The 60,948-nt window shown below is 43.2% G+C and overlaps 2 protein-coding genes across 4 annotated transcripts; one reads left to right on the top strand and one right to left on the bottom strand.

Moving 5' to 3' along the window:
• Positions 1 to 10,781: 10,781 nt before the first annotated feature.
• On the bottom strand, positions 10,782 to 26,843 carry FSD2 (fibronectin type III and SPRY domain containing 2). Of its 3 annotated transcripts, XM_081964889.1 has the most exons (14): positions 26,712 to 26,820; positions 24,816 to 24,965; positions 23,918 to 24,373; positions 23,161 to 23,256; positions 21,931 to 22,230; positions 20,582 to 20,604; positions 20,037 to 20,158; positions 18,628 to 18,792; positions 17,246 to 17,380; positions 16,440 to 16,593; positions 15,135 to 15,268; positions 14,204 to 14,336; positions 12,165 to 12,341; positions 10,782 to 11,203 (listed from the first exon to the last, which is right to left on the bottom strand). In XM_081964889.1, exons 3-14 carry the CDS (start codon positions 24,305 to 24,307, stop codon positions 10,954 to 10,956), a joined length of 2,079 nt encoding a protein of 692 aa, XP_081821015.1. In that variant the 5' UTR covers positions 24,308 to 24,373; positions 24,816 to 24,965; positions 26,712 to 26,820; the 3' UTR covers positions 10,782 to 10,953. The 3 variants fall into 3 exon arrangements, with proteins under 3 accessions (XP_081821015.1, XP_081821014.1, XP_081821016.1); XM_081964888.1 differs by lacking the exon at positions 24,816 to 24,965 and having other exon boundaries at positions 26,708 to 26,843; XM_081964890.1 differs by lacking the exon at positions 24,816 to 24,965 and having other exon boundaries at positions 21,997 to 22,230; positions 26,708 to 26,843.
• Positions 26,844 to 29,180: 2,337 nt separating this feature from the next.
• Positions 29,181 to 46,801, top strand: WHAMM (WASP homolog associated with actin, golgi membranes and microtubules). Its single transcript, XM_081964967.1, has 10 exons — positions 29,181 to 29,917; positions 31,779 to 31,952; positions 33,141 to 33,291; positions 34,495 to 34,664; positions 36,451 to 36,616; positions 38,053 to 38,240; positions 38,544 to 38,630; positions 40,003 to 40,098; positions 42,316 to 42,769; positions 44,303 to 46,801. The coding sequence occupies exons 1-10, from the start codon at positions 29,294 to 29,296 to the stop codon at positions 44,599 to 44,601; spliced, it is 2,409 nt and encodes an 802-aa protein (XP_081821093.1). The 5' UTR covers positions 29,181 to 29,293; the 3' UTR covers positions 44,602 to 46,801.
• The last annotated feature ends 14,147 nt before the right edge of the window (positions 46,802 to 60,948 follow it).

The raw sequence follows: 60,948 nt of genomic DNA, 5'->3' as shown, positions 1-60,948 counted from the left end.
AACCAAAATAGGCTGACCTGAATCCAGAGCTGTCACTGGGACAGAATAAGACCTCTACTCTTAGAACTTATGGATCTTCCAGTCCCATTGTCAGTGGGCCCCAGATGCTTATCCCGAGTCCTGAGTAGTGAATACAGTGCAAAGACACGGCTTTCACACCTGCAGAGTCAATCTGTTTTCATTGACAAAGCAATGCTACAATCAATCTTGATGGAACTATAGCTCCTTGACCATAGTCAATATATAGGAGATAAGACAATCATTGTTACTTCCATTTCTTCTCCTTCCCCAAGGCCAAATTACCACTGGGGTACAGGATATTGCATGGCTATTTAATCTCCAAAGGCTCAAAAGCTCTGAAATGGGGGGGGGGGTGCCTGAAAAAACAGGGGGTGCATAATTCTTGAAGGTACTCGTCAATCTTCTTGGGTTGTTCACTGCAAACACAATTATTAGTAAAGTAGTAGTAAGGTTACTTATTACTACTAGTAAGTAGGTAAGGGGGATGTGGTGGCTCAGTGGCCAAGATGCTGAGTTTGTTGATCAGAAAGGTCGGCAGTTCGGCAGTTCGAATCCCTAGTGCCCCGTAACGGGGTGAGCTTCCGTTACTTGTCCCAGCTTCTGCCAACCTAGCAGTTCGAAAGCACGTTAAAAAATGCAAGTAGAAAAATAGGAACCACCTTTGGTGGGAAGATAACAGCATTCCGTGCGCCTTCGGCATTTAGTCATGCCCGCCACACGACCCCCGGAGATGTCTTTGGACAGCGCTGGCTCTTCGGCTTTGAAATGGAGATGAGTACCTCGCCCTAGAGTTGGGAACGACTAGCACATATGTGAGAGGGGAACCTTTATCTTTACCTAGCAGTAAGTCAGGGAGCTCCTTCCCATTGAGCTAACAGAACTCTTCCGCTATCTGAGCCTGTTGGGGAACTGATTCTTGGCTGGTGGGGAAAAACGGATCCAACCTTTTACTGGCATCTGGATTCCAGTAATTATATGACTTCACCATTATTTTCTTCTGCCCTTGGAGATAGCCGTGTCTATAAAGCTTTTTGTGGAGTTGTTTTCCGAGCATTGCGGCATCATTTTCCTAAGCAAATTAATCTAATTTGCTGACAGGTTGCCTTAATTAAAACCTTTCCGCGGGGTAGAAGTTTATTTGGAGTGACAGCATTTTTATTTTTATTTGGAAGAAATCTGTTGCTTCTATATTGATGAGTCAATTCCCCCCCCCCACACTCTTTCCTGTCTGAATTGCACGGAAAGGAAAGAAGCGATACATAATTGCTGAATAACAAAATGGTAGTTAATATTTCAGCATCCCCTGATCAATATTTGATTTCTCTGGAAGCATTCCTGGATGGCTGAATCATATGGGCAACGAGAAAGGACATTAAAGGCCTGTAGAAAATAAATAACAGGAAACTTACAGGAGAATTGACAGTGTGGATCTACTGAAGTGCAGCTATGCCATTAATCCCTTAAAGTTGCAGGCCCAGCTCATTCAGACAAGCATGGTTTATAGATTAACATTGGAAGGAACCTTGTAGGTCATCTAGTCTAACCCCCCCACCCAAGCAGGAGATCCTACACCATTTCTGACAAGTTGCAGCACAGCCTCTTTTTGAAAGCTTCCAGTGATGAAGCTCCCCACAACTTCTGAAGGTAACTTCTGTTCCATGGGTTGATTGTTCTCACTGTCAGAAAATTTCTCCTTATTTCTAAGTTGAATCTCTCCTTGTTCAGTTTCCATCCATTATTCCTTGTCTGGCTTTTGGGTGCTTTGGAAAATAGCTTGACCCCTTCCTCTCTGTGGAAGCCCCTCAAATATTGGAAGACTGCTATCCTGTCTCCCTGGTCCTTCTCTTCACTAGACTAGCTGTGCCCAGTTCCTGCAACTGTTCTTCATATGTTTTGGTCTCCAGTCCCCTAATCATCTTGGTTGCTCTTCTCTGCACATTTCCTAGAGTCTCAACATCTTTTTTATAGTGTGGTGACCAAAACTGATTTAATAGTTTAGGTGTGGTCTTACTAAGGCTTTATGGAGTGGTATTAGTATGATCTTCCATCCTTCATTGAAAGAATTAATTGGAGTTGTTTGGGATTATTTGTTTCTACTTTCTCAACAATTCTGCAAAACGAGTTATGCAGCTGTAAGACTCTTGCACAAAGTTGACTTAGATTGGTGGAATTCACACATTGCAGAGAAGCATCTGAGATACAAACCCAGCCCCTGATTTATAAATCATTGTTGAAGCACGTACTGAGTTTTGGAGCTTTAGTTAATTATGGTTTGTAAATTATGAGATGATGGCTTTCTTTGTCATGAAAAATCATGGGTTCAGCAGCCTTCAGAATCATCAGGTACTCAAAGAACATTAAGTACCACCAAAATCTCATTGAGATGACCACATCTCACAAGCTCACCTCTTTGTTTGAAATGTATTTTTGGGGTCCCATGGATGTCATCTGATGATGCTGTGGCAGCCCTGCTGATAGAATAGAATAGAATTCTTTATTTTGGCCAAGTGTGATTGGACACACAAGGAATTTGTCTTTGGTGCATAAGGCTCTCAGGGTACATAAAAAGACAAGATTCATTCGTCAAGAATCCTAAGGTCACCTGCCTCCATGTGACATGCAGCTGCGATGTCCTACTTACAAATGGGGTCTTGTGCCCTTGAACCACGTTCTTTCCCATCCCACAAAGAGGCCACAGCCAATGGCGTTGATCAAAGCGATGCAAACAAAATCACCAAGGGTTCTGTTGGTTTACACGTCTACATTTGGGAAGTGCAGCATGGGACCTGGGGTCTGAATGCAATCCCGAAGAGTGAAGCAGTTTGTGACGAGTGCCAGATGAATTAAAAATGCTTTGATTCTTCATGCGTGGAATGTTCTTTAGCTAAAAACAACAACAAAAAAAAACGTGGGGAAGGGGAGGAGAAAAGGGACACCAAGTCCAAACAAATATTAAATAAGTCCAACCCATTCATCGGCTTTGGGTGGGCACAAGAGAGGATGGGGGGCTTGAAAGAAATATAACCCAAGCTGAACTGTTAGGACTCAATCTACTTTGAACCACAACAGATTGTAAGCCTAAAGTAATTAAACATCTCTGACATATTGCGGTATTGACTGCAAATATTTGCAGTTTTATTCACCATACTATGTAGTGCTGCTTATAGCTGAAAATTCCAGCATTATGCATTAACCACTAACGGACATTGGCATGCAACCCTCTTCCTGTATGCAGCTAGAACATAACCTGATTGGGCCACATGGGTGGCTGAACTGATGGAATTCTTTCAAGGGGAACTGGATGGAGCATGGAGCACAGAGCTGGTTGGTTGGTGGGGTGTTGGGCTTGTTTGTTTTTGGACTTCTCTGGAAAATGTTCTCCAGATTCTGGCCTGGCTCTGGAGGACACCTGATTTCCCTTGAACTGAAGTTGCTCTAAGGCCGAAAAGGTTCTCCATCACGGCCCTAAGATTTAAGGACAATAAATTGGAAATGGTTTTCATGGAAGTTGGAAGGCCGACGTGAAGAGGGATCCCAGTTTTCATGCTCCCTTCTACTATCCCCCTTACAGATGATATTTAAGTTTGGGGAAAGGACTGGAAGAACGAAAGAAATCTGGTGCATTTGGAAATTGGAGCCTGACGTTGCTAGAAACCAGATGTTTGTGTCCGGGAATCGAAGACCAGTGTATCCGAAAAACGCCATTGACGGGAAGGGTGGTTTGATTTTTGTTTAATCCAAGGGATTAACCTGGGATCAGTGATAAGGAATTAAATGAGGGAGCAGGCTGTCAGCTTCAGATCTGAAAATTTGATAGTTGCGCTGGAATGAAATGGAATGGAACAGGGTAAGACAGGAGGGGAGGGGAGGGGGGAGTGAAGGGGAGGGGAGGGAGAAGGAGGGGAGAGAAATGTAAGGAAAGAGGGAGGGAGGAAACAGAGAGAAGGAAGGATGGTAGAGGAAAGGGAAGGGAAGGGAGGGAGGGAGGAGAGGAAGGGAGGGAGGGAGGGAAGATGGTAGAGGGAAGGGAAGGAAAGGAAAGGGAAGGAGACAAGTGGAGTGGAGTGGAGTGGAGTGGAGTGGAGTGGAGTGGAGTAGAGTAGAGTAGAGTAGAGTAGGATAATGCTTGCTTTGGCCAAGTGTGGTAGACACACAAGGAATTTAAGAGAAAGAGCAGTCCAGGACATGGATTTTATTAAGCCACAATCAACCAAGAATGCGTTAAATCTGGCCATTGACAGGAGCCCTTTCCCACACAAGAATTCTCAGAAGATTGATTGAGGCTTAGCAGAATTGGCTCACACATTGTCTCTTAGCCCAGCTGATTACATATATGGGAATCAAACAGCTGCCTTTTTCTCTAGGTCAGCAAGGGACATTTCCAAGAATAAAGTTGGAACTCCAGCTGGATCAGGGGTGCAAAAGTTCAGCAGTCTCTCCTTTGACCTTTGGTCCTTCATGAACAATGAAGGTTCTGTAAGCATATAATTCGTGACATTCATCAAGAAGCAGCCATGGATCATAGATTGCAACTGTCTGCTTTCTCCAACCTGGCGCTTTTGGACATCTTTACATTGGGATTTGATAGGTGTTGTACTTAGGACACCTGTAAGGCAAACTGAAGTGCCGGGTTAAGATATTACTAGGCAATTTAAAAACGGTACTTGGAAACAGGGGAGAACAATTGTGCTTGAAAGGTTTTGCAGAAATAGAAAAAAATATTTGGGAAGCAAAATCTGCATGGACAAAAAGTGATCCCATTTAAGGATTGCACGCGTCTATTCGTGTTTCAACTCTGGGTATCTGAGCATCTGAACTCTATGAAAGGTCACAGGAAACAATGGAATTGTAATGAGAATAGAACAGAACAGAATAGAATAATGGAACGGAATGGAACAGAATAGAATAGAATAATGGAATGGAATGGAATGGAACAGAACAGAACAGAATAGAATAATGGAACACAGCAGAACAGAACAGAGTAGAATAATGGAACAGAACATAATAGAATAGAATAGAATAATGGAACAGAACAGAATAGAACAGAAAGGAACAGAACAGAATAATGGAACAGAGCAGGACAGAACAGAACAGAGTAGAATAATGGAACGGAATGAAATAGAACAGAATAGAATAAAGGAGCAGAATGGAATGGAAAAGAAAGGAACAGAACACAGTAATGGAACAGAACAGAATAATGGAACAGAGCAGAACAGAACAGAACAGAACAGAATAATGGAACAGAGCAGAACAGAACAGAACAGAACAGAATAATGGAACAGAATGGAATGGAAAAGAAAGGAACAGAACAGAATAATGGAACAGAACAGAACAGAATAATGGAACAGAGCAGAGCAGAGCAGAGCAGAACAGAACAGAATAGAATAATGGAACAGAATGGAATGGAAAAGAAAGGAACAGAACAGAACAGAATAACGGAACAGAATGGAATGGAACAGATTCTAGAATAGTTGCAGCAGAAAAATCTGTGATTATGTGACCGCAATCCTTTGCTAGTTTTGGGGGGGATGGACGCTCATAGGAATACACAGATTCTCTTAACGACCATGGCATTCCCTTAACAATCAGTTGTAAAATCAGATCGGACCTATGGATGCCTCAACTTACAACCGGAAATTCCGGGCTCCCTTCCTATCATAAGTTGAGGAGAATCTGTATTCCCCTTTAATTTTGTTTTCATTCCTGCCTTAACCTTAACAATAAGCTTCAATTAAATAAGCTTAAGTTACAAAAAGGTAGACTTTACCTTAATATTTGAAGAAATGGTACAACTAAAAGAAAGTCAGCAGCAGAACTGATGCCCCGGAGGTAAATAGATTCACTCTCCCACGCTGGACATCTTCAGCCAGAGGTTGTACAGATGTTGCTAAGGGGCGATGTAACTCAAGATTTCCAGCACTGAATATGGAGAAAGAATGGAAGAGCCTAAAAAGCTTTACTAGGATGAATGTTTTTCTCGTTGCATTGGAAGAAAAATTAATTTGCCCTGTTGTGTTTATTGCTAGCAAATCCTAGAGATATAAAGGTAAAGGTCCACATATGTGCTAGTCGTTCCCGACTCTAGGGGGTGGTGCTCATCTCCGTTTCAAAGCTGAAGAGCCAGCGCTGTCTGAAGACATCTCCGAGGTCATGTGGCCGGCATGACTCAACGCCGAAGGCGCACGGAATGCTCTTACCTTCCTACCAAAGGTGGTTCCTATTTTTCTACTTGCATTTTTATGTGCTTTCGAATGCTAGGTTGGCAGAAGCTGGGACAAGCAATGGGACCTCACTCTAGGGATTCGAACTGCTGAACTGCCAACCTTTCTGACAGACAAGCTCAGCATCTTAGCCACGGAGCCACCTAGGGACCTAGCACCTTCCCAAAAGTTTTTGGAAGCTGAGTTTGGCATTGTTTCCAGACAGGCCCTGTTCTATATTTTTGTTTAGGAGGGTACTTTCAGCAGACCTATATGATGTCACTGGGTCAACTTCTTTCAATGCATTTATTTACCCAAGGAATCTTGACACCAAACTAGAACTATTCAACAACATCTAAATTTCAAGTCTATCCTGCCATCTACTGTTCTGGTTTGCACAATGCAGAAATCAGCATTAATACAAAAATAGCAATATCATTTAGAGTTATATACCACTTCACGGTGCTTCACAGCCCTCTCTAAGCGATTTACAGAGTCAGCATCTTGCCCCCAACAATCTGGGTTCTCATTTTACCCATCTCAGAAGGATGGAAGGCTGAGTCAACCTTCAGCCGGTCAGCATCGAACTTCTGGCAGTAGGCAGAGTTAACCTGTAATAGCAATAGCATTTAGCACTCAGACTTATAATCACAGTGCTTTAAAGCCCTCTGTAAGCAGTAAACAGTTTATAGAGTCAGCATAGTGCCCCCAACAATCGGGGTCCTCATTTTACTGACCTCAGAAGGCTGGAAGGCTGAGTCAACCAACTAACTATACCTAATAAACATGGGTTATACAAAGACACATTCAATTAAGTGCATAATACTTTGCCTCTTATATTATTTCAAGTAGAAAAATAGGAACCACCTTTGGTGGGAAGGTAACAGCGTTCTGTGCGCCTTCGGCGTTGAGTCATGCCGGCCACATGATCATGGAGACGTCTTTGGACAGCGCTGACTCTTCGGCTTTGAAACAGAGATGAGCACCGCCCCCTAGAGTCGGGAACGACTAGCACATATGCGCAAGGGGAACCTGTACCTTTACCTTTATGGTGTTAATGCATTTTCCTTTTAGACAACTAAAGGGTAGACATCAAAAACTGTGAAAAGATTTGACTACTAAATCCCAATCTTTTTTTTTCTTTTGGAAAATCTAGATGGTTCGTGTTATTTTACCCATTTGACTTTTTTTTAAAGGCAATTTTTCCTTTTCTAAATTAGACTGAATTATGATAATACAGTCTATTGTACATGCCATGCAATTATGGGGAACTCCAAAGATATTTAGAAGGCCATTATTTCTTAATGATACTGCCTCTTCGTAAAATAATTTAAACAAGAGGGGGGGGGGAATACTTTCAGGTGTTTTGCATATAGTTCCCTTTAAAATCTAGGCGATCTGATCAGATTCTCAATCTGACCTCTGCCTTTCCTCCCATGGATTGGAAGCCACTCTGTGCTAGATACAGAGATAGATTTTGTAAACATTACAGATGAAAGACAAATGTTTATTCTCTGGTTCAGGCACCCAATGACTCATCGGTTAGGAAGTTATCCACTGAAATTGCCCCTATGAATCCAATCCCATCCTAATCTAGTTCTGTGGTTATAATTTTTTTCATTTCAGAATTTTGCAGCATAAGATATAATATTCTCTCTCCCTGTCTCTCTGTCTCTCACTCTCCCTTTCTCTCTCCCCATCTGTCTGCCTCTTTCTCTCTGTGTGTGTCTGTTTCCCTCTGTCTCTGTCTCTCTGTCTCACTCTCACATATCGCTTATAAAAAAACCCACATTGTTTATAAGTATATTTGCATTAAAAAAAATGAATCCCCCATTTCCACTAACTCTCTCACTCCCCCTTTCTCTCCCCATCTCTCTCTCTCTCTCTCTCTCTCTCTCTCTCTCTCTCTCTCTCCCTCCCTCCCTCCCTCCCTCCCTCTCTCTCTCTCTCTCTCTCTCTCTCTCTGTCTCTCTCTCTGTCTCTCACTCCCGGCAGAATCTCTGCAGCTAAGCAAGAAACTCGGGAGTTTTGATGCTTTAAGTAAATGTCCCCTTTGTTTCTGAGTGAACGTAGGTTAGGCTATGGTGTGCAAGTACTTGAATTTACTCTGAGGCCATTTTCCCCCTCCAACATGTATAAATTAAGATCTGGGTGTGAAGGCATTATAAAAACACAAACCATGTTGTTATTATTTGTTGATGATCCAAATATGTCTTCATTTTGCCCTATATCCTCCTTCCTCCCTTCCTTCCTTCCTCCCTTCCTTCCTTCCTTCCTTCCTTCCTTCCTTCCTTCTTATCTGCCTCCCATTTTGCAGTTCAGGTGATTCCTTCCTTCTTTCCTTTCTTCTTTCCTTCCTTCTTTCCTTCCTTAATTTATTTGGTGCCCATTTTGCAGTTCAGGCGATTCCTTCCTTCTTTCCTTCCTCAAATTTATTTGCCGCCCATCTTGTTCAAGTGATTCATTCCTTCCTTCCTTCCTTCCTTCCTTCCTTCCTTCCTTCCTTCCTTCCTTCCTTCCTTCCTTCCTTCCTTCCCTCCCTCCCTCCCTCCCTCCCTCTTTCTTTTCTGATGATACCCTAAAACAATATTACTATATTACTCAGTTCTCCAATTGTGTTCAATGTTGATTTTTTTTTGGTTAAGGGAACGGAATCCTGGCTAATGAAAGCATCCATGATAAAGATGATAAATCACTTCACTCGGTCCCCACACTTTCCCCCCCAACAGAAGTTGATTTTTCATAGGGTAAGAAAACGTGGAGGGAAAAAGCCGATCTCTCTCTTCGGCTGCTCCAATTCTCTCTGGACTCACACAGTGAAACTCCTCTCTGCCCATATTGTATACGCACATACTTTTATCTCTTTCCCTCTTAGTCCCTAAGCAGCTTAGTAAGGAGATGCAGCACTGGAAAAACACATTTGTGATTATTCGAGCCTGGCCAGCTTTATTCCTCTTGAACTGTGTGATTACAAAAAGATGCCGCATTTTCTTGCAACTTGAAACACTGCCTTGCAATAGTGATCTTTGGTTTCAGCCCTTTAAATTGGAAAACAGAGGCCAGATTTCATTTTTTTCTCCAGCTCGCTGAAAAATGATGTTCCTTGTCAATGTCTTTATTCTTATGTTAAGCACACACCAGATAAATCACATTATAGCGTAGTGTGGCACATGAAGCAAATCCCCGGATAAATATAAGTATTGTAGCAAGTAAGGAAGAGACCTATTTATGATTAAATGACCTATGCGTGAAGGGGTTTCTTCTTGTTTTAGGTGGTTGTATGAGGAACAGAATTTGAGAAGCACTTTTCTGACAGGTGTGCATTTGAAAACTCAACAGTGGCATCTGATGTATTAGGAACTCATCAAATTTGCAGATGACACCAAGCTAGCAGGAATAGCCAACACTCCAGAAGATAGGCTTATGATACAGAAGGATCTTGACAAACGCGAACATTGGGCATTATCTAATAAAATGAAATTCAAGGGTGAAAAGAGTAAGGTTCTACATTTAGGCAAGAAAAACCAAATGCACAGGTACAGTATAGGTGGTACCTCACTCAATAGTAGTAACTGTGAGAGGGATCTTGGAGTCAGGCAAAGGAATTCAGTGGAGGATGCAATTATATTTGGAAGAGTAAGTGGTAAAAGAAAACCATCAAAAAACATAGAGGATGGACCCCATCAAAGCTGACACCAGCCAGAGCATCGACCAATTCAAAGATTGGAAAATGTGGAGAGATCTAGTCCATAAAATCACCAAGAGTCAGGCATGACTGAATGGCTGATCTCCTCCTTCTCCTCCTTCTCCTCAATCTCCTCCTCCTCAATCTCCTCCTCCTCCTCCTCCTCCTCCTCCTCCTCCTCCTCCTCCTCCTCCTCCTCCTCCTCCTCCTCCTCCTCCTCAATCTCCTCCTCCTCCTCCTCCTCCTCAATCTCCTCCTCCTCCTCAATCTCCTCCTCCTCCTCAATCTCCTCCTCCTCCTCCTCCTCCTCCTCCTCCTCCTCCTCCTCCTCCTCCTCCTCCTCCTCCTCCTCCTCCTCCTCCCAGACAGTTAGAACAATCAGTGGAACAACTTGCCTCCAGAAGTTGTGAATGCTGCAGCACTGGAAGTTTTTAAGAACAGTTTGTGTGAAATAGTATAGCGTTTCCTGCCTCAGCAGGAGATTGGACTAGAAGGCCTCCAAGGTCCCTTCCAACTTCTCTACTCTATTCTATTCTGGAAGAAGTAACGGGAGCTCACTCCATTACGCGACACTAGGGATTCGAACCACCAAACTGCCGACCTTTCTGATCGACAAGCTTAGCGTCTTAGCCACTGAGCCACTGCATCCCATCATGTAGTTTAGTAGGTGAAACTATTATCTTGGAGTGTGCAATACACAAAATAGTTATATAGCCTATCAGGTTGGGTTTGCAAAGCAAGTCAAACTACAAAAACAACAACAACAACCCCTCACAACTCACTAGGTTAATTAATACTTGTGTAAAGGAAGCCGTTAGGGTTACAGATGGTCAGATGAAGTGGGGGTTTTTTGTGCGTAAACAACAAGAAACACATTTTAAAGCATTCAACCGAATTTACTTTATGCACAATACGGTCTTGTCTCCCACACTAACCAAATAAATAAATAAGTAATACGGACAGTTTGGGGGAGAAAGAGGAAAGACTGGGACAGGAGTTGAAAGTGTGCTGTGTGGCCTATTAAGAGTGTCATCGTGCTATCCTGAATCACAAAACAACGTATGGAGGTACTGTGATGCCATTTCGAATCCTGAGCACCCCGATGTTTCCCACCTCAAAACAGGGACACACAAAATCTCGAAAGTTGCTGTGGAAGGTGTGCAAGTGTTGCGTGATATCAGCGTTAAAAAACGAGAGCCTCCCTTCATCGTAGTCCAGCAAAAGGCCAATCCTCTCTGGAGGAACTGTGATCTTAATGTCGGGTGTCATCCCATCATTGAGAAATTCATAGAGGTGGCTGCGTAAAGAGAAAGAGATCAGAAGCTTCAAATCATGGGTACTCAACTTTGGCAGCTTAAGGTAAAGGTAAAGGTTCCCCTCGCACATATGTGCTAGTCATTCCCGACTCTAGGGGGCGGTACTTCAAAGCCGAAGAGTCAGGGCTGTCCAAAGACGTCTCCATGGTCATGTGGCCAGCATGACTAAAAGCCGAAGGCACATGGAACGCCTTTACCATCCCACCAAAAGTGGTTCCTATTTTTCTACTTGCTTTTACCTGCTTTCAAACTGCTAGGTTGCCAGAATCTGGGACAAGTAACAGGAGCTCACTCTGTTATGCGCCGCTAGGGATTGAAACTGCCGAACTGCCGACCTTTTTGATCGACACGCTCAGCGTCTTAGCCACTGAGCCACTGCGTCCCTTTGGCATCTTTAATACACTTAATTATTATCTTCAGTTCCCAGAATTGGCCCTGGCTGGCTGGGGAATTCTGGGAGTTGAATTCCATGGGTTTTAAAGTTGCCAAGGTTGGATATCCCTGCTTCAAATTGGTATTCAATTTAAATTGGTATTAGCAAGCTTCTTCGGGTTCACTGGATGGTGGGGAATGGAAGGATTTATACGAATTCAGGATTCAGAGCTTCATTGCAAAAACATATTCCCCCCCCCCTTTTCTCATGTTGTGCACATGTGCAGACCTTTTTAGGTGCAAATGTGCACATGTTCAGAGCGCATGTCTGCCATGCACGCAAAATGTTTTGCACGCCGAACTGGAAGTAATGCTGACAGCAGCCCACCTCTGGTAGGGAACTGGGATTTTGCAACACCACTCCCGGCATAGTTTGAATTTTTGAGATTTGTAACTCTTGATGTGGCCCTCAACTGTTTAGGAAATCCACTGAAAATAGGCTTACGTTGCAGTATAAAAATCTTGCAAGCTGGTTGCAACATCATCCCAAGGGTTAAGATTAAGGTGTACCTGGAGGAAGTCATGGTGTGCTTCATACACCAGGAGGAGTGGCTTTCGCCCAAGGAATCGCCTCTTGGTACATTTTCAAAAGCCACACCAATGCAATATTCGGTATTCTCATCAACATCGACCTCCCAGTAATGTTTTCCTTGGAATGGGATCGGGTATCCCAACACAGCAATGGATCTGGCAAAAAGAGAGAGGGAGGGAGGGAACATAGGTCAACTGTCAAGATGTTCACTTTCTTGATGGAACTGAGTCATCTTCTGCATCGCCTCTTCTAGCAATAGCATTTAGATTTATATGCCTCTTTGCAGTGCTTTATATCCCTAAGTGGTTTACAGCCTCTTGCCCCCAACAATCTGGGTCCTCATTTTACCCACCTCGGAAGGATGGAAGGCGGAGTCAACCTTGAGCCTGGGGAGATTAGAACTGTCAAACTGCAGGCAGCTGGCAGGCAGCAGAAGTAACCTGCAGTACTGCACTCTAACCACTGCGCCACCGAGGCTCATTATCCCCAAAATTGGGCATTAGTTAAGTTGTAGATAAAAGGATTGGATTTTTGAGATTTCCGGGGAAGAAACGGCGGAGTGTCAATTAAATAAGGGACCGGACATGTGCAGCTTGAGATATCATACTGCATATGGCTCTATACTTGGAGTAGGATTCCCCAACCCCAACCCCATTTAAAGGGGTCAACTCTCTTCCTTTTGAGAGAGATCCTAAGATCCTAACTTGGGGACTGTCACGAAGAAGTCTTCAACTCCAAATTAAGGTGAACCTGGAATTGTAGGAGGAGTGACAGAGCATGGGGTGGAGTCAAAAGAGGAATCAGCTTAGAGTCTGTATGTTGTCACAAGCAGATTACGTCCAATCCCTCTCGAATTCCCTTGGCCCTTATCTACTGCAGTGCCAAGATTGTGCTAGCCATTTTTTAGTAGATTCCTGTACATAGATTAATAATTAGTACATGATTAATACAATATATTAATCAGAACTTCAAACGTGGCCCTGAACTTTTGTACCCGACAGGGGTTTACCTGGGTCTTAAGACAGCCTTCCCAGTTGATCTTGGCCATGAGGTATTTGGAGAGATGATCTTGTATGATCAATTATAAGTAGCAGTATCAAGGGTTTTATCCATTATAGATACTACTTGTTCTATTTAGAACTAGCTGATAACCCGGGTATTTATTTATAGGGGGGTAAATGTCCAGACCAAATGTAATTTCTAATGTTGGATTTCCCCCTTACTAGAGGAAGCCCCCTTGTGGAGTACTGTGAAGGCATTACGGTGGCAACTCCACTGCGCTGTACAGTAGAAGTCATTTTACGGCAGTACAGTAGAAGCCATTTGAAGGCACAACAGGAGGTATCATAACAGAACACCCCCTCCAAGGGAATGTTAAGGGGTGTCTTACCCCCACAGTATTTGTTTCCAGAGAGTAAGTCATCTGTGTACCAAGTTTGGTTGAAATTGCTCAAGGCGTTCCAGAGTTAGGCTGGAAAACACACACACACAGAAACACACACACAGAGCCGTGTGTGTGTGTGTGTGTGTGTGTGTGTGTGTGTGTGCGTGTTAAGGGAAAAGCACCTGGTATGTCCAAATATGGGAGGGAGCATACTGCTAATTATTATTAGTGGCTAATACAACTACCTAACATGTAAAAAGAGCCCAGGCTCAAATCTCAGTAAGGGTATGGCTAGCTGATGAGAGCTAAATAGCTTGAAATAGATCTATACTATTCTGCCTTTATTTATTTATCAGCACAAATGCAACACACACACACACACACACACACACACAAACATACGTATATCTTTATGCTGTCTTTAAACTGCAGAAGCAACATCCTAACTCAGAATCAGAAGCTCTAAAATTCAACCCCTGTAACTGTTTTTCACCTTTTGCTTTGAGCTGTTGTGAGCAGTTTTTAATACTGTCCAAAGGGCATTTTCAGAGGCCCAGGGTCCTTTTTAAAGAAAGGGTCATGAAGCAATAACATGGGATTAAAGAATGCAGGCTAGGCACAAAGAACCCAAACCTTGTAAAACTGTCTTCACCAAAGGATGTGTCACTTTGGGCACTCTTGGTTTCGTGGCAGGCCAATGTCAGCCCATCTTCCAGGATGGACAACAAGGGATGAGCTGTCTTTTCGTTGAGGGTAAATACAGTTCCTGTAGGAGAAATGAAATCTGGCTGTAACTATTCAGTCCCGTGAATTTGCTGGTACTCGCTTACTGCCACGTGTGCTCAAAAGTCCCATTGTCCTCATCCAAACCAACTTTTTTTAGCGAAGCTTTTAGTGGCTTCTTAAGGTATTGCTTTGAAACAGATTAAACTACCTGTGAAGTTCTTAGTGCTCTCTGAGCTTGGTGGTTTTCTTGCAGACGTTTCACGACCCAACTATGTAACATCATCAGTGCTAAAGGGGGTGGGGTGTGTGGAGAAGAGGAGGAGGGGAGGAAGGGGAAGGAAGAGGAAGAGGACTGTGGGGTCCTTAGTGCTTTCTGAGCTTGGTGGTTTTCTTGCAGATGTTTCATCACTCAACTATGTAACATCATCAGTGCTAAAGGGGGTGAGGTGTGTGAAGAAGAGGAGGAGGAGGAGGGGAGGAAGGGGAAGGATGAGGAAGAGGACTGTGGGGTCCTTAGTGCTTTCTGAGCTTGGTGGTTTTCTTGAAGATGTTTCATCACTCAACTATGTAACATCATCAGTGCTAAAGGGAGTGCGTGTGTGGAGAGAAGAAGGGGAGGAAGGGGGAGGAGGAGGAGGAAGAGGACTGTGGGGTCTTTGGTACTCTCTGTGCCACGCCCACAGAACCAGTAGTAAAAATCCTACCACTGACCCAGATGGACATTTCTTCCAACAGCTTATTTTGGGAAATGAAGTAAAATAATTTTTAAGAAGCACGACCAGAAGCAATGTATGCCACCATTTGCAAAAGGTGCATGCTAAGAGTACATTCTTACTACCTGTGCTCAGGATAGAAGCTGGCTCACTCCTTTCACTTGATCCTCCTATATTGAGGGCCTTCACAAACAGAAGATAACTTTGTTTTGGCTCCAGCTGAATCAGTGCCTCGCAATTTGGAATTCCAACAACTGATCTAGGGAGAAAAGTGGAAAAAATGTTTAGAGCCACATTTAAAAAGAAGAATAAGGTGGGTTTTTTTTTTTTTGTGATCCTGGGAACCTCAGAAAGAGTTGAGATGTAACACAGAAAGATACTTCTTTTGTACCATATTGGAGATACTGGAGATTAACAAGAAAGAAAAGAATTTAACAAGCTTTGCATGGTATCAGTAGACCTGGTAACTGATTGTGGCTTTTTTCCACCTGGGAAATCCATTCCAGGGCCCAGTCTGCTACCCTGCCTTTGAAAATTTCTGCCAGTTGATTTCCTCCTTGGGTGAGCTGACCATCCCTGGGCATAGCAGAAACATCACAGCATAATAGGGAACCTTCAATCTCTGAAATTGACCAAGGGCTTATGAAATTGACCAGAGAAAAACAAAGTGCTAAGGAAATGGTGGGAAGGAGTTAGCACCCTCTTCCACATCTCTGTTTCCTTGATAAGCAGGAAATAATTTATTTCTCTTACTAAGAGTAAATACGAATGAATATTCTATGAGTATTTGCAGACAGGAAAGAGAAAGAAAGAAAGAAAGAAAGAAAGAAAGAAAGAAAGAAAGAAAGAAAGAAAGAAAGAAGAACAAAAAAGAGAAAGAAAAAGAAAGAAAGAAAGAGAAAGAAAGAAAGAAAGAAAGAAAAAAAGAAAGAAAGAAAGAAAAAGAAAAAAGAAAGCAGGCAGGCTGGAGAAAGGCAGGGAAGCAGAGAGGGAGGGAGGGAGGGAGGGAGGGAGGGGAGGGAAGGAAGGAAGGAAGGAAGGAAGGAAGGAAGGAAGGAAGGAAGGAAGGAAGGAAGGAAGGAAATGGCATATTGGTAGCAAAAACCATTGGGGAAAAAATGATTTTGCCTATAATTTGCTGTCTTCTACCTGCTCATGTGCTAGATCTTACATTGTAATGCTGCTCCCTATTGGGAAATTGCAACATTGTGGAAAATGATCATGGGCAAAAGGAGTTCTAGGATTGGATATTTCTTTTATGCTCCCTTTGACCTGCACTCCCAAAGCTTTCAGTAACTTGAGCAAATTTTGCTTCTTAGACTTGCTCCCGAGTTTGATTCTACTAAAAAGATCCAGTGTATCGCTGAATAGGGCCATGAACTCATGATATGGTATGATACGTGCAGATCATCAAACCCAGTGCAACTTACTCAGTGAGAATTTCGCCTCCATCTCCGCCAGCCATCTTCGATAATTCCACAGTGTAGGAGTCCACAGGATTAATATTTCCACATTCCCATCTCACCAATGCAGAGTATTCACAGCTCTGAATCACCTTCTCTTTGATAACGGGGGGCAAAGGAGCTGAAAATGTGGAGTGGAGAAGAGTCTTTTGAAGCATTAAAAAACGAAAGCTGGTTTTTTGTGGAGTGAAAATTCTAGACTATAAATTGCAAAGACTCGAATCACTAATGAACTATTGGGCCTTGGATTTCTAGGTTGCCTTCCCAGCTGGGAAGAGAATTCAAGACAATCAACAACCCAAAAGACATCCTACAATGAGAAATTTAGCAAATTCTGCTCAAAAGCCACCAGCAAAATGACAATATTGACTTAAACCTCTTCCCCACCTTTGAATATAACTAAAATAAGACAACTGTTAGGGATGTAACCCTAGTCTTGGCTTGGCAATGTATATAAGCCATGATTGTAAGACAGTGAGACCAACTAATCCATGGAATGACCTGCCTCCAGAAGTTTTCTAACCACATATTAATTTCTATCCAAAATTTCCTTGCTTTTATGCAGATCCACCACATGTGGTTATATGTGCCAGGTATTTGTCTTCATTTCCAACCGTTTGGGGACATATTGCTAAACGGATAGGATTATGAGCTTAATCTCTCCCCCACTGTTTACAAAAAAAATACCTTTTGGCAACTAGTCCCCACTTTGCATATGCCAATAAAAAGCTATTGTTTTCCTAAACCAAAAGATAACATCAAAAGCCATTTACCTGTCATATACACGGCTCTTTCGCTCTCTGAGCTGACCCCAGCTCTGTTAATTGCCTTTACCCAAAATTCGTATTGTGTGTTTGGCACCAGCTGAGCAACGGTGCAGTATGTTTCCTTCACATTTAGCTTAAATTCTGCAATCAGAAAGTACAAAGATTGAAGGAATTCTTTGAAATTGCAACAGATTCTTAAGTAATAGCTCGTTTCATGCAGGAATAACAGCATGTTATGCTGAGGTCTTTCTCTTTTAAACTTGGTTTGGACTGAACAAGCCACAAATTGAGGGTAGCTCTCAGATAGACTCTTTGCTAATTTCCAGAGCTCACATTGTAAAGCTTTAATGGCCCGTATAGCAAGTAAAATTTATTAAACTTCTAATTAGAGCAATCAGGATGCTTAGAAGAAAAGCAGCAGATTACTTTTTTAAATCTGGGAACTAGTATATTAATGGGTAGAAAATAGCAGTAGATGTTAGAAACCTGGATATGTAAACAAAAGTGTGTAATAGAATAATGAACATCGAATAATTAAGATAAGTAAAATTTAGGATTATTGGGAGATTAATTGGCTATAAATGTGATGCCTATTGGATATTTATAGATGTTTGACATTATTAATGGATGATAGATAAAATTGAACAGAGGGCCTAATCAAACAATGTGAAATTCTTAATAAAATGAAGATGAATAGGTATAAAGGCAGAAATCAGAAATGGGAAAAAGATTACTATTTCAATCTGGAAACTATTCTATTAATGGGTATAAAATAGCAGCAGAAGTTAGAAACCTAGATATGCAAACAAAGATGAAGTAATTTGTACAATTGAATAACGAACATTGAATAATTAAGATAAATAACCCGTATAATTATTTGGAAACTAATGGCTATAAATGTGATGTTTACTTGATGCTTATAATGTTTGATATTATTAATAGATTATAGATAAAATTGAACAGAGGGCTTAATCAATTAACACAAAGTTTTCAATAAGGATAAGTGAAGATGAATAGCTATTGAGAATAATAGCTACAACTATTGCGTGTATGAGATTTACTATCTGTTTTCAATAGAGATTGTAGAGATTGTACCCATATGGTATACTGTTATCGTGAATATAGAAATTTTATTCATAACCAAGAAAATTGCGCAATAAAAATATATAAGAAAGAAAGAAAGAAAGAAAGAAAGAAAGAAAGAAAGAAAGAAAGAAAGAAAGAAAGAAGAGCAGCAGATAATAAAATTGGCAGGTAGATGGGAAGGAAATGCCGCTTTCATTTCTGTCTTGCAAGATCTGCCTCCAGGTGGATGTTGTCATTAAGAGTTTAGTTAGAGAAGTGGGTTCCCCCCCCCATTCTACCTGATCTGGCTTTAGTCTCTTTACCTTCTTCCTCCTTGCTTGATGTACCATTGCTCACTCGCTTGTAGTAGAGTTGGTAGCTTTCCACAATGTCTTCAGAGAAAAAGCTCCAGCAAACTTTCACAGACGTCCCCGTAGCTGAGTTGGGATCTTGAGCATTCATCACGGGTGCACAAGGGGGTGTAAAAACTACAATCAGAAAGGGAGAAGTCAGTTTTAAGATTTTGCAAAAGACGACAGGAAACTTCCAGACTTGGGTATTTACTCCTTGGTGAAAACTGCCAATGCACCAGGATGGCATTTAACCGAGAAGATGGACTTCCTTTTCTACCAAAATCAATATTACTTCCATGAGCATCTGTGAGAAATGCATTTTGAGAGCTAGAAATCTTATTAGCTACATTTGTTACAAGGAGACAAATTTCTTGTGTATCTAATCACATTTGGTCAAATTAAGTTATTCTATTCTATTCTATTCTACCTTACCCTACCCTACCCGCTGTACTCTACTCTACACTATTCTATTCTATTCTATTCTATTCTATTCTATTCTACCTTACCCTACCCGCCCTACTCTACTCTACTCCATTCCATTCTATTCCTATTCCACTCCACTCCACCACTATTCTATTCTATTCCTTATTCTGTTCAATTCTATTCTACTCTACTCTATTCATTTCCTACTCTATTCTACTCTACTCTACTCCATTCCATTCCATTCCTATTCCTATTTCACTCCACTATTCCTATTCCATTCCTATTCCATTCCTATTCCATTCCTATTCCATTCCTATTCCATTCCATTCCATTCTATTCTATTCTATTCTACCTTACCCTACCCGCCCTATCTACTCGACTTGACCTATTTCATTATGTTTCATCCAACTTCAGTGTCCATTAAATCAAATCATTTTTTTCTTGTGTTGACCAGACCTACTTTTTGCTTTGCCAGAGCTACTTGGTTGGCCAAGCCTACTTTTTGATGTATGGCTTCCATCGTATCCTCAAAAGCCTATCGTGGCTTTCAGATGAAACCTGTTGCACCTCCCCAACATGGAGATTTATTTACGGAGATCTCTTTTTCTTTTTTCTTTTTCCAAATTGATGGATTATCCAGATTTGTTGATATGTTGAGAATGGTATAAGTCATGGATGTATGAAGTTAGAGCAACCATAATATAAATCAGGGGTGGTATTTTCCTCCCCAAAAACTAAGGTGCGCCTTATACTCCAGAAAATACGGTAAGTCCTCTAGTAGCCTCTCATGAAAAAGAAACTTCTCCAAATATATAATGATATATTTGCATCTGTTTCTTTTCTGGAAAGATTTCAGTAATTCTAAACTATGCATTTAAAGTACATTGCTTTAGGAAATAAAATCACCAGCTTCCAACTCAACCTATTGTTTGTATTTGGTACCCTAATGGACTTACTTGGGAAAGAACTGACAGACTCCATTAGTTCCTGAATGTCTGAGCAATGAATGGTTCGCTCTTCAAACTCTGCTGGGGTCGATAAGTCTACACTCACATCCTTTTTCAAGAAGGAATGTACTCTGAAAATGCCACAAAAATCAGCGTTAGATGGCTTGTGTGGAGATTTACGCTGCTCCCAAACATTTCTACTATATTACACATCTAACGCATGGACTGCACCCTTCAATTCTATACAGAATCCATTTACAAAAAAAAATATTCATAAAAGACAGTATGAATATCTCAAGTTAAACATGTTCATTAAGAATTGCAGACTCCCAAGTAATGTGTGTGTTTTTTAAAAATAGTAGTTTCAAGGTACAGGCAAGTTCAAATAAGGCATTGTTTCATACAACAGAGCTGGAGTCCCAATAGTAGCATACTGAGTAAACTAACAGTAAGGCCAAATGTTAACGTTGTGGCAGGGTGATTACAGAAAGGATGACTATAGAGGGAGGAAAACAAAAAGGAAACCTCTTTGAAAGACAGCATTTCAATATTACCTCTGAATTGTTGCAACTGCAGTCTGTTGAAGAAAGAAAAATGGGTGATTCCACTAATATATTACATATGTACACAGATGTATGCATACATGCCCAAGTGCATTAATGATGCACTGACTTTTCCCCCCCTCTACTTAAAATTGCTGTAAATCTCATGGCCAAGGCCTATGGATTTTTCCTCAAAAGTATATCCCGATATGTCGAATGAAGCAATTTATTTTATTCTATATTTTATTATTAATTTTATTAATTTTATTTATATTTTATTTATTTTATTTATTATTTATTTTATTTTATTATTTATTTTGTTTATTATTTTATTTATTTTATTTATTTTATATTTTATTTTATTTATTTTATTCATCATTTTATTCATTTTATTCAATTTATTTATTTTATTATTTATTTTATTTATTTATTGTTTTATTTATTTTATTATTTTATTATTTATTCATTTATTTATTTTATTATTTTATTATTTTATTTATATTATTTTATTATTTATTATTTTATTTAAGTTTTATTTATTTTATTTATTTTATTTATTTATTTAGTTCCGTTGATAGGTAGTAACTTGGCCGGGCATGTGCCCGAACCTGTTCTAGGTGGCGCTGTGGCAGCGCCATGCAATTTTTTTTACTTATGTACATGCGTGTATAGTGCGCCCCCCCCCAAAGCGCATCCCTGACGCGAACTGGCAGTAACAGAAGCCGGAACCCATCTCTGGCTGGTGCGCTTATGTACGCCCCTTACAGACCTCTTAGGAATGGATGTAAGGGGTCCACGGTTGAATGTTTGAGATTGGAGCTGTGGGGGTTTGAGGATGTAGCAATGGAGTCAGGTAGAGCATTCCAGGCATTGACCACTCTGTTGCTGATGTCGTATTTTCTGCAATTGAGTTTGGAGCAGTTTACCCTGAGTTTGTATTGATTGTTTGCCCGAGTATTATTGCGGTTGAAGCTGAAGTAGCCTTAGAGAATTGAAATCGCAAAGCAGAGATTGAAATAATGTCTTCATTATTGATTGATCGGAGTTGTCTGATCAAATGGCAAAATAGATCTCTCGTAATACAAACACAGAAAGGGGGGGGAGGGCAAAATAAAAAGGCCATCTCACAATCCCAGCGCAAACCGCAAGGTAGAATTTTAATAATTTCATAATAGCAATTTAATAATTACAAAATACTAGCCCTTTTAGCAGAAAATCCAGAACGGTGACTCCTACAGAGACCCACCGGTTTAGGGGAGGTGCTCTGGATCACTCTGATCATCATTTTGGTCGTAAATTGAGGACTACCTGTACAACACAAGCTCATTCTATACTGAAGTTTAGATGCAATCCTAAATAACCTTTGCGTCTCTGGTGGTGCCTTGGTACTCATTGGCTCTGGGGAGGGGATGCTTTCTATCCTGTACCTTGAGGGCTTCTAATTTTTTTTCACCCTGGTCAAGATTTTCAATGGTTTCCATCAGATCTTTGCAAGTATCCAGGTTCTCTCCACAATTGACCAGTTCTTTGTACAAAGCTTCCAGTTTCTCTTTCTTCTCCTCCCCCAAAGCCTGCATATTGTCTTCGTAACGTTGCTCAAGGATCTGCACGATGTCATCGTAACGCTTCTCAAAGTTGTGCTGCTGCCTGGTAAAATTCTCCTGGAAAGGAATATTTTGGGTTCAGTTGAGGATGCTCAAAAGTGTTGGCAATTCAACCTGGAGATTGCTCTAAGAAAAGATTTATATACTTTTATTCATACAACACCAATTTAACCCTTCATGGATTCCTGCATAGAATCCTTGCAACTCGAGTAAATTCCAGAAATTGTCTGAAGTGGTGTAAGGTTTCCTGTCTAAGGAGAGGGTTGGACAAGAAGACCTCCAAGGTCCCTTCCAACTCTGTTTTTCTATTCTATTCTATTCTATTCTATTCTATTCTATTCTAAAGGTAAAGTTTCCCTCGCACATATGTGCTAGCTGTTCCCAACTCTAGGGGGCGGTGCTCATCTCCGTTTCAAAGCCAAAGAGCCAGCGCTGTCCAAAGACATCTCCGTGGTCATGTGGCCAGCATGACTAAACGCCAAAGGCACACGGAACGCTGTTCCCTTCCCACCAAAGGTGGTCCCTATTTTTCTACTTGCATTTTTTTCGTGCTTTCGAACTGCCAGGATGGCAGAAGCTGGGACAAGTCACGGGCGCTGACTCCTTTATGCGGCACTAGGGATTTGAACCGCTGAACTGCCAATCTTTCTGAACGACAAGCTCAGAAAAAACAAAATGAAAGTTTCCTTTTATTCCCATTGCAAGCACAAAATCCGCAAGCAATGTCCAGATAGAAACAAAATGAAATATATTCTCTTCTTTGGATCAAGGAATCAACGTAGCCATCTCTGCTTCTCCTGGTGACACTTTGACCTGCGGTGTGACACAACAACACATTTTGAACAGTTGGAGAACTTAAACCTGAAGTTTCTGACCACCTTCTTGGTCTACGCATGAAATGTCAAGAGGCTAGGGTGGGCCTTTAGGGGTGGACCTTCCTTTCCAGTTCACTTAGAATCATGAACTTAATTCGTGAGAGCATCTTACCTCTACTGTAATAAAAATTTCCTCCAAGTGGCTAGCAAAACTCTCCAGGTGAGTGATTTGGTCTTCCAATCGGCCAATATTGTTCTGAAGTGCATCCTTTTAAAACAAAAAAAGCAGTTAAGTGTCTTGCAGCCTAGCTGTTCTGACCGAGGCTTCCCGAGAGCATGAAGCAAACTCCTGGTCCCGACAAAAAAAAAAACCTTTTATTAATTTCCTGTGAATTCTCCCCATTCACATCCAGCAAAGTCTTTCAAGGGAGGATTTTCAGTCACAGACCTTATCTGGCTTGGAGAGCTGCCAGGCCGATATCTGCAGAACCTGGCAAGGTGTCTCAGAGAGTCACCAACCAATTAAGCGAACTAATTGTCTCCTGCAAACTCCATTTCCCTTTCGCTCCACTTTTATTTCCTCTGGGAGGGGGAATTCATCGTCCACCTGTGGCCTTACTCCCAAGTCGACCCCTGTTCTTTAGCTGTTCCCTTCGTCTGGCAACTGGGAACAGGCTCCAGCTGTTCATCTGCCTGACTGATGTCTGACTCTAAAGGCAGCTGATAACTGGCATACAGCTGTGGCCCCCTCTCTGTCTCCGACCCAGAGCCCTCATCATAGCCTTCCCCAGACTCCAGGACTGGCCCATGTTCCTCCCCAACCTCCTCACTGTCTGAATCTGCTGCCAGCTCTGCTGGTTACTGGTGGGCCACAACACTAGCCAAATGATTCCTGCTTCCTACCTGGATTGGCTTTACACGATCCTCACCTTTGCGATTTCCACCACTGCCGCGAGAGACATGACTTCATGCTCTTGATGTCCATTATTCTTGCTATTGAAGAGTGTCACTGGAACACAGCAAGTAATGCAATATAGTTCTTTCTCTTGGTAGGACCGTTGGCTCGCCTCCTTATCCTCAGGAGCATCATTGTCACTCTTCTCATTATTTCCTCTTGCACGGTCTGTGGGTTGCTGGTCCCGATACTCCACATGAGGTGCCAGTTGCTTCTCTGCATCTTGTGTTGCCCTCTTTTCGTGTGGAGATAGATCTCGCCTTCGGAACGGTTCCTCGGGAAATAAATCTTCAAGGGAGTCATAAAGTTCCAAATGATAAAACCTGGGACTGTCTGGCTCATCCTTTTTCAACGAAGAGTCCATGGTGGAGAAAGAACATTGGACGCCAAGTCAACAGGACAAGAATAGATCTTGCGTGCTGCCTCTCTCCTTTCTGCTAAGAACAATAAAAGTACAACATGCAATGGAATTTATGCTTAACATCTCAAAGAGCCAAGAAGGTTCAAGTTGAGTAATATCAGGAGATCCCAAGGAAATCCAACAAAACTGGAAATACGGGGAACTGGAGATAGCATTTGGAAACACCAACCCGCTTCCAGTCTCTTGCCAAGAAAAATCCATAGATGTACTTTGGACTTATCAGGATGCACATGGAAGAATTAGATGTCTAGGAAACAGATAAGTTAAAGGTAAAAGTTCCCCTCGCAGATATGTGCTAGTCGTTCCCAACTCTAGGGGGCGGTGCTCATATCCATTTTAAAGCCGAAAAGCCAGCGCTGTCAAAAAACATCTCCATGGCCGGCATGTCTCAATGCCGAAGGCACACCGAACACTGTTCCCTTCCCACCAAAGGTGGTCCCTATTTTTCTACTTGCATTTTTTACGTGCTTTCAAACTGCTAGGTTGGCAGAAGCTGGGACAAGTAACGGGAGCTCACTCGGTTACACGGCGCTAGGGGTTCGAAACGCCAAACTGCCGACCTTTCTGATGGACAAGCTCAGCGTCTTAGCCTCTGAGCCCCCTAGGAAACAGATAATAAGGAACAAAAAATCAGAAACCCTAGTTAATTTCCTAATAGCCAGAGATTGCTGGGTTCGGACAATGATAGTAGGTAGGTGAAGTTCTATCACATATGCAGATGGACTTAATATTTTTAGCCCCTTTCCTTTTTTTGGGTTAATTTCCTTTCCTTTAAAAGAAACACATCATTTTGGACTTCCAGTGTAGCTTTTCTCTTTCAGAATGTTAGAAAATCAGAAAAGAAAGAGATTATTATAAAATATGGAATAGAATGTATAAGTGGCTAGAAAACAGAAGCCAAAACAGGAAACAGAAGTCTTTTTTTTTTGCTTTTTCTAAACTAGTATTGAATAAAAATTAACCAAAGTTACTAATTACTATCAAACTTAAAGTATTGACCGTAATGTAAATACAATGATGATACGAACAAATTATTATTGTTACAAATGGGAGTACAACTGTTATTACACTATTACAGATGTTAAAGCCGATAAAAAGGCAATGTAGAATAGAGAACTATAAAAGTTAATATGTAAGCTGATACAGAAGGTTGTAAAACTATTTTATATTGTTATGTGTATTTTGTTTTTTCTGTATTTGTTGTGTCCCCCCCCTTGTTTTTAAAGGTTGAAATGTTTACTAGAAACTATTTTTTAAAAAAAGAATGTTAGAAAATCAGGTTACCCATTCTAAGCCAATGTGGTCTATGGGGGTCTCAGAACTTTGTTTCCTCTTAAGGGCTGCAAGGAAAACATATGGTCAAACTTTCCTTCTTATTTTACGTTAGTATCCTTTGCAAAGACAGAGGTCTGAGACCTTTGATTGCAGCCTCATAGGATTCCTATCCCTGCTCAGATCAAAAACCAATAAGTGCAAATAACAACAGCAAGGGACAGAATCCAACAATATAAACTTTTAAAACAGGATTCTAAACAGAGAGCAAAAGGTCCTTTTTCTTTTTTTTTGAAAAAAAACAACCCTTTTATTGAGAATTTAAACCATTATTTACATATACCTTTAAAACTAGTTTTGTATAAGTTGCAATCCTTTTGACAGTACTAACATAATCATTTACTATTCAAATGCATTTTTATATATTTCTAATTATTCCTATATCTATACATCTATGTTTCTAAGATGTACATTTCATTTTCCTATTATTTATCCATTGATACCAGGTTTCTCAAACTGTATAATATTCTGAGTCTTCCTTGTCTCTTAACTCCAATGTGAGTTTATCCATTTATGCACAATCAAGAATCTTTTGGATTATCAAACAGTCTGTCGGCATGGTATCACGTTTCCAACTTTGTGCGAGTGTTATTCTCGCTGCCGTAATTATGTGCAAAATTAAATATTTTATCTCTTTCGTATACTTTCGTATTCCTTCTTCTTTTTCAAGTAGCCTTCCATTAAAGGTTGCTCCTAGCAGGCAGTCCTCCCCTCCCCAAAATGCTAAACGCCATTAATAGTATAATGCCAAACATTTGTTTCAATTTGATTTATTAAACATAAACACTATGGGGATTTTTCCTACAGGCACATGGGAAAATACATTTATGTGTGTGTAGCATTGTAAAGGAAATACAGCTGTTCAATTGCCCCTAATTGAAACTGATCAGCAATGAGATCTTAAGGAAAAATTGTGCACCGAGCTATGTACGAACGCACTTTTAAGCATTTTAACTTGAAAAAAAATTGCCTCCTTTTTAAAGTGAGGAATTACTTTCTTAAAAAGAACACTTGCCTTTTCTGTTAAGGATCCATACTTTCTTCTTATGGTTAAATGATCGTGACGCATTTCGGTTCCTCCATATCAAAACTTGATTTTCCAAGCCTTGCCATCTTTCTGTAACTGGAAACTTAGTGCTGTAATATTAGACAAGGGGTTTCTCTCTCCCCCCCCCCCCCCCACTCCATGAATAGCATGCCTACTATTAGCAAGGGAGCAAAGATAGATCAGCACCTGTCCATAAAGCTCCCTTAAATGTCATGGCAGAAAATGTCGCATCCAAATCCTACTGAAACCGCCGAGGCCTGAAAGTTTTAGAGAGACCCGTTTTTAAAAATGTCTTCTTTAGAAAGGGAAAAGGAGGGGAAGAAACGGAGGGGAAGTAGGAGTAGGAGAGAGGGTAGGAAAGAGAAGAAGAGGAGTGAGGGAGAGGAAGGGGAAGGAGAGAAGGGAAAGGAGAGGAGGAAAGAAGAAAGTAGAGAAGGAGAGAAGAAGGGAAGGAAGGAGAAAAGGGGAAGGAAGAAGTAGGTTTGTTGTAAAATAAGATAGGTTCATGGGATGGTAGAAAAGCAATCTCGACTATATTTTTCACTTTAGGGAAGGAAAAAATTGTTATAAATGTTAAAAGATAACACATATTATTATTAATAATAATAATGAGATTGTATATTTGTGAAGGTATGTTTGAGAAATAAAAATAAAAAAACCTTTTTCAAAAAAGAGAGTCTTCTTTAAGCTGTGTGGAAGAAAGAGCGCACAGTAGCATCAATTGCCAAAGGTGAAGATGGAGAGAATGAGGAATTAATATGCTCCATATTTTGGGGACAAAGTCAGACTGGCAGTTATACAGAATGCCTTTTACATATTATATACACATACGGCTCTAACCTTCTCTTTATTCATGTAGTCAGGCTGTATTACTATTATCCTTCTTCTCTTTCCCATGACCTTCTCCAATTGGTATCTTCTGATTTATTACTTTGTTCTTTGCATACTCATGATTTATTATTGTATCTTATGATTTATGATTTATCACTATGTTGTTTGTATGTATGCTTAGGTTTGTACGTACACTGAGAACTTATGCACTGGAGGCAAATGTTGCAATCGCGCTTGGCCAATAAAGAAGAATTCTATTTGCGGGCCACTAGCAAAGAGCCACAATTGTATATTTGTATCAACACAAGCTAGGGGGTACCTGTGTCTGATCTTAAGCAAACACAGTCCTTCCCCAGGGAAGCTATAAAGCATCACAAACCTCAGAATAAAACTATATTCTAATTCAATTGGGCTTTTAGGAGCTATTATTGTTTGCTTATTTCCTATGTTACACTCTTACTAGCCTCGTCTACCATTTGCAAACCATGTGTGGGACAATGTTTAAAATCCCCTAGACATGGTGGAAGAACTTGCATTTTCTAACATTGGAAAATCGAGCGGCTTGGTATTATTAACAAAATCCAAAATGAGTATTTTTTACAGCCAGGGGGAGGCACCTGTGACACCCCAGTGCATTAAAAGCATAGTGTGGTTTTTTTCTGATTTATACTGCAGAAAAAACAGTGACTACCAACCTGCCTTTCACTGAGGACCTGTATTCTGCACGAGTCAAAAAGAATGCCATCACTCTGCTAAACAAATAATTCCCTCAACACTGTCAAACCATTCACTAAGGCTGCATTACTATTACCATCTCCTCCCACTTATGACTGTAACTTTGTTGCTTGTATCCTTACGATTTATAGTGATATTGTTTCCTGATTGCTTATTTGTACCCTATGATTATCATTAAGTGTTGCACCTTATGATTCTTGACAAATGTATCTTTTCTTTTTATGTACACTGAGAGCACATGCACCAAAGATGAATTCCTTGTGTGTCCAATCACACTTGGCCAATAAAGAATTCTATTCTATTCTATTCTATTCTATTCTATTCTATTCTACTCTACTCTACTCTACTCTACTCTATTCTATTTCTATTCTATTTCTATTCTATTTCTATTCTATTTCTATTCTATTTCTATTCTATTTCTATTTCTATTCTATTTCTATTCTATTCAGCATTGCCCTTGCAATTAGGGTTGGAGGGTATTTTTTCCCTTTCCTTCCAATCTGATCCAAGACCCAGTGGAACCAATTTCCACTCGAGCATTAAATACTAATTGATAGCAAAGAATGAAACTGCTTCCCAGTTTTGCACAATTGCTGAGGCTGTTGTTATTGAAATCCTAAAGATCTTTTCCCTCCTAAAAAATCATGCGCCCCCCCCCAAAAAAAGGTGGGGGAGAGAAAGAGGCATTTTTGGCAGTGCTCTCGAAAGGCAGCTCTCCAGGGCTGGCCCTGAACACTCGTGATTTGCTGACCAAATGCGGAGCATCCCCACGAGTTCAAAGCTCGTTTCCCTCCACCCCCTCTGACGTCAGAGGAAGAAGCCAATCAACCAACCAACCAACCGGGCTGTCATCTGGACACTTTCTCTTTCGTTCGAAGGGAAGCAAAAGTTTTCCCAGCGTTCTAGAACGCTGGGGAGACCTCCCCGATCGCGCGTGGGAAAGCGCTTTCCCTTTTCTTCCCCTCGGCTTCAAAGCGCATCCCATGGAGCTGGAGGAGACGCAGCCGGACAGCCTGGAGGGTTGGGTGGCCATCAAGGAAAACATCTTCGGTCAGCCCGAGCCGCCCCACAAGCTGCGCTTCTTGGTGGCTTGGAACGCCGTGGAGAGCAAGTTCGCGGTGACTTGTCACAACCGGACTTTGCAAGAAGAAGCCGGCGGGGAGAAGGAGGGAGGGAAGAAGGAGGAAAAGGAGGAGGAGGAGGAGGAAGACGACGAAGAAGAGGCCGGCGATGAGCAGCGGCTGAGCTGGGCCGGCTTGTACTCCCCGCAGGCCTTGGTGGGCGTCCACCGGCAGCTGGCGGCTTTGAACCAGCAGCTGGAGCCCTGCTTCCCCGCGCTGCCCCCTGCGCTGAGCGGCCCCAGCGGTTTCTGGGCGCTGCTGTTCCCCAGCTGCCCGGTTTTGGGGGAGACGGAGCTGGAGACCCTCTGCCGGCGCTTGGAAGCGTACTTCGGCTGGGCCTTGGATGTCTGCGGACGGAAGACGCTCCTGGACTCGCTCTTCGCCCACGATCAGGAGGAGGAGGAGGAGTACTTTGAAAATCTGCAGGAGTTCCGGAGGAAAAGTCTCAAGGGGCACCTGACCGCGGCCAAGGAGACCTTGAGAGGGGTAAGGCATTGAAGGGCGAGCAGAGAGGGCGCGTTCGTTGCGCAATGCATCACTCGCAAAAGGGGCTTAAGGGGGAGGCTTGTAGTAGGGGGGGAGTGGGCTTTGTTTTCCCTACCCAGATGGGCTAAAGTAACCCGGCTGAGATTTGTATTTGTATTGTATTTGTATTTATTAGTTTGTCAAACGTGCAAGAGAGCAGGTTTAAATATAAACATGGATAGAAACCAAAGAAATGAATACAAATCAATGGAGACAGTAGGCACGCTGGTGCGTTTATGCACGCCATAATTGTGTGGGTCCTCCAGCTGCACAGTACAGCCATTTGCTGACCTGTGAACTACAGTTCCCAGCATCCTCAGGAATATTGTGTAATGCTGAGAGACGCCAGCCGTTGTAGTTCAGCAACCTCTGGAGTGCTACCGGTTTGCCCTTGCCAAGAGTTCCTCAGCTTTGGGAAGTCTATAAAGAGTGGAGTTCAACTCCCAGAATTCTCCCCAGCCGGTGGAAGTTGAAGTCTGCCCTTCTTTAAATTCCTAAGCTTGAGAAACACGGCGATGAGCCATAATAAACAACCTTTACGAAGCAGATGCTAAGCCAAAGCAAAGAAAGCCCAAGACTTTCAACCCTGTCAAAGTCCTTTGTTAAGAACACAGGTCAGCTTCCCTGATGGACAGGTTCCTTTTGACTTTTGTCGTTGTTAGTTGCAAAGTCGTGTCCGACCCATTGTGACTCCATGGACCACATTCCTCCAGGCCTTCCTGTCCTCTACCATCCTCTGGAGTCCATTTAAGCTCACGCCGACTGCTTCCATGACTCCATCCAGCCACCTTATTCTCTGTCGTCCCCTTCTTCTTTTGCCCTCAATCGTTCCCAGCATGAGGCTCTTCTCCAGTGAGTCCTTCCTTCTCATTAGGTGGCCAAAGTATTTGAATTTCCTCTTCAGGATCTGGCCTTCTAAAGAGCAGCCAGGGTTGATCTCCTCTTGGACTGACCGGTTTGATCACCTTGCAATCCAAGGAACTCGTAGGAGTCTTCTCCAGCACCATAGTTCAAAGTCCTCAATTCTTTGATGCTCAGCCTTTCTTGTGGTCCAACTTTCACAGCCATACATTGTAACTTTTGATTTTAATTCCCCTTAATCAGTATCCACATGCATTTGTGGAGAGAGAGCATAGTATTTGGGGAAAGAAGAGGGGCTGCAACCATCAGCAGATGGGCTCAACCTCAACTAAATTGATAGATTGGTTTGGATGTGGAGATCTTTTGAACATCTCCTTGAACAGTAACATTTCTCTGGAGCTTCGTGGTCTGGTGACACGTTGCTGTTGAACATGGAACCTTAGAAATCAGGAGTCTCCAACCTTGGCAACTTTAAGACTTGTGGACTTCAACGGCTGGGGTCTCCAACCTTGGCAACTTTAAGAGGAATTCTGGGAGTTGAAGTCCACAAGTCTTAAAGTCGCCAAGGTTGGAGACCCCTGCTATAAACCATGGACATCATCTGTTCTTTCAGTGGGCAGTCCCTTCTCTTTGCTGGCAAGAACCCCATCTTGGTTAATGTCAAAAGATTCTTTTACTGTCTGGAGTCCCTTGCCAGTTTTCGACACAGGAGGCAACCTTCTCGGGGAAGGGCTGAGCGAGAACGAGGGAGAATCTTAACTTTGTTTACAGCTTTATTTGAACTTCTATGGTATCTTCTCCCTGTTAGATTTTCCATGCCTGTGAAAAGTTAGCAAGGCAGGAAGAGCAGAGCAAACTGCCTCCTCCTTCAACCTCAGTATCCAGCCTCCCTTGCAAAGAGGAAAACTGCTGGTTAATTCTCACATTCCCAAATAAATTCTCTTTATTGTCGTCTTGGTAGGTTCTTCACAAGCACAAAGATGCTGATAAGCTGGTAGATTTAATGGAGTTGTACAAGGAGGAAGATGAAGCTTATCTGGAGCTGGTCACCGTGGCAACTGAATTCTATCAATATTTATTGTTACCGTTCCGAGACATGAGAGAACTGGCCACCTTATATAGACTTGAGATTCTGGTAAGTTTCGCTTTCTACTCTTTCAAAAATAATAATAATAATAATAACACCATATTCCAAGACTTAAGGATGTACAAATTTAGAATAGAATAGAAAAACAGAGTTGGAAGGGACCTTGGAGGTCTTCTAAACCAACCCCCTGCTTAGGCAGGAAACCCTACACCACTTCAAAACGACGCTATAGACTACTGCACACCAGAACAAGAAGACCCTTCCCCAGGGAAGCTATAAAGCATCACAAACCTCAGTATAAAACTATATTCTAATTCGATAGGGCTTTTAGGAGCTATTATTGTTTGCTTATTTCCTGTGTTACAATCTTACTAGCCTCGTCTACCATTCGCAAACCATGTGTGGGACAATGTTTAAAATCCCCTAGACACAGTGGAAGAACTTGCATTTTCTAACATTGGAAAATCGAGCGGCTTGGTATTATTAACAAAATCCAAAATGAGTATTTTTTACAGCCAGGGGGAGGCACCTGTGACACTCCAGTGCATTAAAAGCATAGTGTGTTTCTTTACTGATTTATACTGCAGAAAAAACAATGACTACCAACTGCTTTCCATTGAGGACCTGTACACTGCACGAGTCAAAAAGAGGGCTGTGAAAATATTTACAGACCCCCTGACACCCTGGACATAAATTGTTTCAACGCCTACCCTCCAAACGATGCTATAGAGCATTGAACACCAAGACAACTAGACACAAAGACAGTTTTCCCCCCGAATGCCATCACTCTGCTAAACAAATAATTCCCTCAACACCGTCAAACTATTTATTAAGTCTGCATTACTATTAATCTTCCCATCGTTCTTATCACCCATCTCCTCCCACTTATGACTGCAAGACTGTAACTCTGTTGCTTGTATCCTTATGGTTTATATTGATGGTTTCCTAGCATGACTTGATTGCTTATTTGTACCCAACATTAAGTGTTGTTCCTTATGATTCATGACGAATGTATCTTTCCTTTTATGTACACTGAGATGCACCAAAGGCAAATTCCTTGTGTGTCCAATCACACTTGGCCTATAAAGAATTCTATTCTATTCTAAAAAGACACAGGGATGAGTGGAGCTGCCTCCAAAGATGAATGCAGATTCTAAGTGAAGCAGCCCCTTGGTTATGGGGACTGAGGACCGACACCGGTTTGACCAGAGGTGTTAAAAATGTCTCTCTTTGCAGAAATCCTTGCAAGCTGACCGGCTGGGCCCCAAGAGGGTAGAAGCTTTGCAGAAGGAGGCCAAGGAGTGGACGGATCAGGCCGAGGAAGCTGTGTGCTCCATTCAAAACATCACCGTGGGCTACTTCAAGGAAACCGTGACTGCGCTCGCAGGTGAGCCAGGAACAAGCAAAGAAGGCTTTCGTTGAGAACATCTAAAGTGGTGGCCTTGGTGGCAGTAGAGGCCAGGATAGGAAAGGAGGTACAACCCAAAAGAGGGTATAAGGGGAAATCAGTGCTTTTGGAATCTTTTGCCTACCTTCTCCTAAATAGAATAAAATCAAGAGATGCTCCATTCCTTAGCAATTTGTAATAATTCCTTTCCTCGGCAACTCCTAGTTCCATCCACCTCCTTCTCTTCTGCTCTTTCTTCCTCCTCTTCCCTCTTCTTCCTTCTCCTTCCTCTTTTTTTCTTCTCCTGCTCCTTTTCTCCTCCTCCTCCTTTCTCCTCTTCCTTCCTCCTCCTTCTCTTCCCCTCTGCTTCATCCTCCGTCTTCTTTCTCCTTTCTCTTCCTCCTTTTTCTTCCTCCTCCTCCTCACCTCCTTTTCTCCTCCTCCTTCCTCCCCCTCCTTCCCCCTCCTCCCTCTTCTTCCTCCTCTTCCCTCCTCTTCCTTCTCCTTCCTCTTCTTTTCTTCTTCTCCTCCTTCTTTTCTTCTCCTCCTCCTTTTCTCCTCTTCCTTCTTCCTCCTTCTCTTCCCCTGTGCTTCATCCTCCTTTGTCTTCTTCCTTCTGCTTTTCTTCCTCCTTCTTTTTCTTCCTCCTCCTTTTCTTCTTGTCCTCCTCCTCTTCCTCCTCCTCCTTCTTTCTTCCTCCTCCTTCCCCCTCCTCCCTCTTCTTCCTTCTCCTTCCTCTTCCTCCTCCTTCTCCTTTTCTCCTCCTTTTCTCCTCCTCCTCCTTTTCTCCTCTTTCCTCCTCCTTCTCTTCCTCCTCCTCCTTCCTCTTCCTTCTCTTCCTCTCTTCCTCCTCCTCCTTCCTCTTCTTGCATCCTCCTCCTTGATGCAAAGTTCTGCTTCTTGCCCTTCTTGTGGCCTCAACCACTGTTAATTGACGTTGTTGTAGTTTCTCTTTGATGTTGCCTTTCCATTGTCTTCTGGGTCTGCCTCCTGTTCTTTGACTTTATCTTTTTGTATATTCCATTCATGGCTAATGTTTAAAATGAATTCTTAAGAGTCGTTTAGAGTAGTTATTGGGCCATGTATTCTCTCCCGTTTTATATAACTCAAACATTCTTTCCTTTGCCTGGAGAAGGAAGTGCAAGGTTCTTCTTAGCCATCTCAATGCTTACTTCTTCTTTATTTTGGGTTCTTGTTCACCAGCAATGCACAAACAGATGGAGCAAGATCAGAAGCGATTTGGCCCAGCTGCTTGGGCCTCTGCTTCTCCAAGATTAGAAAACTTAAAATATCTCCTAGCAAAAGAAAGCCTTCAGCATATGAGAGCAAGAGAATTGTGCCTGAAACACAAAAGAGTCGACATCAGAAAGCAGGTAAGGCTATATCTCCCACTCCCTGTTCCCCTCTGTCATATGCACCCATCATCATCATCGTCTTTTAAAGGCCCCATAATCTCTTATTGCAGGGTGGAGACTGGGCAACTGACTGGAGCCAAATGTTTACTGGCTGGATGTTGTGGCCCGCCAATGGGCAGCAGAGCTGGCAGCAGATTTGGACAGTGAGGAGGTTGGGGAGGAACATGGGCCAGTCCTGGAGTCTGGGAAAGGCTGTGATGAGGGCTCTGGGTCGGAGACAGAGAGGGGGCCAGGGCCATATGCCAGTTATCAGCTGCCTTCAGAGTCAGACATCAGTGAGGCAGACGAACAGCTGGAGCCTGTTACCAGTGTGCACATGCGCAGAGTTGCCAGATGAAGGGAACAGCTAAAGAAAAGGGGTCGACTTGGGAGGAAGGCCACATGTGGGCAATGAATGGCCCCTCCCAGAGGGAATAAAAGAGGAGCAGAAGGGGAGTGGAGTTTGCAGGAGACAATTAATTCGCTTAATTGGTTCGTGACTCTCCAAGACTCCTTGCCAGGTTCTGCAGATATCGGCCTGGCAGCTCTCCAAGCCAGATAAGGTCTGTGACTGTAAATCCTCCCTTGTTGGAAGTGAATGAGCAGAATCCACAGTCAATTAATAAAAGGGGGTTTTGCCGGGACAAGGAGTTTGCTTCATGCTCTATGGAAAGCTAGGTCAGAACACTGGGTGCCCTTCCTGTTGCCAATGTGGAGGTTTTTTTTCCAGCAGATATATTCTCATGGTGCCCAGAGAGAGAAATATCAGCCTCTCCCTAGGATCACAGCCTCCTGATTGTTAAGGCAAGAGCTCCACCTCTAAGCCACCTCACCACTCCATCCTACGCATCCAGGCTCTGGCCAATTCAACAGGCTTTGAGGCAGACTGAGAGAGAGTGTCCACTTGCTGTAATAGCATTGGAAAACAGTGTTGTATCTTATGATTCTTGATGAATGTATTTTTATTCTTCTTATGTACACTGAGAGCATCTGCACCAAAGACAAATTCCTTGTGTGTCCAATCACACTTGGCCAATAAAGAATTCTATTCTATTCTATTCCTTATTCTATTCTATTCTATTCTATTCTATTCTATTCTAATCTAATCTATTCTAATCTATTCTCTATTCTATTCTATTCTCTATTCTGTTCTATTCTCTATTCTATTCATTCTTATTCTATTCCTTATTCTATTCTAATTCTATTCTATTCCTTATTCTATTCTATTCTATTCATTCTTATTCTATTCTATTCCTTATTCTATTCTATTCATTCTTATTCTATTCTATTCTCTATTCTATTCTCTATTCTATTCATTCGTATTCTATTCCTTACTCTATTCTACTCTATTCCTTATTCTATTCTATTCTATTCCTTATTCTATTCTATCCTATTCTATTCTCTATTCTATTCATTCTTATTCTATTCTATTCCTTATTCTATTCTATTCTATTCATTCTTATTCTATTCTGTTCCTTATTCTATTCTATTCTATTCTATTCTATTCTATATTCTATTCTATTCTATTCTCTATTCTATTCATTCTTATTCTATTCTATTCCTTATTCTATTCTATTCTATTCATTCTTATTCTATTCTGTTCTCTATTCTATTCTATATTCTATTCATTCTTATTCTATTCTATTCATACTTATTCTATTCTATTCTATATTCTATTCCTTATTCTATTCTATTCCTTATTCTATTCTATTCTATATTTGTAGCCTTAACCACATTTCCTGTTTTGTTTCCCAAACTTCCTAAGATGGAGACATTCAGCGAGCAGAAAAATGACGTGGCTCAAGTGGAAAAACTGGAACTGGAATATTATGAAACCCAGTTGGAGCTGTACGAGGTACAGTTTGAAATACTGAAGAATGAAGAGATGTTGCTTGTTACCCAGCTGGAGACGCTGAAGAGGCAAATGAAGGGTGAGGACTGAAGGCAGGATACATTGCCTTGCATTTTCATCTGAACCGGGCTATTTCTTGTTAGTGCTGGATTAAAACAGGAGAATTCTTCCATTTCTCCAAGTTCTGCGATGCAATAAATTCATTTATTGAGGAGGGAGGATAAAGGCTTGGAAAAAACACGTCAGAGAAAATTGCACTGGGAAATAGGCAACATTTTCCTGCAGAATCCCCCATTTAAATCTGACTCTTCCAAGTTTAAATAATTCTTTTTAAAAAATCATTGTTAAAAAAAACTACAAAAAAGGAGAAGGCTTTTAATTTTTCGTTCTGTTAATTATAGCCCTGCCTTTAAACCACCGCACGATCTAAGTTCCCAGGTCCCAAAATGCTTTTTCAAAAGACAACTGGACGTTCTTGGGGGGATTGTTGTTTTTTTCCCTTTGAAAACATTTCGCTTCTCATCCAAGAAGTTTCAAAACTGAAGAAGCTTCTTGGATGAGAAGTGAAAAGTTCTCAAGGGGGAAAAAAAAAGCCCAAGAAAATCCAGCTGCCTTTTGGGAAAACACACCTTTGGGACAACCATGGTCTGGATGATTGAGAATCTCCATAGATGAAAATTCCCCAGGTATTACTAATACTATCAGAATGTAGCAACAAACAAAACAAATCTGATTGTGAGCTCTGGTGGCCCAGTGGTTAGAGTGCAGTACTGCAGGGTACTTCTGCCTGCGATTTGGCAGTTCGAGTCTCACCAGGCTCAAGGTTGACTCAGCCTTCCATCCATCCGAGGTGGGTAAAATGAGGACCCAGATTGTTGGGGGCAAGAGGCTGATTCTGTAAACCGCTTAGAGGGGGCTGGAAAGCACTGTGAAGCGGTATAGAAGTCTAAGTGCTATTGCAGTTGTCCTTCCTTCCTTCCTTCCTTCCTTCCTTCCTTCCTTCCTTCCTTCCTTCCTTCCTTCCTTCCTTCCTTCCTTCCTTCCGTTTGAAAGCCAAAGAGCCAGGGCTGTCCGAAGACGTCTCCGTGGTCATGTGACCGGCATGACTAAACGCCAAAAGCGCACGGAACACTGTTATCTTCCCACCAAAGGTGGTTCCTATTTTTCTACTTGCATTTTTACATGCTTTGGAACTGCTAGGTTGGCAGAAGCTGGGGCAAGTAATAGGAGCTGACTCCGTTACGCGGCGCTAGGGATTCGAACTGCTGAACTGCTGACCTTTCTGATTGACGAGCTCAGCGTCTTAGCCACTGAGCCCCCCCGTCCCTCCGGTTACTCTATTAGTGGATCTTAAAAGACTTCTGGTTGCTCACCCTACACCCCAAGTCTTCAACTGATGCTTCTCCAAGTGTTCCCTCTTAGTCAATGCCTGAGTTTTCTAGCAAGGCAGTAAAGCCGGTAAAAGAAGCGGGTCGCATATTTTACTCACTGAAATCCTTGCCCCCTCTTCCGTAGAGATCCAGGATGAAGTCATTTATTATGACACCTGTGAAAACTCTGAGGAATTGGAAGCCATGCATCAGGCCCTGGAAACAAGCCGTGCCTCTTCCTCTGAAGTGACGCAGCTCAGGCAGAAGACGCAGCAGCTGGAGACAAAACGGGGCATTATCTGCTCCAGGAGAGCTTATCTCAGGAACAAGAAGGTAACTGGTCCAGAAAAGTCTTTACGAGTTTGTGGGCACTGCATTGTTATATATGCCACCTCAGACGGCATCCGAAAACATTCCATGTTGGGGGAGAAGGTCGACCTTTATTTGCCAAGGATGCTAAGTTACGTCTCCCCCACCACAATCCTTTTCAAGGGGCTTGAATTGTCCTTTTTAAAGAAAGTTCAGCAGAAAGTGGGAAAGCTTTGAATCGAATGTTCTGATTCAACGGATTTGATTTCTGCCTGAATCCTCAGTTTTCGGCTAGTGGAATTTATGCGCCGATTTCTTTCCTCTTAGGACCAATGCGAAGAGAGCCGGCGCTTGAGGATACAGCAGGCCCAGGAAAGCACGCGCTACTTCCAACAGCATCACATCATCCAGATTGTATGTATGAAGAAGTGGAAAGTAGAAGGAGCGTTCTGTTTCTAGTTGTAACAGTGTGGGTCAATAACATGTGGAATTGTTCTTCGTTCCCAGCATCTTAGTTTATTTTGAAGGCAGTCTAGGTAGCCCTCGTGAGGTAGCCCTCATAATACAAGGTGGCTACTGCTATTTCAAAACCAGAAACACATCTAATTAGTTGAAAGCTGTGAAGGTGAACGTTCCCCTCGCACATAAGTGGGTGAATCGCATGGGAAACTCTTTAACACCACCATCACCATAATAATAACATTTATGTATGGTCTCAGACTAATAAACGAGAATCTAAACAAGGTAACCAACTGTTAAAGGAAGAAGTATTTATGTGGGCTCATAATTAATTCTATATGAATTATAGGGCTGGGCCGCACTTTTTTAAAAAAAATGCTTCGTGCAAGATTGCAAATATAGCAACTGTCTAGAACTCCTTAAAACAGCCACACCTTTTCCTGGGATTGCACATCTACCTTTCACAGCTGCTTTCAGGTGTGGCACTCGGGTTCAGGTGTGGCACACTGGAGTTAGGACTCCAGAGCAGTTTTTGGAAATCAGATCAGAAATACTGCACAATACCCATAATTTCATTTCTTCTCTTCTCTTCTCTTCTCTTCTCTTCTCTTCTCTTCTCTTCTCTTCTCTTCTCTCTCATCTCCTCTCCTCTCCGCTCTTCTCTCTTCTCTCCTCTCCTCTCCTCTCTTCTCTTCACTTCTCTTCTCTCTTCTCTTCTCTTCACTTCTCTCTTCTCTTCTCTCTTCTCTTCACTTCTCTTCTCTTCTCTCTTCACTTCACTTCTCTTCTCTCTTCTCTTCTCTCTTCTCTCTTCTCTTCACTTCTCTTCTCTCTTCTCTTCTCTCTTCTCTTCTTCTCTCTTCTCTTCACTTCTCTTCTCTTCACTTCTCTCCTCTCCTCTCTTCTCTTCTCTTCTCTCCTCTCATCTTCTCTTCTCGTCTCTCCTCTCCTCTCCTCTTTCCTCCCCCATGGCTCAGGAACCGCATGTGGCTCTTTCATCCCTCTGCTGCAGCTCCCTGTCGCTGGTCAGCTCCACAATTGATAGGGTTAGTGTTAGGGTTTTTGGTTAGGACAGGTAGAGGAAAAAGGACGCCGTGCTATGAGGAGGCTCTATGGTGGGAGAACCAGACTTCTGGTCAGCTCCAGAATTGAACAGGGGGCTTCAGTTTAGGACCTTTGTGGCTCTTTGAGTGTTTAAGGTTGCCGACCCCTGATTTAGGCAATCTGTTATCAGGCCCCCGGCCATTTGGCACTGTTCAAAGCTACTTAGTTGCACTGGAAATAGAGTCCTATGCGTGTGCATTAAAGGTTGTCATTCAAACTGCAGAAAAGAGAGAAGAGAAAAGAAGACGAGAAAAAGAAAAAAGCCTGGATAAAGGAAGAGCGGCAGAAAACTCTGGAGAGGCTGAAATCATTCAAGGAGGCAAGTACCATTTATCTTGTTCCTCAGCACTCTGGCAGAAACGAGGACTGATTATTATGGGTCCGGCCCGGTTAGCCACAAGGACAACATCAATCATGAGATAACAGCTCTGGATTTAGCAACCGCAAAGAGGGCACCAGTAGGGTTTGCACAGAATTTAATCAGTGTCACCTTGACGCAATTCTGCTTCTGTGGTCTGGGAAAGAATGAAAGCACAACGGAAGGGGCCTGTAGGGGAAAACGATGAAGCTCCTGTTTCTATTTTAAAAACTCCTGGTTTAAAACAGTGGTGATGGTGTTGGTCATGAGCTTTTTGCTGCAGGGTTGCTGTCACGCCCTCTAGATATAAATCTAAATAAGAGACTTGCTAGAACAGATTGAAACTCCACCTAGTTTGCTGTTATGTACACCAAGTCATAAACTAAACAGACAGGGCTGGGTTGAAAGAATCCGAGAGAAATCTCACCAAGGTTTAACATTCATCCAGCTACACGTGTTGAAACAAACGACACTGTTAGGCCTTTCACTGAGCTGGCTGAAGATGTTATGTGAAGACCATCATGACTATTAAATCAGGGTGTCAAACCTTGGCAACTTTAAGCCTGTTGTGGCCCGCCGGCAGCCAGCGGAGCTGGCAGCAGAGTCGGACAGTGAGGAGGTTAGGGAGGAACATAGGGCAATCCTGGGGGTTGAGGAAAGCTCAGACGAGGCTCTGCATCAGAGGCAGAGAGGGAGCAAGACAGCAGTGAGGCAGAGGAACAGCTGGAGCCTGTTCCCAGTGTGCGCATGTGCAGAGCTGCCAGAAGACAAGAACAACTAAGAAAGCAGAGTCGACTTGGGAGTAAAGCCACACCTTGGAGGTGATTCGCCCCTCCCATAGGGAACAAAAGAGGAGCGAACTGGGAGGGGGCTTTTGCAGGAAACAATTTGTTCCTTTGGTCGGTTCAAGAGTGGAAAGTTCTCTTTTTACTTTAAGAGACTCTGTGCCAAGTGTTGCCTTACCCCACATTTGGAAACTAGTTATTTGGCAGCTCTTCAAACGAGATAAGTTTCGTGTTGATAAACATTCCTCTGAAAGACTGTTTGGTAAGCCTTGCTGACTGTGAATGAAAGGAATTCACAGTTATGTACATAAAAGAGGTTTTACAGGGACCAAGACTCTGCTTCTTGCTTTCTAAGGAAGCCTGGGTCAGAATAAAGCCTGGCAGACTTCAGCTCCCAAAAGCTGACTGGGGAATTCTGGGAGTTGAAGTCCGCCAGGCTTAAAGTTGCCAAGGTTGGAGACAGGGGTGGGTTCCTGCCAGTTCTAACCTCTTCTATAGAAGAGGTTCCACAAATCTACCGTGCCGTTTAGAACCGGTTCCATCTCCCTCCCTCCGCCCGTCCACACATCATCAAGATGAAGAGCGAGAGGAGGAATTCTGGGAGTTGAAGTCCACAAGTCTTAAAGCTGTCAAGTTTGAACACCCCTGGGGGTTTTTTTCCTAAAGGGTTAGGGGTGCAAGGGTCTTGTAACTTGACAGCTTTAAGACTTGCGTGCTTCAGTGCCAGAGTTCTTGAGCCAACATGACTGAAGGAGGAATTCTGGGAGTTGAAGTCCACAAGTCTTAAAGCTGTCAAGTTTGAACACCCCTGGGGTTTTTTTCCTAAAGGGTTAGGGGTGCAAGGGTCTTGTAACTTGACAGCTTTAAGACTTGCACACTTCAAATGCCAGAGTTTCTGAGCCAACATTTTGGTTGCTAAGCAAGAGCGTTTTACAAGTTGGCCACTCCCACCCGGTCACATGGCCGGCAAGCCACTCCCACTAAGCAGGCCACACCTACAGAACAGCTTCTAAAAAAATTTGAAACCCACCACTGGTTGGAGACCCCTATCTTAGAACACCATGGGATATGGAAAACATGCCTATGTGTCTGTCTATAGAGATTCTCAATCATCCAAGTGCTTTTCCAAAAGGCAACTGGAGTGTCTTGGTTTGTTGCCTTGAAAAGGTTTCAGCTCCCATCCAAGAAGATCCTTCAATTCTCAACTCTTCGATTCATTGAAGAATCTTCTTGGATGAGAAACAAAATGTTTCAAAGGAGGAAAAAACCCAGAAAGTTCCATTGCCTTTTGGAAAAAGCAGCTTTGGGGCGTCCAAGGGATTGACAGCCACAGTGGATGAATTGCAGTCAGCTCACCTGCTGTTTTCAAAACGGATGTCTTCTCACCTTGCAGAAATGCCCTGCACAGTTTGTGCTGAAGACTTCCCGCTCTCAGCCCGTCAACTCCAAGCAGGCTGGACTGAGACGACCTCCAACCGTTCCTCCACAAGCTGGTCCAACAAGAAAAGGTCCAGCTGCCAAGCAATCCAGGAATGCCCATTTGACCCAAGTCAGGACTTCCAAAGCATCGTCTCAGAAGCCTCCCAGAGATCTTCCCATCCAGATTTTTGCACCACCGCATGGGCCAGAACCTCCTAAGGAAGGCGTGGAAGCACCTGTGCCCCCACCTCCACCTCCTCTTCCACCCCCACCTCCACCCCTACCACCAAGTGTCCAGACTGTTTGCCTAAAAAGCGCAGGAGCCCAAGATAAACCACGGGCTCTTGTGTGTGAAGGCTCAGCTAAAGGAAGTTCTTCCTTGGAGAAAGCAGATGCTGCATCCAGATGCCCAACCAAGAATTGCACAGGTAAAGAGACAGAGTGCTCTTTTTCTTACATACACACACAAACACACCGGGGGGGGGGGAATCCTACTCCAAGCATATAGCCACATACAATATGTTCAGAGGTGGCATTCAGTAGGTTCTGACCAGTTCTGGAGAACCAATAGCAGAAATTTTGAGTAGTTTGGAGAACCGGTAAACACCACCTCTGGATGACTCTGCCCCCATCTATTCTCTGCCTCCCGAGTCCCAACTGATTGGGAGGAAATGGGGATTTTGCAGTATCCTTCCTCTGGAGTGGGGAGGGAATGGAGATTTTACAGTATCCTTCCCCTGGAGTGGGGAGGGAATGGAGATTTTACAGTATCCTTCCTCTGGGGTGGGGAGGGAATGGAGATTTTACAGTGGCCTTCCTCTGGAGTGGGGAGGGAATGGAGATTTTGCAGTATCCTTCCCCTGGAGTAGGGAATGGAGATTTTGCAGTATCCTTCCCCTGGAGTGGGGAGGGAATGGGGATTTTGCAGTATCCTTCCTCTGGAGTGGGGAGGGAATGGAGATTTTGCAGTATCCTTCCCCTGGAGTGGGGAGGGAATGGGGATTTTGCAGTATCCTTCCTCTGGAGTGGGGAGGGAATGGAGATTTTGCAGTATCCTTCCCCTGGAGTGGGGAGGGAATGGAGATTTTACAGTATCCTTCCCCTGGAGTGGGGAGGGAATGGAGATTTTACAGTATCCTTCCTCCTGGAGTGGGGAGGGAATGGAGATTTTGCAGTATCCTTCCCCTGGAGTGGGGAGGGAATGGAGATTTTACAGTATCCTTCCCCTGGAGTGGGGAGGGAATGGAGATTTTACAGTATCCTTCCCCTGGAGTGGGGAGGGAATGGAGATTTTGCAGTATCCTTCCCCTGGAGTGGGGAGGGAATGGAGATTTTACAGTATCCTTCCCCTGGAGTGGGGAGGGAATGGAGATTTTACAGTATCCTTCCTCCTGGAGTGGGGAGGGAATGGAGATTTTGCAGTATCCTTCCCCTGGAGTGGGGAGGGAATGGAGATTTTACAGTATCCTTTCCCTGGAGTGGGGAGGGAATGGGGATTTTGCAGTATCCTTCCCCTGGAGTGGGAAGGGAATGGGGATTTTACAGTATCCTTCCCCTGGAGTGGGAAGGGAATGGGGATTTTACAGTATCCTTCCCCTAGAGTGGGGAGGGAATGGGGATTTTACAGTATCCTTTCCCTGGAGTGGGGAGGGAATGGAGATTTTGCAGTATCCTTCCCCTAGAGTGGGGAGGGAATGGGGATTTTACAGTATCCTTCCCCTGGAGTGGGAAGGGAATGGGGATTTTACAGTATCCTTTCCCTGGAGTGGGGAGGGAATGGGGATTTTACAGTATCCTTCCCCTTCTACTGCCATGCCCACAAAGCTATGCCCACAGAACCAGTAGTAAAAAAAAAAAGAATGCCAATACACACACACACACACACACACACACCATATAGTCCTCAACTTCACCACCACAACTGAAGCCCAAAATTTATGTTTTAACTTGTTCTGCCTCAGGGACCATGGATGAGGTCTTGGCTTCCCTCAAGCGTGGGGAAGTCCTCCTCCGCAAAGTGGAACTGACCCAACAGGCGCCCTCCGGTGGCAACTCCCTCAACGACAGCATTCTAGCCGCCATTAGGCAGGGGGTTAAACTACGGAAGGTCAGTCAAGAGCCCAAGGAAGGCGGCGCGAAGAGTTTGGGCAGCGAGCTGGAGCAGAGCATCAAGGCAGCCATCCAGAGGATTAAGAAGGTCTCGGCTGACTCCGACGACGATGAAAATGGAGACTGCAGCAATGAAGAATGGAACAGTTAACACTTGGCCGGAAGCTCAGGAGGCATTGAGTGAGAAGACAGCTAACCGTACAGAAATGCCAAACAGGAAGAGTGGTCTGGAGCCCAACAGGTTGGCTAACGTCCTGCATGAATCGGGTATCTCAGAATTGTTAGCAACACTCTGGAGTTTAGGAGCGGCTGAAGAAGTGTGGGAAATGCTCCTTGATCGACGTCAGAAGTTTCCAAGTGGTTGAGTAAATTTAAGACACGTCCTTTACTGACAGCGAGTTTTATGCTTTGAAGTTTGCACGTTTTCTTTCCTTCTCTTTTTGCAAGGGAATCGGCACTCCTTAGAGGAGAAGTCCTCCACCTGAGTGGGGCTACGGCCTGCTAGTGGGCTAGGAGGAGTTTGCAACTGGGCTGCAGAAACAGCTGGCAAACACATGTGCGCGCACCCGTTATCACTTGCATGAGCAGCGGGTGAGCTCATGCGTGCATGTATATATGGTAATATAGGTGGGAGGCATTGGGTGCCCTTGTCAACCACAAGGACAATATGAGCCAGCAATGTGATCATCATCATCATCATTTAACGACCCCATAATCCCTTGCGGGGTGGAGGTTGGGCAACTGAATGGAGCTAGCAGTGTGTTTCCTGGCCAGATGCCCTTCCTGTCACCAATGCAGAGGTTTGTTCAGCAGATACATATTCTCATTGTGCCCAGAGAGAGAAATATCTGCCTGTACTTAGGATCTGCATCCATAAAAAAGAACGGTTTTGTCTCCGCACAAAGTTCAGATCATGAAAAATAATAGCTCAGGGGAGAGCGATTGAGGGGACGAGTTCTAGGACCCTCTGGGGCTGCTGAAAGCAAGGCCTCCTGAGCTGGACGACGTGCCTGGATGTCACCACACCAGGAGTCATGCTGAAGTGTCTACACATTATACGTGGCAGCCTCAACGAAGGAACGGGGTCCTATTTGCATCAGGCTTATTGCACTTGCCAGATTCCCTTTTCATTACCTTCCCCGCCATCCCACTGGTTAGGAATATTGGCTGAGATAAGAAAGAACGTATTCATTTAATTTAATGCTTTATCTGCCACGGCCAGAGTCTTAAACAAGATGTGTCCAAAACGAACTTCAACTTCACTCCATGTCAGAAAAGATGGCAGACTCTTTGGCCGTGTGTCACATTTCTATGGCCCCGCCAATGTGCCAAACATGAAATCTCTTTTCTTTGGTGAAATGTATTCTTGGATGTTCCCAAGATGATTGGGTCGGGACTTTCCTACAGGATCTCTGGTTTCCCATCTGTACCCAATGCCGGTGTTAACTTGTACCGGAAGGCTTAAAATGGATTCTTAATCCTTTTAAAATTAGCAGTATTTCTAACGCACCCCAAAAACCAATGATTGTAAAACTAACCGTTTTCCAATGGAGTGTTATAACACAGGTCGGTTTGTATCCCTCGAGGATTCTAATCTATAAGAGGGACTACTGAACTTCTAGACCAGTGATGGCGAATCTTTTCGGCATCAAGTGCCCAAACTGGAATGCGTGTGTGCGCCAAAGCCCCGAAAACCTGAAGACTTGATCTTTGGGTTTCCGGCGCATGCATGCGCACCAGCCAGGTTGTCTTTGCACATGCCAGAGAGCCCAAAGACCAGGTGCAAAGAGTGCATGCACACCAGCCAGCTGGTCTTCACGTTTCTGGGACACCAGCACACACAAAGACCAGCTGGCTGGCACACATGTGCATACCAGAAACCAGAAGAGCAGCTGGCGATGGCATTCGTGCCCATAGAGAGGGCTTTGCGTGCCATCTCTGGCACGCATGCCATAGGTTCGCCATCACAGCTTTCAGACCTTAAGATAGTTTTCAACTGTAGCTCTCATAATCTCTTTTGCTAAAAACGTGGAGACAGCAATAATGGGGGGAGGGGGGGAAAACATTCTCTTTGACCACTTTCTAAAACAGACATGGGTTTTAAAGTTAATTTTAAAGGATTTCTCTTGTAATAAATATAGCTTTCCAATTTAACTTGGATAGAAAATCCTTTCAGATCTTTTCAAATGTAAACTTTTCCCCCCCATTCATAATGTGAAGGATAATGTATTTGTTTCTAAATTGACCCCCAGAAAATGTACACCAATAATCACTTTTAAGATCTAATATGGTTAAAACGTATTAATTTGATGCTCTTTTACATTGTCAGCGATAAACTTTTGATCTTTGAAGACCCTGGAATCATGCGTTGTTATGTTGTTCTCGGCATAGTAGTTTTCAAACATGATGCTCAGATGGAGAAATGCAGTACGGGTATCGACTCAAGAGTAAGCACTACTAAAGGCCTTGGGAATTTTTGGCAGCTGCGTAGACATTTTACTTGTTGCATGTACAACTCAATGTATTTACTCAACGTATGGTACTTTCATGGTGGCTTACCTTCGTTAGGAATCAGTCCAAGACCCATCGTAAGTTCCCTGTTGTAACTTCAAACGGTGGCTGAATGAGCGGCCATAACCTGAGGACCACCTGTGAGCAATAAGAAGTAAATTGTTCTGTGGAGTTTACATACCTATTTTTCAATCAGGCCATGAGCATCTCTGATTTTAACTCTTAGAGCGTGATGGTGCAGTGGTTAGAGTGCAGTACTGCAGGCTACTTCTGCTGATCACCAGCTGCCAGCAGTTGGCAGATCGAGTCTCACCAGGCTCAAGGTTGACTCAGCTTTCCATCCTTCCGAGGTGGGTAAAATGAGGACCCGGATTGTTAGGGGGCAAATAGGCTGACTCTGTAAACCGCTTACAGAAGGCTTGTAAAGCACAGTAAAGCGATATATAAGTCTAAGTGCCAATGCTATTGCTTAAAGGCAACTGCATCGGTAAAGACAGATCTGAAAAAGCTCTTGAGGTCTAGCTAACATCATTACATATATATGAAAAAAAAATAGGCTCTGGTTTTCTGCATTGCGAATCTTTCTTCTGCATTCATGAAAACTGCTGCCCATGGCTGATTTTTCTTTTTCGAACTCGGAGATGGAGTACCTCTAAACATATTTTATTCGCTCACTTTGGCAAATCTTGTGATGCATTCACAAGATTTTTCCTTCCACCGCCGTTGGTCTCCATCCATCCATTCTTCTTGCTTTGCTTGTCGGGGAATTTGATTCCGAGAAATGAGTGCCTGATACAATTTGCTAGAAGGATAGCAGTGACAGAAGTAAGTGCCGAGGTTATTTAAGTTTAAAATAGAAATGAAACAGCCTTAAAAGTCATTGGTAGGAGCCTAGGATGGGGTTGAAACTCCAGAGTAACAGAATAACGGAGTTGGAAGAGACTTTGGAGGTTTTCTAGTTCATCTCTCTACTCAAGCAGGCAACTCTATATCATTTCAGAAAAATGCTTGTCCAATCTCATCTTAAAAACTTTCAGTGTTGGAGCACCCACAACTTATGGAAGCTGTTATGGCCCACCAGTGGCCAGCAGAGCTGGCAGCAGATTCGGATAGTGAGGAGGTTGGGGAGGAACATGGGCCAGTCCTGGAGTCTGGAGAAGGCTCTGATGAGGGCTCTGTGTTGAAGGCAGAGAGGGGGACACAGCCGTATGCCAGCTTTAAGCTGCCTTCAGAGTCCGACATCAGTGAGGCAGACAAACAGCTGGAGCCTGTTCCCAGTGTGTGCACGCGCAGAGTTGCCAGACAAGGGAACAGCTAAGGAACAAGAGTCTATTTGGGAGTAAGGCCAGACAATGAATGGCCCCTCCCAGAAGAAATAAAAGTGGAGCGAAAGGGGAGTGGAGTTTGCAGGAGACAATTAGTTCGCTTAATTGGTTCGCGACTCTCCAGAGACTTCTTGCCAAGTTCTGCAGATATCAGCCTGGCAGCTCTCCAAGCCAGATAAGGTCTGTGACTGTAAATCCTCCCTTGAAAGACTTTGCTGGATGTGAATGTGAAGAATTCACAGTAAATTAATAAAAGGAGTTTTTGTCAGGACAAGGAGTCTGCTTCCTGCTCTTGGGAAGCCTCGGTCAGAACAGAGGCAAGTCATTCCAAAATTGTTATCACTGTCAGGAAATTTCTCATTTCTAAGTTGCTTCTCTCCTTGATTAGTTTCCATCCCTTGTTTCTTGTCCTGCCTTCAAATGCTTCGGAGAATAGCTTGACTCCCTCTTATTTTTGGCAGCCCCTGAGATATTGGAAGACTGCTATCATGTCACCCTGAGCTCTTCTTTTCATTAAACTAGACATGCCCAGTTCCTGCAACCATTGTTCATATGTTTTAGCCTGCAGTCCCCTAATCATTTTTATTGCTCTTCTCTGCAGTTAGAGAAAAGTCTGTTTCCATATAAAAAGTCATTTTACTACAGAAAGTTGTTTCCTTCTTTGGAATCCCCAAAACTCTGCAGAGGGACAGTAAGAAAGTCTTCAGAATGTCCTGGTAGAAAAATCAAGGATTTTTTAAAAAATTCAATGGCAACATTGGGAGGGTAGTTATGAAGAATGTAAATCATTTCTCCAACTCTGCGAAATAAACCAGTTTCGTTAGAAAACACATCATAGCCAAAACAGAGCGTATAGAACAATCTAGCCTTATTTCACCTCCTGTTGACAGAAGCAAAAATACTGAATTAATCATACCGGAGGCAGAGAAAGGAATATGAACATTAAACCATTTTTTAAAAAGCAATTTTGCTCCATACTTTCTGGATGACCCTTAGGATTTCAATTCCACCATTTCCCTGAATATACATTGGGTCAGAAATACTTATGCTGGAGCTCTTAATGAGAGATGGGATGATTTTAAAATGCTGTACTCCCCAGTTCAGTGTCATTTGAAGAAAAAACAGATGTCTGCATAGATTATCACTGTTTTTATTATTTCATGAAACATCACATCCATTCCACGCTCCAAATCATGGTTTCAGACGCAGCTTCTGAGTAATGGCTACCGTAACTATTAATTTTTGATTATTGGTTATTAAATTTATATGCCTTCCATTAGCAGTTTGAGGCAACCCCCGAGTGGCTCTGAGTAAAACTAGAATAAAGTATGGGAAATCTAGACCGAAACCTAAAGAATGAAAATAGTTAGGAAAGATCAAACCACTGGCAGGCCATTTAGAAGAACAGAATAGAAGAACAGAGTTGGAAGGGACCTTGGAGGTCTTCTAGTCTGCTCAGGCAGGAGACATGATAGCATTTCAGACAAATGGTTGCCCAATTCTTCTTTAAAATCTCCAGTGTTGGAGATTTTCCCACAACTTCTGGAGCAAGTTGTTCCACTGATTCATTGTTCTAACTGTCAGGAAATTCCTCCTTGATTGCAGGTTGCTTCTCTCCTTGATTGGTTTCCATCCTTCGCTTCTTGCCTTTCACAAAGATATTGGTCTTCTCAGGAGTAAAACATTTGATTAAGCTTGAAACATCTTCATCTAATTGCTAAAACTAGAAGCGAGTCTTGTAAATACGACTCAATTGAAAAACATGGCAGCAATTTCTAGAAATCTTTATCGGCCAAGGGTGATTTGGAGGGAACACACCCAGAAGGAATTTGTCTCCAGTGCATAAGCTCCACCTCTAGGCCACCATACCACTCAGGAAAACAGAAGCAAGTAACCTGATCAAAGGGTCTGCTTATCACCAAAGGCAGGGGTGTCCAAACTTGGGAACTTTAAGACTTGTGGACTTCAACTCCCAGAATTCCCCAGCCAGCATGGTCTTAAAGTTCCCAAGTTTGGACACCCCTGGCCAAAGGTTTATTAATCCAGAAGGAGCTACCCAATTTTGTCCTTACCCAAGAAAACTATCCTACTCCAACCATCAAGCAGACTTGGGGAAACTGTACAGTTGAGCTCCAAAGTGGGAGGAAGAGATTTTGAGTCCTGTCAGGTTGGGATTGGAAACCCAATCTTTCCTGCTCTTCATTACAAAGCTACAGCGGGCGTTAGTCCCAATCGATATGATTATAGGGTGAGTCATGGCAGCCTTGTCTTCCTCTTCAGACTGGCTCTAATAACAGTACGCAAGGGGGGCAGAAGAAGCAGCTGCAAAATATCAGCTCCTCTACTCCCCTCACCTACACAGCCTCTTTAACCTCCTCTTCCCAGTAAGCCAATTAAAATTAGCAGCTGAGTACACCGTGAGAAGGCCTTTCTAAAGAGCTATAATTGATTGAGAGGCACAGAACAACCTGAATGACATTTGGTTTGGAGTGCTTTTTTGTTCTTCCTTTTCCTGAAGCGCTCGCCTTGCAAACTAGGAATTCAGTGACGTATAGCCCTAGGATGCAACTTGATTTGAACCGTGGACAGAAGTCCGTTTTTAGACCCAACTCTGTAGCTAGCCTAGCCCCCCTTCTTCTGCATCACCCATAGCAATAGCACTTAGACTTATATACCGCTTCACAGTGCTTCACAGCCCTCTCTAAGCAGTTTACAGAGTTAGAATATTGCCCCCAACAATTTGGGTCCTCGTTTCACCCACCTCGGAAGGATGGAAGGCTGAGTCAACCTTGAGCTGACCAGGATCAAACTGCTAGCAGTGGGCAGGGTTGGCCTGTAAAAGCAATAGCACTTAGCACTTAGACTTATACACCAATTTATCATGCTTTAAAGCCCTCTGTAAATAGTTTACAAGGATGTGGTGGCTCCGTGGCTAAGACGCTGAGCTTATCGATCAGAAAGGTCGGCAGCTTGGCGGTTCAAATCCCTAGCACCGCGTAACTGAGTGAGCTCTTGTTACTTGTCCCAGCTTCTACCAGCCTAGCAGTTCGAAAGCATGTAAAAATGCAAGTAGAAAAATAGGGACCATCTTTGGTGGGAAGGTAACAGCGTTCCGTGCTCCTTCGGCATTTAGTCATGCCAGCCACATGACCACGGAGACGTCTTCGGACAGCGTTGGCTCTTCGGCTTTGAAACGGAGATGAGCACCGCCCCCTAGAGTCGGGAACAATTAGCACATACTGTATGTGTGAGGGGAACCTTTACCTTAAACAGTTTACAGAGTCAGTCTATTTCCCCCAACAATCTGGGTCCTTATTTTACTCACCTCCGAAGGATGGAAGACTGAGTCAACCTTGAGCCTGGTGAGATTCGAACTGCCAAATTGGCAGTTAGCAGAAGTAGCCTGTAGTACTGCACTCTAACCACTGCTCCACCATGGCCCACAGCTCTTGGGTCTTCTCCAAATGCTGCATACCTTCTGTGGCAGGGATGGGAAAAGACATGCCTACTTCAGAGAGCAAAAAAAGCAGACCCAGGAGCCTAGTTTTGCAAAATATACATCTGGCCATAAGGCTGTTGGGTCTTCTCCAATGACACATCCATTTCATCAACAATGTGAGTGGTGTGGAGAGCAGGGCTCCTGCCTCGGAGGCTCTTTCCAGCCTTTCCAAGGGAGAAACTTCTGCCTGTCAAACCTACTGTGTAGCTGTCATTCGAAGGGGGTTGACTTGGCATCCTATAATTAGGAGATCGTTTCAGAACTGTTCCTGAGGCCTACACCATCGCCCAGTAGGGTGTAGCCATAGCAACGGTGGTTGCCTGGATTCCTCCTGCAACGCTCTCCAACTTGAACCCTTTAGGGGGGTTCTTCCTGAGGCAGTGCTTTCCCCCCCCACACACACAAGGCGATTCCTGACTCCATGACAGCAGCGAGAAGATGCTGGATGCCAGAGAAGACACCAGTAGGCGCCAAGTAAGGGAAAAAGCACTTCTAACGCTCTTTCCTCATCACACCTGGTGGGCAACTGATGGGAAAACCCCACTGGATCGTTCAGATGTGCAGGCAGCCCTTGGGGATGCTAAGATGGCAACTCTCAACCATGCAACATCGGGCAGAGAAGAAACATTTGGAGAAATGGCAGAGAATGGCTTCCAGGATGTGCTAAGGGCCACACCATATTTACAAGAGCCTTGGTGGTTGCAGTGGTTAGAGTGCAGTACTGCAGGCTACTTCTGCTGCCTGCCGGCTGCCTGCAATTTGGCAGTTCAAATCCCACCAGGCTCAAGGTTGACTCAGCCTTCCGTCCTTCCGAGGTGGGTCAAATGAGGACCCAGATTGTTGGGGGCAAGAGGCCGACTTCTAACTGTTTACAGAGGGCTTCAAAGCACTATAAAGTGGTATATAAGTCTAAGTGCTAAGTGCTATTGCAGGCTAACTCTGTCCACTGCCAGGAGTTCGATCCTGATCAGCTCAAGGTTGGCTCAGCCTTCCATCCTTCCGAGGTGGGTAAAATGAGGACCAAGGTTTGCTCAACGGGGCAATGTGCTGACTCTGTAAACTGCTTAGAGGGGGCTGTAAAATACTGTAAAGCGGTATATAAGTGCTATTGCTATTGCTACATGGAAGGCTTGTGAACACAGACAACTACACATTGCTGACATAAGGTTGAAGACCAGCCTGTCGAATAACCAGAAACACTTTGTGAGCAGTTTATTGCTGATCACCTGTTTTACAAGAATCTTGTCAAGCTGTCTGCTTCCTCTTGAGAAATGATAGGTTATAATGATTTTACCTCAGAGACGTGCTCTCCTAAATCAACTCTAAGCTGGAATGCCTCTTTATTGTCCTTAGAGGAGGTCCTTCTCCTTCAGTTGGTGGTTCCAGATATACCAGACTGAGCCTTAAAGGTAAAGGTTCCCCTTGCACATATGTGCTAGTCGTTCCTGACTCTAGGGGGCAGTGCTCATCTCCATTTCAAAGCCGAAGAGCCAGCGCTGTCTAAAGATGTCTCCGTGCTCCTTTGGCCAGCATGACTAAATGCCGAAGGCGCAAGGAACGCTGTTACCTTCCCACCAAAGGTGGTCCCTATTTTTCTACTTGCATTTTTTACATGCTTTCAAACTGCTATGTTGGCAGAAGCTGGGACAAGTAACGGGAGCTCACTCCATTACGCAGCACCAGGGATTCAAACCGCCGAACTGCTGACCTTTCGGATTCGCAAGCTCAGCGTCTTAGCCACTGAGCCACCGCATCCATTTTTCCAGCCTTTGTACTGTGCAAAAGTTTGGCTAGTGAAGCAATCCTCTGTGGTGAAGCGAAGCACACACTGCCGTTGGATACGTAGAATGGTATTTGAAAGAATTTTCCAGCACAATCACCTTGGCCAGGATTTTATTTCTCCAAACGAATGATCATAAGATAAATTTTAAGGTTTGGGGACACAATGTATTCTCCTTCTCCCTGACATTGCTGAAAAATACAACTTTCAGCTACCTAGCCAGCAAGACTGAAGAACCAGATGCTGGGAGATGTAGTTCAACAACCTTTATAGGCCTCGGGGTACACCTGTTCATTTCCCCCAAAGACAACAGTTGCAGGAACTGGGTATGTCTAGTTTGATGAAAAGGAGGAGCAGGGGAGACAAGATAGCAGTGTTCCGATATCTCAGGGGCTGCCACAATGAAGAGGGAGTCAAGCTATTCTCCAAGGCACCTGAGGGTAGAACAAGAAGCAATGGGTGGAAACTAATCAAGGAGAGAAACGACTTAAAACTGAGGAGAAATTTCCTCTCAGTTAGAACAATTAATCAGTGGAACAGAAGTTGCCTCCAGAAGTTGTGAATGCTCCAACACTGGAAATCTTTAAGAAGATGTTGGATAGCCATTTGTCTGAAGTGGTGTAGGGTTTCCTGCCTAAGCAGGGGGTTGGACTAGAAGACCTCCAAGGTCCCTTCCAACTCTGCTATTCTATTCTATTCCACAATTCTGTTCTACAAGCGAAGCTATGTCAGATCAAGAAATAAGTTTCTGTGTTCCCAGATAAAAACTAGGCAATCAGATCTCAACCCACTCATTTAGGAGTAGCGTTGATTTATTGCCAAGGAATGTTTCTAGAAAAAAAAAAACCATATCAGCAGGGAGGAGGAGAGGTTATGAAATTACAGGGAAGTGCCTCTGATAGTAAATAATTCATAGAACGTGCCCGGTGAAATATGTCAGCTTACTTACATTATCACTGACCATCATAACTATTTTGCCAATGATTATCAAAGCAGCAGGTTGTACTTTCAGCTTTGTTGATAAATGGAAAAGAAATGTAATTCAGGGTATGAACATCTTTTGCCTACGTCTATAAGGGCAAACCTTTATTGTGGATTTAGACATAACTTAATAAAAACACCACCGAGTAAAATAAAAACAGTAAGCTATGACATCAAAAAGCAGCGGCAACATAGTCGTTCTGTTGTATACTTGTTCACAAAAGGCCTCGGATTTTAGACTTCCACACAACGATTGTTTCAGATCCTAAAAAAAACATGTGGTCTAGAGATGACATCTATGCCGCTGATTTGAACTTGACACAACCACACTGTCAAGGTTCCAAGTAATACATCCCATTCAATAAGAACTCCGAGGCAGGCAAGTTCCTCAAAGAACATTTTATTAGGACATATCAAATTGACATATTCCTGGCGGAAAACGGGCTCTAAGTTGCCGCCGGTTTTTCGCCCAATTAAAAGTAAGACTTTATTTAACTTCCCCCAGAATCTCCGGTCACATGGTCCAATCAGCATAAAGGCCAGTTACTAGGTGACCTCAGTCTCCACCTTTCAAACACCAACATCCTTGGTTCCCAGGGTGTTTTGGCCCAGCAGGATCCGGTTGAGCTGCTGATGGACTTGGATAGCGAGGGATCATTTGAGTCTGCCCTGGACGATGTGGAGGACCCTGTGCAGGGTTCAGACTCAGAGCAGGGACCAGAGGGGTTGGTTGGCCACCAAGAGGCGCCTGAGGCATGGAGCAGTGGGAAGGATCAAAGGCAGTTTGTCCCTGATGCTAGATTGAGAAGGGCTGAGAAACGGAAGCAGCAACTCCGTAGGCAGACTCACAGAAGATGATTAAGCACAGGTGGTTGTGGATTGGCCCCTCCCAAGAGAGCTTATAGGTGAGGCGTTGGGAGGGGACATTTGCAGGAAACAACCGTTCGAATTAGCAGTGAAGAAAGTCTATGTATTCTAGTCGTGTCTGCTCATTGGGACTATCTGGCCGCCAATAGAACCGGTTCAGGGAGGGGGGGTGTCTGGCCGAGTTACTACCTACTCGGCCGAACCGGTGGGAACCCCACCTCTGATTCCAGACATTACTGAAGTCGTATTTTCTGCAGTCCCGTTTGGAGCGGTTTACCATAAGTTTTACACCTATTGCATGCTTGTGTGTTGTTGTGGTTGAAGCTGAAGTAGTCGTTGACAGGTAGGACATTGTAGCAGATCATTTTATGTACTACACTTACGTCAGACCGAAGGCGGGGTAGTTCTAAGTTGTCTAAGCCCAAAATTTCAAGTTTGGTAGCATAAGGTATTCTTTTGCGAGCAGAGGAGTGAAGGACTCTTCTCGTGAAATATTTCTGGACTCGTTCGATTGTATCTCTACACCTCCTTCCCTGGCCCCTTAGCTCCAGGCTGTGTCAACCCTGAAGCAGCGCGAAAACTCCCTAGAAATACAAAATGGCCACAGTTCAGCCAACTTCAGGGTTGACACACACCTTTGTATATCGATGATACATGTTCTGACAATCTCAAAGCTCGCTGAAGAGCTGAATCCCTGTTCCAATTTAATTGCACAGCTGGGCAAATGGTTGTGAAATAGGGGGCCATTGTATCTGTGGCCCTACAGTGTGGGGAGAAGAGTGGGCTCCAAATGAAATTTTTGCCAATAAAACATAACACTTACCACACAGAATCCAATCTCTCCGTCTCTGACAACTGTTTTTCTGCAAATCTTAACTTCCAGCCACTTCTGTGTCGGTCTGCTTTCGGCCCACAGCTCACACAACAGACTATTGAACTCTTGAATTACATCTTCATTTGCTAGGAAACTTCAGGGATGGAAAGGAGAACTAAAAGATTTGATGCCATAATTAATTAAAACAACTCTTTCCGCCTCTGCCCAGAGAATTCTCGGCATCGACAAGCAGCCGCCTGCTAAAATAACTTGGGCCAAGAAAAAAACAAACAGAGGGCTTCTTAACAGTCTTAAACACTGCAGTGCTAAACATGTAGACCGCCCCCTCTACGACGGGAGACCCCCAACCCTCTGTCTGTGGACTGACACTGGGCTGCGGCATGCCAGAAACTGGACCATGCAAATAAGTGAAGCCCAAGCAGACCCTATACCATTTATAACAGATGGCAGTCCAGTCTCTTCTTGAAAGTTTCCAATGATGAAGCTCCCATCTCTTCTGAAGGCAATTTCTGTTCTATGGGTTGATTGCTCTCACTGCCAGAAAAATCCCACCTTATTTCCAGGTCGAATTTCTCCTTGTTCAGTTTCCATCCATTATTCCTCGTCTGGCCTTCAGATGCTTTGGAAAATAGCTTGATCCCTTCCTCTTTGTGGCAGCCCCTCAAATATTGGAAGGCTGCTATTATGTCTCCCCTGGTCCTTCTCTTACTAGACCAGCCATGCCCAGTTCCTGCAACCGTTCTTCATATGTCTTCGGTCCCCTAATCATCTTGGTTGCTCTTCTCTTCCTTCTCTGTCCTTCTCTTTACTAGATTAGCCATCATAGATCCACAGCCTGGATCAAATAGACAAGTCTTCCCTATAAAAGCTCCTTCCACCAAACGTTATTTTCTTGCTTAAGGAGCTGCTTATGGCAGAGAATATTTCCAGGAGGAAAATGCAGCGGTGGTATCAATGTTCTGTATTATAAAGGTAAAGGTTCCCTTCGCACATATGTACTAGTCGTTCCTGACTCTAGGGGGCAGTGCTCATCTCTGTTTCAAAGCCAAAGAGCCAGCACTGTCTGAAGATGTCTCCGTGGTCATGTGGCCGGCATGACTAAATGCCAAAGGCGCAGGGAACGCTGTTACCTTCCCACCAAAGATGGTTCCTATTTTTCTACTTGCCTTTTTACGTGCTTTCGAACTGCTAGGTTGGCAGAAGCTGGGACAAATAACAGGAGCTCACTATGTTACATGGCGCTAGGGATTCGAACCACTGAACTGCCAACCTTTCTGATTGACAAGTTCAGCGTCTAAGCCATTGAGCCACCGTGTCCCTGTTCCATATTACAGAGCCTTTTAAAACCCTAGTTTAGATTTCCTAATAAGAAAAGAAAGAGAGAATTCCCCAAATTGTGTTAAACCAAGAATGTGTAATTAGGAAACCAAAAAGTAATGAAACCAGGACAGAATAAATATACGACTTTGTTTTTTTTAACTTAAACTATATAGATATATATTTACATAAACAACTCTATCATACAATAAAATCAGATAAAAATCACAAAAGGTTATTTTTTTTTCTTAAATTTTGCTTTTTCAAATATATAAAACCCCAGGATTTACTGCTACCATAGGAAATTCAGAGATCAAATTTGTGCTCAAAATTAATTAATTTCCATAATTAATAATAGGGAATAGGGGAAAGAAAACCTTGCTTACAACAAACAGATAACAAGGTAAGACAATTTCACTCCAATAAACCTGAAATTAATTTCTTCAGGTTGATAAATGGTATTTTATATATCTGGATAAAAATACACTTTGTTCAACAGTATCTCCCCTTACAATCGCTTAATTTGCTATGGACTAAACTTTATTCTGAACAGTGAAAAGGAAAGCATGTTCTAAATTGATTACTAAAGTTGTATATAGGCAGTCTTTTGACTTACAACCATTCATTTAATGCCTGAATGGAATAACAGAGTTGGACGGGACCTTAGAGGTCTTCTAGTCCAACCCCCTGCTCAGGCAGGAAACCCTATACCATTTCAGACAAATGGTCGTCCAATCTCTTCTTAAAACTGAAGTTACAACAGCACTGAAAAAGTGATTAACCATCAGTCCTCATATTTACGACTGCTGCAACACCCCTGTGATTTTGTGAACAAAATTGTGTTACTTGGCAACTGGCATGTACCATATTTACAACGGTTGTAGCATCCTGGATCATATTGTCACTATCCGTCACCTTCTCAGGGGACCTCTGACAAGGAAAGGCAACTGGGAAATCCGGATTCCCTTAATGACATTATTCAATTAACAACCACACTGATTTGCCTAACATCAAAAAGGTGATAAAATTGGGTGTGACTCACTTAATGACTGCCGTGGAAGCGCAGTGGTTAGAATGCAGTATTGCAGCCTAACTCTCTGCCCACTGCCAGACGTTCGATCCTGATCGGCTCAAGGTTGACTCAGCCTTCCATCCTTCCGAGGTCGGTAAAATGAGGAGCCATATTGCCCTATTGTTGAAGGCAATATGCTGACTTTGTAAACTGCGTAGAGAGGGCTGTAAAGCACTGTGAAGCGATATATAAGTCTAAGTGCTGTTGCTATCTATTAGCAATGGAAATTCCAGCCCAAACTGCAGTTGTAAGTCAAAGATTACCAGTAATAAAACACCTTTGGGATCATCTTAAAATATTCCCATCTTTGTGAATTACCGGAAAAGGATATCGCTGATTTCTTAAGATGATGTGCTATATAGGAAAACACAATTCTAAAATATACAAAAAGATGGAAGTAGTTGTTTCTCCAGGATTTTGACCGCACCACCACCCACAAAGCTTACACAAGACAATTGTGCAGGACTGAGAATTCAGCGTGCACCTTATTGTTCCCGACAACCCTATCTTCTTGGATAACATATGGCTAAATAAAATTATTGCTGAGCAGTATAAGAAAATAAGGTGATTAATCCCCTCACGTGCCTAGATCATAGAAACCACCCCACAATTTAAACTGAATCAAGCTAAAGGGTGATATGGTATCATCTGATATCCCACTGACGCATATTTCTAGACGTACAGGTAGTCCTCGGCTTACAACAGTTTGTTTAGGGGTCGTTCGAAGTTACCACGGCACTGAAAAAAGTGACTCGTGACCATTTTTCACACTTACAACCATATGATCAAAGTTCAGATGCTTGTGATCGTGTGATCCAAAGGTGGTATTCAGCAGGTTCTGATCAGTTCTGGAGAACCGGTAGCGGAAATTTTGAGTAATTCGGAGAACCGGCAAATACTACCTCTGGCTGGCCCCGCCCCTATCTATTCTCAGCTGATCGGGAGGGAATGGAGATTTTACAGAATCCTTCCCCTGCCGTGCCCACCAAGACACGCCCACCAAGACACACCACACCCACCAAGACACGCCCATAGAACTGGTAGTAAAAAAAATTGAATCTCACCACTGGTGTGATCCAGAGGTGGGTTGCTAAATGTTTTACTACCGGTTTGGGCATGCTCCCGCACATGCAACACTTCTGCACATGAGCAATAGCGTCTGGGAGGGTGGGCGGAGCCTCCTGCTACCACTACTACTGGTTCGGCTGATTCGGGCCAAACCGGCAGCAACCCACCTCTGGTGTGATTGCTTTTGGCGACCTTCCGACAAAACAACTGTGTCACTAACTTAACAACTGTGGTGATTCACTTAGCAGCTGTGGCATGAAAGGTCGTAAAATGGGGCGAAGGTCACTTTACCAATGTCTCACTTAGCAACAGACATTTTGGGCTCCATTGTGGCCATACGTCGAGTACTACCTGCACATATAAACATTTTTCAATGATTAGGCACCTAGTTTTTTTTTTAAAAAAAAGCTGCTTTCCTATCAGACTGGCTGGATCACCAGAATATGTCAAACTATAAAATTATTTGGTGATCTATGAAGATATTGAGATAAGCAGCTTAGTGTCTCTTTTCCCCCTCTGCAGGCTGACTCTTATTAGATGCATATTCCTAATGCTCTTTTATCAGATGCCTCTTATACCATTTCTCACCTCTGATATTTTATTACTCCTGAATGTATCATAAATATTTAAGCCAACTTCATAAATAATCAGACCCCAATTGTGAGCCACAATCAATGTGACAAACACCCATCAAGTAAAGATAGATTCTATGTTTCCATTGTAATCCCAGATACCTAATCATGATAGAAAGTCTACGAAGGCTGAGACAATTAACGGGAAAGTTGTTGTTTTTTTAAAAAAAAGAAACAGCTTTTAAAAATCTTTCTTCGGCTTCAGCTGAACCTTATTTATAATTGCTTTCAAAGGAACATGCCTAGTCGACATTTTCAAAGAAAAAAAAAAGGAGAGGAAAAAAGCATTGGGTTCAAACACCTCCAAAAAAGGGCTCTTAATATAGAATGTTTCAAGAAGAGCTGGGAATCGAAGGAAAAGAAGATGGATAAGAAGCAAACGTATAATCCTAGTAGGAAGACGATGTAGGAGATGACCAGGATGAAACCCGAGGAAAGGGGTCAAACGTGTCATCAGTCACGAGTCCCTTCGTGCCCACAAGAGATCTAAATCCAGCCCATATTGAATTCCTTCTACTCTTATCTCTCACTAAATTCCCTTGGCTGTTAGTAGTTCAGATTCTTATAGAGATCTTAAGCTTACAAAAAAAAAAAAAACTTTGCATATTCAA

Source organism: Natrix helvetica, assembly GCF_964273705.1.
Source record: "Natrix helvetica genome assembly, chromosome: 12".
NCBI classification, from domain to species: Eukaryota; Metazoa; Chordata; class Lepidosauria; order Squamata; family Natricidae; genus Natrix; species Natrix helvetica.
Note: the sequence above shows the minus strand (reverse complement) of the source record. Positions and strands in the feature narration are given on the sequence as shown.

What these genes read in the sequence shown, in the direction of transcription:
- FSD2 (XM_081964888.1), bottom strand. Translation starts at nt 24,307, where the DNA reads ATGGACTCTTCGTTGAAAAAGGATGAGCCAGACAGTCCCAGGTTTTAT. An exon ending in AAATTTTTATTACAGTAGAG is followed by an intron (nt 22,231 to 23,160) that starts GTAAGATGCTCT and finishes ATTCCTTTCCAG; the next exon opens with GAGAATTTTACCAGGCAGCA. An exon ending in GCACCACCAGAGACGCAAAG is followed by an intron (nt 20,605 to 21,930) that starts GTTATTTAGGAT and finishes TTTCTTCAACAG; the next exon opens with ACTGCAGTTGCAACAATTCA.
- WHAMM (XM_081964967.1), top strand. Translation starts at nt 29,294, where the DNA reads ATGGAGCTGGAGGAGACGCAGCCGGACAGCCTGGAGGGTTGGGTGGCC. An exon ending in AACCGTGACTGCGCTCGCAG is followed by an intron (nt 33,292 to 34,494) that starts GTGAGCCAGGAA and finishes CTTGTTCACCAG; the next exon opens with CAATGCACAAACAGATGGAG. An exon ending in AGCATCACATCATCCAGATT is followed by an intron (nt 38,631 to 40,002) that starts GTATGTATGAAG and finishes TTCAAACTGCAG; the next exon opens with AAAAGAGAGAAGAGAAAAGA.